General features: G+C 43.0%; 2 protein-coding genes across 4 annotated transcripts; both read left to right on the top strand.

Moving 5' to 3' along the window:
* The first annotated feature begins 52,182 nt into the window (after window positions 1–52,182).
* On the top strand, window positions 52,183–52,997 carry LOC109767202 (pathogenesis-related protein 1). The gene has a single exon (XM_020325965.4). The coding sequence runs from the start codon at window positions 52,285–52,287 to the stop codon at window positions 52,777–52,779; it is 495 nt and encodes a 164-aa protein (XP_020181554.1). The 5' UTR covers window positions 52,183–52,284; the 3' UTR covers window positions 52,780–52,997.
* A 2,175-nt stretch (window positions 52,998–55,172) lies between these two features.
* Window positions 55,173–61,027, top strand: LOC109767200 (E3 ubiquitin-protein ligase At1g63170). Of its 3 annotated transcripts, none has more exons than XM_020325963.4 (5): window positions 55,173–55,448; window positions 56,037–56,848; window positions 58,121–58,255; window positions 58,328–58,625; window positions 60,473–61,027. In XM_020325963.4, exons 2-5 carry the CDS (start codon window positions 56,277–56,279, stop codon window positions 60,707–60,709), a joined length of 1,242 nt encoding a protein of 413 aa, XP_020181552.1. In that variant the 5' UTR covers window positions 55,173–55,448; window positions 56,037–56,276; the 3' UTR covers window positions 60,710–61,027. The 3 variants fall into 3 exon arrangements, with proteins under 3 accessions (XP_020181552.1, XP_020181553.1, XP_073356361.1); XM_020325964.4 differs by having other exon boundaries at window positions 55,202–55,448; window positions 56,042–56,848; XM_073500260.1 differs by lacking the exon at window positions 55,173–55,448 and having other exon boundaries at window positions 56,043–56,535; window positions 56,577–56,848.
* Window positions 61,028–72,089: the final 11,062 nt, after the last annotated feature.

Genomic DNA, 72,089 nt, shown 5'->3' with positions numbered 1-72,089 from the left:
CTACAAGAGCTTTGTGATGAACTATAATATGCAAGGGATGAATAAGACAATTCCCGAGATCTTCGCAATGCTAAAGGCTACGGAGGTAGAAATCAAGAAGGAGCATCAAGTGTTGATGGTCAACAAGACTACCAGTTTCAAAAAGAAGGTAAAGGGAAGAAGGGGAACTTCAAGAAGAACGTCAAGCAAGTTGCTGCTCAAGTGAAGAAGCCCAAGTCTGGACCTAAGCCTGAGACATAGTGCTTCTACTGCAATGGGACTGGTCACTGGAAGCGGAACTACCCCAAGTATTTGGCAGATAAGAAGGATGGCAACATGAACAAAGGTATATGTGATATACATGTTATTGACGTGTACCTTACCAATGCTCGCAGTAGCACCTGGGTATTTGATAGTGGTTCTATTGCTAATATTTGCAACTCGAAAAAGGGACTACGGATTAAGCGAAGATTGGCTAAGGATGAGGTGACGATGCGCGTGGGGAATGGTTCCAAAGTCGATGTGATCGCGGTCAGCACGCTACCTCTACATCCACCTTCGGGATTAGTTTTAGATCTGAATAACTGTTATTTGGTGCTAGCATTGAGCATGAACATTATATCTGGATCTTGTTTGATGCGAGACGGTTATTCATTTAAATCAGAGAATAATGGTTGTTCTATTTATATGAGTAATATCTTTTATGGTCATGCACCTTTGAAGAGTGGTCTATTTTTGTTGAATCCTGATAGTAGTGATACACATATTCATAATATTGAAGCCAAAAGATGCATAGTTGATAATGATAGTGCAACTTATTTGTGGCACTGCCGTTTGGGTCATATTGGTATAAAGCGCATGAAGAAACTCCATTCTGATAGACTTTTGGAATCGCTTGATTATGAATCACTTGGTACTTGCGAACCATGCCTCATGGGCAAGATGACTAAAACACCGTTCTCCAGAACAATGGAGCGAGCAACAGATTTGTTGGAAATCATACATACTGATGTATGTGGTCCGATGAATATTGAGGCTTGCGACAGGTATCGTTATTTTCTCACCTTCATAGATGATTTGAGCATATATGGGTATATCTACTTGATGAAACATAAGTCTGAAACATTTGAAAAGTTCAAAGAATTTCAGAGTGAAGTGGAAAATCATCATAACAAGAAAATAAAGTTTCTGCGATCTGATCATGGAGGAGAATATTTGAGTTATGAGTTTGGTCTTCATTTGAAACAATGCGGAATAGTTTCGCAACTCACGCCACCTGGAACACCACAGCGTAATGGTGTGTTCGAACGTCATAATCGTACTTTACTAGATATGGTGCGATCTATGATGTCTCTTACTGATTTACCACTATCATTTTGGAGTTATGCCTTAGAGACGGCTGCATTCACGTTAAATAGGGCACCATCTAAATCCGTTGAGACGACACCTTATGAACTATGGTTTGGCAAGAAACCAAAGTTGTCGTTTCTTAAAGTTTGGGGCTGCGATGCTTATGTGAAAAAGCTTCAACCTAATAAGCTCGAACTCAAATCGGACAAATGTGTCTTCATAGGATACCCAAAGGAGACTGTTGGGTACACCTTCTATCACAGATCCGAAGGCAAGACAATCGTTGCTAAGAATGGATCCTTTCTAGAGAAGGAGTTTCTCTCGAAAGAAGTGAGTGGGAGGAAAGTAGAACTTGGTGAGGTAATTATACCTGCTCCGTTATTGGAAAGTAGTTCATCACAGAAATCTGTTCCTGTGACTCCTACACCAATTAGTGAGGAAGCTAATGATGATGATCATGTAACTTCAGATCAAGTTACTACTGAACCTCGTAGGTCAATCATAGTAAGATCCGCACCAGAGTGGTACGGTAATCCTGTTCTGGGGGTCATGTTACTTGACCATGATGAACCTATGAACTATGAGGAAGCGATGATGAGCCCAGATTCCGCGAAATGGCTTGAGGCCATGAAATCTGAGATGGGATCCATGTATGAGAACAAAGTGTGGACTTTGGTTGACTTGCCCGATGATCGGCAAGCCATCGAGAATAAATGGATCTTCAAGAAGAAGACTGACACTGACGGTAATGTTACTGTCTACAAAGCTCGACTTGTTGCGAAAGGTTTTCGACAAGTTCAAGGAGTTGACTATGATGAGACCTTCTCACCCGTAGCGATGCTTAAGTCCGTTCGAATCATGTTAGCAATTGTTGCATTTTATGATTATGAAATTTGGCAAATGGATGTAAAGACTGCATTCCTGAATGGATTTCTGGAAGAAGAGTTGTATATGATGCAACATGAAGGTTTTATCGATCCAAAGGATGCTAACAAAGTGTGCAAGCTCCAGCGATCCATTTATGGACTGGTGCAAGCATCTCGGAGTTGGAATAAACGTTTTGATAGTGTGATCAAAGCATATGGTTTTATACAGACTTTTGGAGAAGCCTGTATTTACAAGAAAGTGACTGGGAGCTCTGTAGCATTTCTAATATTATATGTGGATGACATATTGTTGTTTCGAAATGATATAGAATTTCTGGATAGCATAAAAGGATACTTGAACAAGAGTTTTTCAATGAAAGACCTCGGTGAAGCTACTTATATATTAGGCATTGAAAACCCACAAGTATAGGGGATCGCAACAGTTTTCGAGGGTAGAGTATTCAACCCAAATTTATTGATTCGACACAAGGGGAGCCAAAGAATATTCTCAAGTATTAGCAGTTGAGTTGTCAATTCAACCACACCTGGATAACTTAGTATCTGCAGAAAAGTATTTAGTAGCAAAGTAGTATGATAGTAACGGTAACAGTAGCAAAAGTGCCATGATTTTCAGGTCATTCCGAGAACTTCTGTTTCTGCACATAAATAACACCATGGCAATTCTGCTGAAAACAGCGTCAGTCCGGGTTAGTTCCATTCAAATCATGCAAGTTAGAGTCCAAAACAAGGGCAAAAGTGTTTGGAAAAGTAGATACGACGGAGACGTATCAACATCCCAAGCTTAAACCTTTGCTTGTCCTCAAGCAATTCAGTTGATAAACTGAAAGTGATAAAGGAAAACTTTTACAAACTCGGTTTGCTCTTGTTGTTGTAAATATGTAAAGCCAGCATTCAAGTTTTCAGCAAAGATTATGATCTAACCATATTCACATTAACATTTAGGTCTCATGTTTACTCATGTCAATGGCATAATCAACTAGCGAGAAATAATAATAAATCTCGGATGACAACACTTTCTCAAAATAATCATAATATGATATAACAAGATGGTATCTTGCTAGCCCTTTCTGAGACCGCAAAACATAAATGCAGAGCACCTTTAAAGATCAAGGACTGACTAAACATTGTAATTCATGGTAAAAGAGATCCAGTCATAGTCATACCCAATATAAACTAATAGTAATGGATGCAAATGACAGTGGTGGTCTCCAGCTGGTGCTTTTTAATAAGAGGGTGATGACTCAACATAAAAGTAAATAGATAGGCCCTTCGCAGAGGGAAGCAGGGATTTGTAGAGGTGCCAGAGCTCGATTTTAAAGCAGAGATAAATAATATTTTGAGAGGCATACTTTCATTGTCAACATAACAACCGAGAGATGGCGATATCTTCCATGCTACACACATTATAGGCAGTTCCCAAACAGAATGGTGAAGTTTATACACCCCCTCCACCAAACGACGAGTGCCTCCAACTAACAAGAGTCCCGGGGGAGTTTTGTTTGCAATTATTTTGATTTGATTTGCATAAAGCATGGGACTAGGCATCCTGGTGACCAGCCATTTTCTCGTGAGTGAGGAGCGGAGTCCACTCCTCTTGAGAATAACCCGCCTAACATGGAAGATACGGACAGCCCTAGTTGATACATGAGCTATTCGAGCATACAAATTGAAGGTTTAGAGTTTGGCACATACAAATTTACTTGGAACGGCAGGTGGATACCGCATATAGGAAGGTATGGTGGACTCATATGGAATAACTTTGGGGTTTATGGAATTGGATGCACAAGCAGTATTCCCGCTTAGTACAAGTGAAGGCTAGCAAAAGACTGGGAAGCGACCAACTAGAGAGCGACAACAGACATGAACATGCATTAAAATTAATAAACATTGAGTGCAAGCATGAGTAGGATATAATCCACCATGAACATAAATACGTGAAGGCTATGTTGATTTGTTTCAACTACATGCATGAAGATGTGCCAATTCAAGTCACTCGAATCATTCAAAGGAGGATACCACCCTATCATACCACATCACAACCATTTTAATAGCATGTTGGCATGCAAGGTAAACCATTATAAACTCCTAGCTAATTAAGCATGGCATAAGCAACTATAATCTCTAATTGTCATTGCAAACATGTTTATTCATAATAGGCTGAATCAGGAACGATGAACTAATCATATTAACAAAAGCAAGAGAGGTCGAGTTCATACCAGCTTCTCTCATCTCAATCAGTCCATCATATATCGTCATTATTGCCTTTCACTTGCACGACCGAACGATGTGAATAATAATAATAATTGTGCACGTGCATTGGACTAAGCTGGAATCTGCAAGCATTCAATAAACAGGAGAAGACAAGGCAATACGGGCTCTGGGTTAAATCAACAATAATGCATAATAGAGCCACTTCAACAATTTAATCATGGTCTTCTCCTATCGACCCCCAAAGAAAAGAAAAGAAATAAACTATTTACACGGGAAATATTTTTGGGTTTTCTTTTTAATTATTATTACTACAGCAAGAGAAGTAAACTAGCTAAAGGCTACTACTAATTTTTTTTTTCTTAAGGTTTTTCAAACACACAAGAAGAAAGCATAAAAAGAAAATAAACTAGCATGGATATTACAGTGAAAGAGTATGAGCACCGACATCTAGCAATGAGTGTGTGAACATAAATGTAATGTCGGTGAGAAATACGTATTCCCCCAAGCTTAGGCTTTTGGCCTAAGTTGGTCTATTGCCACGGCTGGCCTGGCGGATATCCATAGTTATAATTGGGGTCGTACTGTGAAGAAGCCTCGGATTGGCACTGGTTGGCAATCGCCTCCGGATCGCACTGGTAGTTAGACTGTCGTGGAGGATCAAATTGTGGTTCTGTCTCTGGCTCTGGCTCTGTAGGGTTCCGGTAAGCGTGGATGGCCGTCAGCGGAACGAGATACTGGCCTGCAGATAAATCAAACAAGGAAGGAGCAGGCAAGATAATAGTCTCAGGGTGATTCTTATCAAATAACAGTTTGTATTTAAGCGCCCTTTCCTTATTTTTAACAATAAAATCATGTGCTACCATACTCTTATAATCTAGATAAACAAAAGGCAACAATTTTTATTCTTTCTCATAGTGCCTAATAGGTATGTTATAGTATGCAGCGAGGCGCGAGGCGAAGATGCCTCCCAAGATGGGGCCCTTAGTACGGTTAAGATTTAACCGCTTTGCAACAATAGCGCCCATACTAAATGTGTCATCACGAAATAAGGCATGGCACAAAATAATAATATCAGGGACACTCAGGTTTCCACAGTTTTCGCGACCAATTAAGCACCTACTAGCAAATATAGCAAAGTAACGTAGAACAGGAAAATGTATGCTAGTGATTCGTGCGTTGGAAACCTTCCTCGTTTCCCCTACAGCAATTGTATCAATAAACTCCTCCAGATCGTTACGATGTGGTTCCTCTATGAAACCTGAAAAACGTAACTTCCAAACCTCATAGAATTCACGAAGGGTCATCTCCTTATACTCATCATATAAATAAAAATCCATCGTAGGTGGTGACCTCCTAGAATGGAAATGAAAATTTTGCACAAAGGTATTAGTGAGTAAGAGATACTGTTCGCGTTGGTCGCGGAGGAAATCGGTAAGGCCTGCATTCTCAGCCAATACATAAAAATCACCATAAATCCCGGCTGCTCTCAATAAATCATCACAAGGCCATTCACACAGCCGAACCTCCGCGGTGCGAGGCAAATTATATTTGGGCCTCTCTTCTTCTTCACTTTGCTTATCCTTCGAGCTTCGGCTCGAAGAGCCCCTCAAAAATCTCTTCATCATTTTCTGAATATTTCTGAAATTTTTAGTAACTTCAAATAAAAGTGAACCAAACTCAACATAATTGATAGCAACTACTCCTACAAGTGCCTAGAGACTATATCATGCATTAGAACTACTTGGGACCATATAAATTTGACATGCAAGCTCAAGAACATGGTCACCTAGGCAGCAAAAAATTGCAATGAATAAAGCACTAGAACAAAAACTAATTGGACCAATGGAGGAGTCACATACCAAGGAACAATCCCCCAAAGCAGTTTTGTGAGAGGTGCTTTGAGCAAGGAGATCGAAAATCGCAGCAAAATGAGCTAGAACTCATGCTTGAGCTGGTTGGTGATTTTTTGGGAGGAAGAAGAAGTGTGTGGGTGCAGGAATAAGTGGAGGGGAGCCACCATGGGCCCACGAGGCAGGGGGGCGTGCCCAGGGGGGTGGGCACGCCCTGGACCCTCGTGGCCAGGTGCCAGCTCCCTTTGATGTGTTCTCAGTGCCAAATATTCTCAAATATTCCAAAAAAATCATATTAAATTGGCAGGGCATTTGGAGAACTTTTATTTTCGAGTATTTTTATATTGCATGGACAAATCAGAAAACAGATAGAAAAAATACTATTTTTACTTTATTTCAACTAAATAACAGAAAGTAAAAGGAGGGTACAGAAGGTTGTGCTTTCTAACTTCATCCATATCATGCTCATCAAAAGGAATCCACTAACAAGGTTGATCAAGTCTTGTTAACAAACTCATTCTGAATAACATGGAGCCGGAGAAATTTCGAATAACACTATGTTACCTCAACGAGGATATGCACGTCCCCAATAATAAGAATATCATATTTCTTCTTGACAGTAGGAAGAGGAAATTCAAAACCTCAAAAAATAATCGATGGAATTTTTCCAATAGAATTGATACTGTGGACTTGAGGTTGTTTCCTTGGAAAGTGTACCGTATGCTCATTACCATTAACATGAAAAGTGACATTGCCTTTGTTGCAATCAATAACAGCCCCTGCAGTATTCAAAAAGGGTCTTCCAAGAATAATAGACATACTATCGTCCTCGGGAATATCAAGAATAACAAAGTCTGTTAAAATAGTAACGTTTGCAACCACAACAGGCACATCCTCGCAAATACCGACAGGTATAGCAGTTGATTTATCGGCCATTTGCAAAGATATTTCAGTAGGTGTCAACTTATTCAAATCAAGTCTACGATATAAGGAGAGAGGCATAACACTAACACCGGCTCCAAGATCACATAAAGCAGTTCTAACATAGTTTCTTATAATGGAGCATGGTATAGTTGGTACTCCTGGATCTCCAAGTTTCTTAGGTATTCCACCCTTAAAAGTATAATTAGAAAGGATGGTGGAAATTTCAGCTTCTGGTATCTTTCTTTTATTAGTAACAATTTATTTCATATACTTAGCATAAGGATTCATTTTGAGCATATCAGTCAAACACATGCGTAAAAAGATAGGTCTAATCATTTCAGCAAAGCGCTCAAAATCCTCATCATCCTTTTTCTTGGATGGTTTGGGAGGAAAAGGCATGGGTTTCTGAACCCATGGTTCTCTTTGTTTACCGTGCTTCCTAGCAACAAAGTCTCTCTTATCATAACGTTGATTCTTTGATTGTGGGTTGTCAAGATCAACAGCAGGTTCAATTTCTACATCATTGTTATTTCTAGGTTGAGCATCAACATGAGCATCCTCATTAACTTTATCACTAGGTTCATGTTCATTTCCAGATTGTGTTTCAGCATCAGAAATAGAAATATCATTGGGATTCTCAGGTGTGTCTACAACAGGTTCACTAGAAGCATGCAAAGTCCTATCATTTTTATTTTTCTTCTTTTTAGAAGGACTAGGTGCATCTATATTATTTCTCTGAGAATCTTGCTCAATTCCCTTAGGATGGCCTTCAGGATACAAAGGTTCCTGAGTCATTTTACCAGTTCTAGTAGCCACTCTAACGGCATAGTCATTATTCTTACTATTCAATTCATTGAGCAAATCATTCTGAGCTTTAAGTACTTGTTCTACTTGAGTGGTAACCATAGAAGCATGTTTACTAATGAGTTTAAGTTCACCTTTAACTCTAGACATGTAATCACCCAAGTGTTCAATCATATAAGCATTTTGTTTTAATTGTCTACCAAAATAAGCATTAAAATCTTCTTGCTTAACCATAAAGTTATCAAACTCATCCAAACATTGGCTAGCAAACTTGGTAGGAGGGATTTCAGCTTTATCATATCTATAGAGAGAATTTACTTTTACTACCTGTGTCGGGTTATCAAGACCATGTGTTTCTTCAATAGGTGATGAATTAAGATCATATATTTCTTCAACAGGCGGTAAATTAAGACCATGTATTTCTTTAGGAGGTAATTTCTTAACATCTTCAGCTTTAATACCCTTTTCTTTCATAGATTTCTTTGCCTCTTGCATATCTTTAGGACTGAGAAATAGAACACCCCTCTTCTTCGGAGTTGGCTTAGGAGTTGGTTCGGGAAGTGTCCAATTATTTTCATTTGTCAACATATTATTCAATATAATTTCAGCTTCGTCCGGTGTTCTTTCCCTGAAAACAGAACTAGCATAACTATCCAGGTGGTCTCTGGAAGCATCGGTTAGTCCATTATAAAAGATATCAAGTATTTCATTTTTCTTGAGGGGATGATCAGGCAAAGCATTAAGTAATTGGAGAAGCCTTCCCCCAAGCTTGTGGGAGACTCTCTTCTTCAATTTGCACAAAATTATATATATCCCTTAAAGCAGCTTGTTTCTTATGAGCAGGGAAATATTTAGCAGAGAAGTAATAAATCATATCCTGGGGACTATGCACACAACCAGGATCAAGAGAATTAAACCATATCTTAGCATCACCCTTTAATGAGGATATAATAGTAGAGGGTTTTCTCATCATTAGTGAACAGGGTGGCTATATCATTTAATTTAGTAAGATGTGCCACAACAGTTTCAGATTCATAACCATAGAAAGGATCAGATTCAACCAAAGTAATTATATCAGGATCAATAGAGAATTCATAATCCTTATCAGTAACAAAGATAGGTGTGAAGGAAATATGCCCTAGAGGCAATAATAAAGTATTATTTATTTCCTTATATCATGATAAATGTTTATTATTCATGCTAGAATTGTATTAACCGGAAACATAATACATGTGTGAATACATAGACAAACAGAGTGTCACTAGTATGCCTCTACTTGACTAGCTCGTTAATCAAAGATGGTTATGTTTCCTAGCCATAGACATGAGTTGTCATTTGATTAACGGGATCTCCTCATTAGGAGAATGACGTGATTGACTTGACCCATTCCGTTAGCTTAGCACCCGATCGTTTAGTATGTTGTTATTGCTTTCTTCATGACTTATACATATTCCTATGACTATGAGATTATGCAACTCCCGTTTACCGGAGGAACACTTTGTGTGCTACCAAACGTCACAACGTAAATGGGTGATTATAAAGGTGCTCTACAGGTGTCTCCAAATGTACTTTTTGGGTTGGCGTATTTTGAGATTAGGATTTGTCACTCTGATTGTCGGAGAGGTATCTCTGGGCCCACACAGTAAAGCACATCACTATAAGCCTTGCAAGCATTGTGACTAATGAGTTAGTTGCGGGATGATGTATTACGGAACGAGTAAAGAGACTTGCCGGTAACGACATTGAACTAGGTATCGAGATACCGACGATCGAATCTCGGGCAAGTAACATACCGATGACAAAGGGAACAACGTATGTTGTTATGCGGTCTGACCGATAAAGATCTTCGTAGAATATGTAGGAACCAATATGAGCATCCAGGTTCCGCTATTGGTTATTGACCGGAGAGGTGTCTCGGTCATGTCTACATAGTTCTCGAACCCGTAGGGTCCGCACGCTTAAAGTTACGATGACAGATATATTATGAGTTTATATGTTTTGATGTACCGAAGGTTGTTCGGAGTCCCGGATGTGATCACGGACATGACGAGGAGTCTCGAAATGGTCGAGACATAAAGATTGATATATTGGACGACTATATTCCGACACCGGAAGTGTTCCGGAGAAGTTTCGGATTTAACCGGAGTGCCGGAGGGTTACCGGAACCCCCCGGGAAGTATTGGGCCTTAGTGGGCCTAGAGGGGAGAGAGAGGGCAGCAGCCAGGAGGTGGCGCGCCCCCTCCCAGGAGGAATCCTAGTTGGACTAGGAGAGGGGGGCGCAGCCCCCTTTCCCTCTCCCTCTCCCTCTCTTTCCTTCGCCCCCTCTTTTCCTACTTGGACTAGGAAAGGGGAGTCCTACTCCTACTAGGAGGAGGACTCCCCCCTCTCCTTGGCGCGCCTAGGGCAGCCGGCCTCCCCCTTGCTCCTTTATATACGGGGGCAGGGGGCACCTCCAAACACACTTGATATACGATATTTTAGCCGTGTGCGGTGCCCCCCTCCACGATATTACACCTCGATAATACCGAGCTTAGGCGAAGCCCTACGTCGGTGGAACATCATCATCGTCACCACGCCGTCGTGCTGACGAAACTCTCCCTCAACACTCGGCTGGATCGGAGTTCGAGGGACGTCATCAAGCTGAACGTGTGCTGAACTCAGAGGTGCCGTGCGTTCGGTACTTAATCGGTCGGATCGTGAAGACGTACGACTACATCAACCGCGTTGTGATAACGCTTCCGCTGTCGGTCTACGAGGGTACGTGGACAACACTCTCCCCTCTTGTTGCTATGCATCACCATGATCTTGCGTGTGCGTAGGAATTTTTTTGAAATTACTACTTTCCCCAACAAGGTGAAGTAGCATAAGCAGGATCATATTTCATTCTAGCATTCAGAGTTTTTTGGTTAAGCTTAGCTAATAATTTCTTAAGATCACTTCTATCATTGCAAGCAAGAAAGTCTCTAGTAGTTTCTTCATCCATAACATAGCCCTCAGGCACAACAGGCAATTCATATTTAGGGGGAGAATCTTCATCATCACTTTCATCAATATTATCAGTTTCAATAATTTCATTCTCTATAGCCCTAGCAAGTTGTTCATCAAGAAATTCACCAAGTGGCACAGTAGTATCAAGCATAGAAGTAGTTTCATCATAAGTATCATGCATAGCAGAAGTGGCATCATCAATAACATGCGACATATCAGAATTAATAGCAGAAGCAGGTTTAGGTGTCGCAAGCTTACTCAAAACAGAAGGTGAATCAAGTGCAGAGCTAGATGGCAGTTCCTTACCTCCCCTCGTAGTTGAGGGACAAATTTTTGTTTTCACGTCTTTCAAGTTCTTCATAGTGACCAGCAGATATAAATCCCAAGTGACTCAAAGAATAAAGCTATGCTCCCCGGCAACGGCGCCAGAAAATAGTCTTGATAACCCACAAGTATAGGGGATCGCAACAGTTTTCGAGGGTAGAGTATTCAACCCAAATTCATTTATTCGACACAAGGGGAGCCAAAGAATATTCTCAAGTATTAGCAGTTGAGTTGTCAATTCAACAACACCTGGATAACTTAGTATCTGCAGCAAAGTATTTAGTAGCAAAGTAGTATGATAGTAACGGTAACAGTAGCAAAAGTAATATTTTTGGGTATTGTAGTGTTTGTAACAGTAGCAACGGAAAAGTAAATAAGCGAAGAACAATATGTGAAAAGCTCGTAGGCAATGGATCGGTGATGGAGAATTATCCTGGATGCGGTTCATCATGCAACAGTCATAACATAGGGTGACACAGAACTAGCTCCAATTCATCACTTTAATGTAGGCATGTATTCCGAATATAGTCATACGTGCTTATGGAAAAGAACTTGCATGACATCTTTTGTCCTACCCTCCCGTGGCAGCGGGGTCCTAGTGGAAACTAAGGGATATTAAGGCCTCCTTTTAATAGAGTACCGGACCAAAGCATTAACACATAGTGAATACATGAAATCCTCAAACTACGGTCATCACCGGGAGTGGTGCCGATTATTGTCACTTCGAGGTTGACGGATCATAACACATAGTAGGTGACTATAGACTTGCAAGATAGGATCAGGAACTCACATATATTCATGAAAACATAATAGGTTCAGATTTGAAATCATGGCACTCGGGCCCTAGTGACAAGCATTAAGCATAGCAAAGTCATAGCAACATCAATCTCAAAACATAGTGGACACTAGGGATCAAACCCTAACAAAACTAACTCGATTACATGATAAATCTCATCCAACCCATCACCGTCCAGCAAGCCTACGATGGAATTACTCACGCACGGCGGTGAGCATCATGAAATTGGTGATGGAGGATGGTTGATGATGACGATGGCGACGGATTCCCCTCTCCAAAGCCCCGAACGGACTCCAGATCAGCCCTCCCGAGAGAGTTTAGGGCTTGGTGGCGGCTCCGTATCGTAAAACGTGATGAATCTTTCTCTCTGATTTTTTTTCTCCCCGAACACGAATATATGGAGTTGGAGTTGAGGTCAGTGGAGCTCCAGGGGAGCCACGAGGCAGGGGGCGCGCCCCCACCCTCGTGGAAAGGGTGTGGGCCCCCTGGCCTTGATTCTTTCACCAGTATTTTTTATATTTTCCAAAAATAATCTCCGTGAAATTTCAGGTCATTCCGAGAGCTTTTGTTTCTGCACAAAAATAACACCATGGCAATTCTGCTAAAAACAGCGTCAGTCCAGGTTAGTTCCATTCAAATCATGCAAGTTAGAGTCCAAAACAAGGGCAGAAGTGTTTGGAAAAGTAGATACGACGGAGACGTATCAAAGTCCTGTAGCATGCACGTATGGTAACCGTTGTGTAACAAATTTGAAGCATGAGGTGTTTCTTTGATTGTGATCCTTATGAGTGGCGGTCGGGGACGAGCGATGGTCTTTTCCTACCAATCTATCCTCCTAGGAGCATGCGCATAGTGCTTGGTTTTGATGACTTGTAGATTTTTGCAATAAGTATGCGAGTTCTTTATGACTATTGTTGAGTCCATGGATTATACGCGCTCTCACCCTTCCATCATTGCTAGCCTCTTCGGTACCGTGCATTGCCCTTTCTCACCTCGAGAGTTGGTGCAAACTTCACCGGTGCATCCAAACCCCGTGATATGATACGCTCTATCACACATAAGACTCCTTATATCTTCCTCAAAACAGCCACCATACCTACCTATTATGGCATTTCCATAGCCATTCCGAGATATATTGCCATGCAACTTTCCACCATTCCGTTTATTATGACACGCTTCATCATTGTCATATTGCCTTGCATGATCATGTAGTTGACATCGTATTTGTGGCAAGGCCACCATTCATAATTTTTCATACATGTCACTCTTGTTTCATTGCACATCCCGGTACACCGCCGGAGGCATTCATATAGAGTCATACTTTGTTCTAGTATCGAGTTGTAATCTTTGAGTTGTAAATAAATAGAAGTGTGATGATCATCATTAATAGAGCATTGTCCCGAAAGAAAAAGAAAAAAAAAAGAAAGGCCAAAAAAAGAAAGGCCAAATAAAAAAAGAAAAAAGGGGAAAGGCCAAATAAAAAATATATAAAATAAGAAGGGACAATGCTACTATCCTTTTTCCACACTTGTGCTTCAAAGTAGCCCCATGATCTTCATGATAGAGAGTCTCTTGTTTTGTCACTCTCATATACTAGTGGGAATTTTTCATTATAGAACTTGGCTTGTATATTCCAACAATGGGCTTCCTCAAATGCCCTAGGTCTTCGTGAGCAAGCAAGTTGGATGCACAATGGGCTTCCTCAAATGCCCTAGTGCATCCGTTGCATGGCAATCCCTACTCCTCGCATTGACATCAATTGATGGGCATCTCCATAGCCCGTTGATTAGCCGCGTCAATGTGAGACTTTCTTTTTTTGTCTTCTCCACACAACCTCCATCATTATATTCTATTCCACCCATAGTGCTATGTCCATGGCTCACGCTCATGTATTGTGTGAAAGTTGAAAAAGTTTGAGAATACTTAAGTATGAAACAATTGCTTGGCTTGTCATCAGGGTTGTGCATGATGAGAGCATTTTTGTGTGACGAAAATGAAGCATGGCCAAACTATATGATTTTGTAGGGATGAGCTTACTTTGGCTATGTTATTTTGATAAGACATAATTGCTTGGTTAGTATGCTTGAAGTATTATTATTTTTATGTCAATATTAAACTTTTGTCTTGGATCTTTCAGATCTGAACATTCATGCCACAATAAGGAAAATTACATTGAAAATTATGTTAGGTAGCATTCCACATCAAAAATTCTGTTTTTATCATTTACCTACTCGAGGATGAGCAGGAATTAAGCTTGGGGATGCTTGATACGTCTGCAACGTATCTATAATTTTTGATTGTTCCATGCTATTATATTATCCATCTAGGATGTTTTATATGCATTTATATGCTATTTTATATGATTTTTGGGACTAACCTATTAACCTAGAGCCCAGTGACTGTTTCTATTTTTCCTTGTTTTTGAGTATCGCAGAAAAGGAAAACCAAACGGAGTCCAATGGACCTGAAATTTCACGGAGATTATTTTTGGACCAGAAGAAGCCCACGGAGCATCGGAGATAGGCCAGAAGAGTCCCGAGGCACCCACGAGGGTGGGGGCGCGCCCCCTACCTCGTGGCCGCCTCCGAGACCCCCCCTGACTTGTTCCCGACGCCAACACCTCTTATATATACCCAAACTTCCAGAACATAACCTAGATCGGGAGTTCCGCTGCCGCAAGCCTCTGTAACCACCAAAAACCAATCGGGACCCTATTCCGGCACCCTGCCGGAGGGGGGATCCCCCACCGGTGGCCATCTTCATCATCCTGGCGCTCTCCATGACGAGGAGGGGGTAGTTCACCCTCGGGGCTGAGGGTATGTACCAGTAGCTATGTTTTGATCTCTCTCTCTCTCGTGTTCTTGATTTGGCACGATCTTGATGTATCGCGAGCTTTGCTATTATAGTTGGATCTTATGATGTTTCTCCCCCTCTACTCTCTTGTAATGGATTGAGTTTTCCCTTTGAAGTTATCTTATCGGATTGAGTCTTTAAGGATTTGAGAACACTTGATATATGTCTTGCATGTGCTTATCTGTGGTGACAATGGGATATTCACGTGATCCACTTGATGTATGTTTTGGTGATCAACTTGCGGGTTCTATGACCTTGTGAACTTATGCATAGGGGTTGGCACACGTTTTCGTCTTGACTCTCCAGTAGAAACTTTGGGGCACTCTTTGAAGTTCTTTGTGTTGGTTTGAATGGATGAATCTGATATTGTGTGATGCATATCATATAATCATACCCACGGATACTTGAGGTGACATTGGAGTATCTGGGTGACATTAGGGTTTTGGTTGATTTGTGTCTTAAGGTGTTATTCTAGTATGAACTCTAGGATAGATTGAACGAAAAGAATAGCTTCGTGTTATTTTACTACGGACTCTTGAATAGATCGATCAGAAAGAATAGCTTCGTGTTATTTTACTACGGACTCTTGAATAGATCGATCAGAAAGAATAACTTTGAGGTGGTTTCGTACTGTACCATAATCTCTTTGTTTGTTCTCCGCTATTAGTGACTTTGGAGTGACTCTTTGTTGCATGTTGAGGGATAGTTATATGATCCAATTATGTTATTATTGTTGAGAGAACTTGCACTAGTGAAAGTATGAACCCTAGGCCTTGTTTCAACGCATTGCAATACCGTTTGTGCTCACCTTTATCATTAGTTACCTTGCTGTTTTTATATTTTCAGATTACAAAAACCTATATCTACTATCCATATTGCACTTGTATCACCATCTCTTCGCCGTACTAGTGCACCTATACAATTTACCATTGTATTGGGTGTGTTGGGGACACAAGAGACTCTTTGTTATTTGGTTGCAGGGTTGTTTGTGAGAGACCATCTTCATCCTATGCCTCCCACGGATTGATAAACCTTAGGTCATCCACTTGAGGGAAATTTGGTACTGTCCTACAAACCTTTACACTTGGAGGCTGTAGGATAGGAAGTATGTCTAGAGGGGGGTGATTAGACTACTGGACAAAATAAAAATCTAGCCTTGTCCCAATTTTAGTTCTTGGCAGATTTTAGCAACTTAGCACAAGTCAAGCAATCAACCTACACATGCAATTCTAAGAGTATAGCAGCGGAATGTAAAACAATTGCATATGAAGGTAAAGGGATGAGTTTGAAGGAGCAAACGCAATGTTGACACGGAGATTTTTTATCCGTGGTTCCGACAGGTGGTGCTATCGTACATCCATGTTGATGGAGACTTCAAACCTACGAAGGGTAACGGTTGCGCGAGTCCACGGAGGGCTCCACCCATGAAGGGTCCACAAAGAAGCAATCTTGTCTATCCCACCATGGCCGTCGCCCACGAAGGACTTGCCTCACTCGGGTAGATCTTCACGAAGTAGGCGATCTCCTTGCCCTTACAAACTCCTTGGTTCAACTCCACAATCTCCACGGTGGCTCCCAAGTGACACCTAGCCAATCTAGGAGACACCACTCTCCAAGAAGTAACAAATGGTGTGTTGATGATGAACTCCTTGCTCTTGTGCTTCAAATGATAGTCTCCCCAACACTCAACTCTCTCTCATAGGATTGGATTTGGTAGAAAGAAGATTTGAGTGGAAAGCAACTTGGGGAAGGCTAGAGATCAAGATTTATGTGGTTGGAATGGAATATCTTGACCTCAACACAAGTGTAGGTGGTTCTCTCTCAGAAAATATGTATGGAAGTGTAGGCATGTTCTGATGGCTCTCTCCACGACTGAAGAGTGGGTGGAGGGGTATATATAGCCTCCACACAAAATCTAACCGTTAAACACAAATCACCAAACTCGGTGGGACCGAAGCATGAAACTCGGTCGGACCGATTTAGTTCAAAATGTGAACGTTAGGATTCTCGGTGGGACCGACTAGATCAACTCGGTGGGACCGATGGCATTAGGGTTAGGGCATAACGTAATCTCGGTGAGACCGATTACACAAACTCGGTGAGACCGATTTTGGTAATAGTCAAACAGAGAGTTGGTCAGGCAAACTCGGTGGGACTGATTCGCTCATCTCGGTTGGACCGAAACGTTACGAAAGGGAAACAGAGAGTTTGCATTGCAATCTCGGTGGGACCGATCACTCATCTCGGTTTGACCGAAACGTTACGAAAAGGAAACGGAGAGATTACAACCCCATCTCGGTAGGACCGAGATCCCTATCGGTGAGACCGAATTGATTAGGGTTTCTGGCAGTGGCTATGACAACTGAACTCGGTGGCTCCGGATATGAAATTTCGGTGGGGCCGAGTGGACTTTTTGGTTTAGGACATATGTGGATATGAGAAAGTAGTGGAGGGTTTTGGAGCATATCACTAAGCATTTTGAGCAAGATCCTCATTAAGCAACACCTCATCCCTTCTTAATAGTATTGGCTTTTCCTATAGACTCAATGTGATCTTGGATCACTAAAATAGAAAATGTAGAGTCTTGTGCTTTGAGCTTGAGCCAATCCTTTGTCCTTAGCATTTTGAAGGGTCCACTTTCTAATCCATGCCAAGCCAATCATTGAGCTTTCCTGAAATGTTTATCTTGGAATAGCATTAGCTCAATGAGCTATATGTTGTTAGTAATTACCAAAACCACCCAGGGATAGTTGCACTTTCAATCTCCCCCTTTTTGGTAATTGATGACAACATATAGATCAAAGCTTCGACAAATGATAATAAGATTAAAAAAACATTGTCACTTTGAGAAGTATGTGATAAGCAAGAGCTCCCCCTAAATTTGTGCATTATTTAAGATTTGCTTTTGAATGCAAATGCACAATTGATTAGGATCATGGGTTACTCTTCCATGTCACATACATCTTGGTGGAGCGCTCAAAATGATAGAAATTAAAAACATGCACTCATCAGCAAAACAAGTGAATGATCATAATAGGATATAAGAGATAATATCATCCAACTAAGCATTAAGGGTAGCATATGATCAAACACATGATCAAATAAGTATCTCACAAGTAGCTCACACAAGCACGCAATAAAGTTTCAAACCAAACCAAATAAGTGCAAAGAGAGATAAAAACAAACACTCTCTCTCTCTCGAAGCCTATGATCTATACATTTTTCTCCCCCTTTGGCAACAAGTTACCAAAAAGTTTGTAAATGCATAGTGCTAAACGACTCTCAGGCTTGATCTTCGGGAGGTGGTGTTGAGAGAACTCCAAGGACGAAGGCTTCTGATGAAGTAGCTAGAGCTGGTGGAGTAGCTGCTGGAGTTGGAACTGGAGTTGGAGCTGCTGGTGCTGATGTTGTAGCTCTGGTGTCAGTCACTGGCACTGCAGCAGACCTCTGTCCTCTAGGCACTCTAGCAAATGCATCTGTGGTAGACTTGCCCTTCTTCTCCTCTGCTTCCTCCTGAAGTTGCTCAACTGCAGTTTGGATTTCAGTTACCTTGACATCAAGGTCATAGAATTTTGTCTCAATAATCCTTTCCAAGCTCTCCTGGTTCTTGGTCAGGGTGGCCAAGCCCTGCTCAATCCTCAGAGTGGATTGGATCAGATATCCAAGCTGGTCTTTCTTACTCTTCAAGAATACTTGAGATGCCTCTTCCACAGTTGGCATCTTTGCAGCCTTCTCAGCTTTAGCCTTCTCTCTCTTTTCTTGTGCTTGCACAGATGATGGTTCATTCTCAGTCATGAAAACAGTGTTATCTTCAAATTCAGGATAGATGGGTAGGTGCTCCTTATCCAAAATGTACTTGCCTTTGCCCATTTTTGAGTTGATGAGCTCCTGGATGTGTGGGGCATATCCACAACTTCTCTTCTGATTAGCTGCAGTCATCTTGATTGTTTCCACAATCAGGCTCATAACCTTGAACTTCTATGGGACATCAAATATGTGCAGCAAGTTGATAGCATGTCCTCTGATCATCTTGTGATCACCTGACTTGGGTAGCAGTGTGTGCCTTAAGATCCAGTTGATAGTTGGCAGACCAGACAACAAATAGTGTACAGATCCAAACTTATGTGTATCCAAAGCAGCATCTGGGATCTCCTTGTACATGTTGGCCATAGAGTTGTGGTCTTTCTTCTTCTTTGCATAGATATCCAAGTCATCCTCATGTTCTTCAGGAGCATTGATTAATTGAGCCCATTCTTCAACTGTAGACTGGTACCTAGTACCCTCAGACATCCATACTATCCTTCCATCTGGATAGAAGTGTGCAGTGGAGAAGAATTGCATAATGAGCTCATCATTCCACTTGGTGAACTTCTGAGCCACAAACTTATCAACTCCACATGCCTTGAAGCTATCATATACACTAGGGAAGTGATCCTCATTCTCCTTGATGAATTCCCAGTCAACCCATCTCATGTCACACACTATGGGCTTCTTGTCAAGCAGAATTGTCTCATAGAAGTCCTGCTGTTCCTTAGTGTGAAATCTGTAGTCCATAGCAGTCCTTCTCCTGGTAGCATATGGATCAGACTCTCTCCATAGTCTCAATCCTGAATCCTTCCTGATTTTCATGTTCTCTGCAACTGGGTGTGCATCATTGTGATCAGGGATCTTGGGCTTCAGCTTTCTCAAAACAACAGAATCATTCTTCTTCTTCTTCTTCAGCAGCTTGAGGCACTGGGGCCTTGTTTTTCTCCTCGGCAGGGATGTTCCTAGTGCTGCTCTTGGGTTTTGGCTTTGGAGCTGGAGCAGCAGCCTTGGGAGCAGCTTTGGGCTTAGATGGATCAGCCCCTGATCTGATTGCATCTCCCATGAGCTTTTGAGCTTTGGGTGCTGGTGCAGCATCCTCTTCCTCTTCCTCTTCTGAATCTTTCCTCATTGAGGGCTTGCCAAGAACTCTGGCAGTGCTGGTTTTGGCCCTCTTCTTCTTTTTATCCTCACTAGCTGCTTCTTCTTCAGACTCAATGGTGAATTTCATAGTTTCACCTGTGGCAACTTTTCTTGGCTTAGACATGGGTTGTCTTCTTGCTGGCATCTTTGTTTTCAGTCCAGGCTTTGTTGCAGCAGCTGTGCCATATTCTTTCTTCAGCACTTTTTTCTTTAAAGTGGCTTCATCTTCAACAGCCACATAGTCTTCATCCTCTGAATCAGAAGTTCTCTTCTTCCTTGTCCTGGCAGCTGCCTTTGGCAAGTTGCTTGGTGTGCTCCTGCTGCCATCATCATAGCTGCTAGAGGGACTAGTGCCCTCACTCAACTGAACCTGTTCCTCTGACTTGTTCTGGCTGTCACTTTGGTCAGACATCTTGCAGGCAAACTGTCAGCAGACCCTGTGAATAGGTTATAGATGAGGTAGAGTAGATGAGCATCACAAAGTATAGGAGTTTTTGCAAAACTGATGACTTAAAAACTTAGTTTTAGTTCTTCACATAAAGCATTTCGGATCTACCGATTTGTAAACTCGGTGGTACCGAAGCAGCTTTTGTGTCACATCCTGATTTCCATGCCACAACACTTAAGCTAATAAATCATTCTAAAATGTGGTTTGACAAAAACTTTTGAGTGTTTTGTCTTTGCTTTGATTGAATGTTTGACTGTTGTTTGCAAGTGCTCTAAAAATCAAATAAATCCTACAACTCCTATACTTCATCTCCTTGCTCCAAACTCTTGAACCAATGATCATGCCATGTGTATAGGACATAAAAATAATTTCTTACAAAAATGATTTGGCCAAATAGTATTTTCAAAAATTAGTTTTCCAAAAACCCCTGAATTGAGATTTGTACTGCAAGTACTTAATTAAGGGCAGTAAAAATATTTCCAAAAATATATTTGACTCATATTAGATATAGGACACCCAGAAACCACAAAAATATAATTTCAAAAGTTATTTTCCTATTTTATTTAAAGGCTTTTTCTTAAGACCAGAAATGGTCTTTAATAGGTTAAAATTATTTTAAAGCTTCAAAAATATTTGGGAAAAACCTAGGGAAACTCAGTGGACATATATTGTCCATATATAAGAGTTTCAACACATGGTCATGTTCAAAATATTGGTCAAATCCCTCAAAAACCCTTTCTGGATATTTCAAGCTTTTGAAATATTTACAAAGGAAATATTCCCCAAAAATTCCAAGAAAATTCTAGCATGTCACATATGACATGTTTGATGATCTTGCCAAGTCTCATGTCATGGAGATTAGTATAACCCCATGAAATTCCATCAAAACCATTTCTGTCCATTTTGAAGTTTGAGCAACTTTACATTGCCAAACATGTCCAAATGTTCTAGAACTTGGTGCACATGCTCAAATGGTCTAATTATTCATCTATACCAAATGGCACAAGTTGGAGAGAATGTTATCTTGATCAAAGTGCCCCAAAACCCTCTCTGCCCAGAACCAAATTTGAACAACTTTACATTGGCAACCTTCTCCTTTTGATCTCAACTTTTGTGGACATGTTCAGAACCTCAAATGATGACACTACACTAAGTGGTGCATCAAGGAGAATAGCTTTGCATGACTAAATCTTGAAAAGTCCATTTCCGTTGATTTCTAGGGTTTACAAAAGTTGCATTGGCAACTTTGCCCAAATGAACTCAACCTTGGTGGTACAAAAATGAGTAATAAACCCCAGTATAGACTGGTACGATTCAATTCAATATTTTGTTCATTCGGGTTTGATTGTGTCATAGTTCTATAGTTGGAATTTGTTTTATCGTTGGATGAACTGCATTGCTGATATTGATCCCAAGAAAAAAACAGTAGGTACAGCTAGTCCGTGAATAGCTTATTTTCTCATGCCATTTGACCCTGTCAAGCCTCATGACAAGGGAAGTCCATTTGCTTGCCCAAACCTACATCAAACACCTTCTGGCAGAAATTTAAAATGCATGTTTTGTCCATTTCCACTAATCTCCTTGAGTCCAAATTTGTACCACAGCCTCATGTGATACTCCTCTAACCCCCTGCATCTTTCCCTGCCCAAGGAGCCATGATTAAGGGGGGTAGAACCCCATTTTTCTTCTCTGGGCAGCAGCATTCTCCCTCTCTCTCAGCCTCTCTCTCCCTCCTTGACATTCCAGAGCATCCAAGGCTCTCCTCAGCTTTTGCCCATACCCCCTGCAGCTGCCAGACACAAGTGGACGCGCGAGTGCGCGCGGAAAAGCCGCGGATGCCGGCCACTTGCGCGCACTGGAGCGCCTGGCAGAGCACCCGACCGTTGACGCTCCCCCACCACCTCGGGCCGCCCCATCGCACCAGTCGAGGCCCTCGACGTCCGCACCACGGCAGCCCTGCTGGTCCCCTCCTCTCTCCCTCTCTATCACCTCCAGCAGCGCGTGCCCAGAGCCGCCCGACTTGGCCTATGCGTGCGCGAGTTCGTGGCTCCACCCGGAGCTCTCCCCGCTCCTTCTCTCCCTTCCCCTGGCCGTAGACCATCTCTACAAACGCCACAGACACGCACACGCGAGCCCCTATGACCCCTAGCAACGGCAACGACCTCGCCGGCACACCCGTCCACGGTGCACCTCACCCCCTTCTATTTAAGGCCACCCCCGAGCCCCCTCTCTACTCCTTTGGCTCTCTCTCCCTCCCGTGCACCCCCTGGACCGACCCACTTCCCTCCTCGCGCCCTCCATATCCCCCCATGGACGGAGAACCACCGCCGGCCCCGTGCTAAATTCGGGCTATTCCGAGCCTCTCTTCTCTCCCTAGCCACTACAGAGCCCCTCACCACCACCGCCGACTCGCCCCACACTCCATTTCCTCCACCCCGTGCCTGCCTCGCTGTGCCAAACCTCGCCGACAGCCTCCTCCGCGGCCATCTAGGCCATCGCCGCTACAGCCCTCCCCGGCATGCGTGAAGCACATGGATGGGTGCGGCGTGGACTCCTGAGCACCCTGGTCGGCGGAGCGCCGGAGATGCTCTGTAGCCACGACAATCGCCGGCGGGAGCCGATCCTCCCCGCGGCCGGAGCACGCGCGGGAGGTTGAAGACAGCCTGCTGCTGGGCCCCGCGCGTTAGTGACCCAGCGGGCGGGCCCGACCGTTTAAGTGGAAACGGCTTCGGCCGGATCCGCCTCCCCTCCACGGAGGCGCACCCCCCGCGAAGCCGCCTTCGACATCACCACCTCTACCCGCGCAGCCGAGCCACTGGGCCGGCCCACGGTCGATCTGTTGCCCCGTGCGCAGGATAAGGTTAAAGCCTTATTTCCTTTTTCTTTTTCCAGTCAACTTCAAAAATCCATAAATAATTCAACAGCGCTCCAAATTTGATGATTCAAATTTCTAGTAGTTTCTAAATTCATGTCCTATCTCATGGTGCTATTTGCACATTTATACAGAAATATTTCTTTCACAAATAATTATCAAATACCATTTTTCCATTTTTGTCATAACTTTAGAAAATCACAGAGAGCTCAAAATTGATCCAAATGCCATGATTCAAATTCCTGGATGCTTCTAAGTTCATAACTTAGTTTATGAACATTTTTCTTAATACTTTCTGTACCACACAATATAATGAGCCATTTCTTCATATTTTTCAACTTTGCAAATTCATAGGAAATTCACTTGAACTCCAAATCCAGTGAAACCAACTCCTAGATGCTTCTAAAATCATGATTTGTTAAATGGGTGCCTTTGCTCATTTTTCAAAAATATATTTATGTACACTTCTTGCAAATCCATAAATCAATTGATTCAATCATATTGAAATACTCAAAAATATCCACTGATCCAGTCCCAATGAAACCACTATGATTATTTTCTATATAACCAGAGATGTCCTAGAAAAGTCAAATTAATATTTTTAGAGCACTTTTATTTCCTGCCTTGTTGTGTTGCTTCTTAAGGTTGCTTTCAACGATAGTTGACGAAGTAGACGAAATGCTTGGAGTTGGACCAGAGATATCTGAAGACCTCGAAGACTTTGTTAAAGCAGGCAAGCAGCCCTTTGACCATGTCTATGAAACCCTTTTTATGCATGACATATAGCACCATATTATTGTTGCAACGGAATCATGATGAGGTGGAACCACTTTAACGGTTTGCCTCCGTTACTTCCTCATTGATACTTGCATTGTGCATGACCCTACCTCCTTATGAGGGTTATGCCGGTGGGAGTAGATAGGATGCTAAAGCAGTTGCTACGCAAAAAGGGACGGGGATAGCATGGTGATGGAGACAAAGTATTTCCAAAAGACTTTTTCGAAAACCCCATCGGGTGCCACTTATGCCCGAGGGAGATGATGAGTTGGGTAGCCACTTGATGACGAAGTGGTGTACCGAGGCAAGTGTGTGTGTTGTTTTCCAAAACGGATTGGTTTAAGTTGTGACCGTTATTCCAACCTTACATGCGCAACCACTCTACCCTTATATGGGAAAGTGCATTATTGATTACCTAGGCCGATACTAGCTTGGAGCCCGCATTACTAGTGACGGGAGCGTCGTTGTTGCGCTCTCTCGGGACGGGGTCGTGCCAGGTAGGGCGGCCATGACTGTTTTCACAGGGCACCGGACACACCGTTGGTACCCCGTGCTTGTGGGATGTGATGAATATGGGAGTGAGGCTCCACAATTTTAAGATGTGAAATGTTGGGCACGGGGGTTACTACCAATCGAGTGGACTCTATGTTAGTGTCGTCTAGGGAAAGACAGTGATCGGGTGCTTACCCCGGGTACTTGAGGTACCACGGGTCGTGGATGACACGGAAGTTCCCCGGTTCTTGTGGGTAAAGTGTGCAGCCTCTGCAGAGTGTAAAACTATTCGAATAGCCGTGTCCACGGTCAAGGACAGTTGGGTAACCGCTCTTGGGCTACGTCCACATGTTTACAAACCAGTGTATGTGTTTGGATAAGTGGGAAGAACTACTTGGGTCAAGTCAAAGGACTTGACATGATTGAGTTGGGTTGATGCTCACTCTATTTATGTTGATATATGTAACCTGTCCTCATGGTTACTTGAATTCTCCTGATGCATGTCTTACAAGTTGTTGAACATGTCATTGCACTCAAAACTAGCTTTCTGCAAAAATTTACCTATATCAAGCATTGTTGTATCTTGAACCAAAACATGGGCTGCTTGCGAGTACATTCAAAGTACTCATTGGCTTGCCACTGGTTATTTTATTGGCCAGGCATGAAAGAACAGGATATGATGAAGAATACTTCAGTGACGAACATGCGAGCTAGGACGCTTCCCAGTCAGAATGCATGTAGGGTTAAGGCAGATGGCATGGGTCCAAGTTATCGATGAAGATTTTTGCTGCGAAGTTATACTCAAGACTTGACCATAATGGTCATAATTTATGTTAGACGGTATGTATGGATGTAAGACTCTTGTTATATAGCTTCTGTGTGTTCAGTGAGCATTGATCTCTGGGATCACTGTACACGTGCATTCGGTGATCACGACTTATGAGTCGGGGTCCCCACAGAGCTGGTATTAGAGCCATCCTGACTGTAGGAAGCCTTAGTTAGCATGGTCGTTAGTTAGGGTTAAAACTATTTTCAAAACTATTACTAATGTTCAAAACTATCTATACTTCTCTTCCCCTTCTCAGTTTTTTTTGAAAGCTAAGGTATACTTTCCTTATTGATCTCTTCCCCCTTCAAAACTTTTGGTCGCTAGAACCCTCAAGCCCCTAACCACGGGATTCCTTGTAATCCTCGAAGGAGTACACCTTGCCAAACACTCACCCACCTCTTCTGAACACAAGATTGGCGACACCACAACAAGATGATACCAACAGAAGATACATCCTCAAGGAATGAGGACATGAATACCCAGAAGATGGTGACACCCTTGACACTGCCCCAAGATGATGCGACCTTAGCCTGCAATGATCAAGGCATAGGATATGCAAGATCATGATATACATCGCTAATAGAGCAACCCTGTCCTTATCGTTGTTGCATCAGCAACCACCGGTGGATGAGAACCTAGCCATTTGGTCCGCCTCACTATAGTGAGCAGGAAAATGGTTCTCTTCATCCCCCGCTCTTGGTGACGATATTGTCAACAATGTGTCCGGCAGATTGGACCTCTATTATGCCTTGTTAATGTCATTACATAAAGGATTGCCACCTGGAACCGCCGACAGCTTAAAAAGGCAAAAGTGATCGTCATGATTAAGAAGACAAGAGAAGACCAAGTCAATGCCAGCCACGAGGAGCCACCTTCACCCCATCACCCCATCAGGCGAGAAGTTGTTGAAGATTCTTCAGGCTCAACCCAGATTGTTTCATCAAACAAGAGATGTAACAACACCTGAGGAAAACTCAGGAGACTGCACGAGGCACAAGGCACGACTACTGAGTCCGAGAACCCCTAGGGTAGGATGAGTCGTGTACCCCGTATGCGCAGTCGAGTCCGTATGATGGTTCAAATAGAACCATGATTGTGTGTTGCTTGTTTTTATTTGTTTGTGTTTTGATATCAGTTGCCCTTTTTGCCCTAGGCAACAAGTACGTGACTATATCACCTTCCTTGTCTTAATGCTTGTGTTTGGCCCTTTCGGCACTTGTTGTTTGCACTTGCACTATAGAAGCCCCTTTAGGCATCCCACCTACTCTATGCTATTTTTCCTCTCATCTCTCTCCTCAATTGAAGACCAGTAAGACAAGATACACCAAGGATTCTACCTCGGCGACCAACAAGCACTGAAGGATTTTTCTACAGCCTCCTCGACCAAGTGGAACCCCGTAGAACTATGTTTACACCTCATGACTAGAAACCCATCCCCAGACCCTTCGAGACTTCACGAGATACTCCAGCACGAACCCTTAATCAGGTGCCTAACCCCCAGAATTGTGAGAGAACCAGTTAAGCCTCCGCAACCTTGCACAACACTGGGTTCATTATGGGACTAGTGGACATAGTGAACGAGCACATTATCATGTTAAGATAGCACCAAACTGACGATGCCATAGGAGGAACCAAATTGAGGATATATGAATAGAGGACAGATGACTTGATGAGTTTATATTAAAGACCTTGAGGAATTATCTGAGACTCTTCGGTGGATCATAAGGCTTTCATGTTGGTAGATGAACTTGGTGGGATCAGTTAATAGAGTAGCATGACTCTCATTGCCCCTGAGTAAATTGGACAATTATGATTGTAAGCTAAAATTCTTGAAGGTATAGGGATTTGTCTTAACCAGGGGATATTGAAAGGAGATAGTTGACATTACAATTATGACTTGGGGTAAACATGTAGGAATTCTCGTTGGACATGAGATTTGGATTTAAGTAGGTGATTCTAGTTGAGTATTGATGCTGAGTATATCTACATGGTTCGGAGTAAATTGGATTTAGACTGATGATCTCGATCATGATACCATGTTTCTCGGTGGACAATAAACTAGGAGAGTGGATTAATTGTCGAAGTTGATCTAGGATTCTATATAAGCTTGACCTTGGAGTTTATCAAATCACAATAACGGGAATTGGTGGACTGACTATAGTAGAGATAGCCTTTTCAAGTATTTGGGGATTATAGGACATTAGAAGATCATGTGGAACACCATAGACATTGGATTTGTAGAATTAATGAATTATGTAGTTAATGGTATTTTGGAGTCGATTCATAGGAAAGGAAGCTAGATCTTGGAATGGCATACGACGTGTTTCCTTAGGATAAAGATGCACTACCTTGGACCCTGGAAGAATAGGATGAGCACTTGGATTGTCATGTTTTATTCCAGCTTGGAAGCTTGTATGCTCTACCCATGGATTGTTAGGGGTAGCCATACATATGAGTTTGGGGATCATAGACATATATGATTTTGCTAGACCTCCTCTCAGGAGACATGATGATATGAATAGCATGAGTGATGATTGGAGTTGACCTATAGGAGATGATGCTATCGGTGATATGGTGTGATTCGTTTAAAGGACTAGATAGAACAATTGGCATCTCAGAAACTGTGCTCAAGGATAAGATGATAAACGATCACTCGCACCCTAGAATCCTTAAAACCCTTAAGCCCTACAAAGCCACAACATGGTCAGATCATGACCACATGCTTTGGCTCTAGGTCAAAAAGACCATGGCCAATACACAACCATGACCACCACCTGTACCCTAACCCACTTTATGTACCTCGTGAACAAGTCATCACGGAGTACTTGGACAATTTGGGTGTCTTCATTATATGATGACATACTTTTCTACCCAAAGACAGAAGAAGAGCCATTCAGTTGGTTAAGGAACATCTGAAGACCGCCATGTCGAGGAGGAAGAACTAAACCAACCGCCATCGTGAAGAAGTAAACTCTTGCGTCGAAGACCATGTGTACCACCGGGTCACTCCTCTCAGAAGAACCAAGCATTTCCATGTCAAGCAGAAGCTCACTCCAAGATTTAACAACCCCCTCTGAGATTGCTACGAGACGAAGAGAAGACAGTTACCAGCTGGAGTTACCACCTGAGTTATCCACTGTGCACAGCATTTTTCCATGCGACACACCCCAGAAGTGTTTCCAACTTCCTAACTAGCCCGATTCCTACGAGGGCATCGACCACCGAGCCATCGACCCCTAGCCCAATCTGACCTACCGCGAGCTACCCATTAGCAACCTGGATAAAGCAGAACGTCAAACACGAAGCCACATCATCAAGTACTTCAAGGGTTAATGGAGCAGCACTCGGAAGCAGAAGTAGTATGAGGACGTGAAGTCTACCCCGGATCCAAGTTTCCGTATTCCTCTCCACGCCTAGTTTGGGAATCTTGGGGACGATATTCTTGTAAGGGGGTTAGGTCTGTCACATCCTGATTTCCATGCCACAACACTTAAGCTAATAAATCATTCTAAAATGTGGTTTGACAAAAACTTTTGAGTGTTTTGTCTTTGCTTTGATTCAATGTTTGACTGTTGTTTGCAAGTGCTCTTAAAATCAAATAAATCCACCAACTCCTATACTTCATCTCCTTGCTCCAAACTCTTGAACCAATGATCATGCCATGTGTATAGGACATAAAAATAATTTCTTATAAAAATGATTTGGCCAAATAGTATTTTCAAAAATTAGTTTTCCAAAAACCCCTGAATTGAGATTTGCACTTCAAGTACTTAATTAAGGGCAGTAAAAATATTTCCAAAAATATATTTGACTCATATTAGATATAGGACACCCAGAAACCACAAAAATATAATTTTAGAAGTTATTTTCCTATTTTATTTAAAGGCTTTTTCTTAAGGCCAGAAATGGTCTTTAATAGGTTAAAATTATTTTAAAGCTTCAAAAATATTTGGGAAAAACCTAGGGAAACTCAGTGGACATACATTGTCCATATATAAGAGTTTCAACACATGGTCATGTTCAAAATATTGGTCAAATCCCTCAAAAACCCTTTCTGGATATTTCAAGCTTTTGAAACATTTACAAAGGAAATATTCCCCAAAAATTCCAAGAAAATTCTAGCATGTCACATATGACATGTTTGATGATCTTGCCAAGTCTCATGTCATGGAGATTAGTATAACCCCATGAAATTCCATCAAAACCATTTATGTCCATTTTGGAGTTTGAGCAACTTTACATTGCCAAACATGTCCAAATGTTCTAGAACTTGGTGCACATGCTCAAATGGTCTAATTATTCATCTATACCAAATGGCACAAGTTGGAGAGAATGTTATCTTGATCAAAGTGCCCCAAAACCCTCTCTGCCCAGAACCAAATTTGAACAACTTTACATTGGCAACCTTCTCCTTTTGATCTCAACTTTTGTGGACATGTTCAGAACCTCAAATGATGACACTACACTAAGTGGTGCATCAAGGAGAATATCTTTGCATGACTAAATCTTGAAAAGTCCATTTCTGTTGATTTCTAGGGTTTACAAAAGTTGCATTGGCAACTTTGCCCAAATGAACTCAACCTTGGTGGAACCTCTAATTTCTCATTCCATTTGACCCTGTCAAGCCTCATGACAAGGGAAGTCCATTTGCTTGCCCAAACCTACATCAAACACCTTCTGGCAGAAATTTAAAATGCATGTTTTGTCCATTTCCACTAATCTCCTTGAGTCCAAATTTGTACCACAGCCTCATGTGATACTCCTCTAACCCCCTGCATCTTTCCCTGCCCGAGGAGCCATGATTAATGGGGGGTAGAGCCCCATTTTTCTTCTCTGGGCAGCAGCATTCTCCCTCTCTCTCTCTCTCAGCCTCTCTCTCCCTCCTTGACATTCCAGAGCATCCAAGGCTCTCCTCAGCTTTTGCCCATACCCCCTGCAGCTGCCAGACACAAGTGGACGCGCGAGTGCGCGCGGAAAAGCCGCGGATGCCGGCCACTTGCGCGCTCTGGAGCGCCTGGCAGAGCACCCGACCGTTGACGCCGCGCTCCCCCACCACCTCGGGCCGCCCCAGCGCGCCAGTCAAGGCCCTCGACGTCCGCACCACGACAGCCCTGCTGGCCCCCTCCTCTCTCCCTCTCTATCACTTCCAGCAGCGCGTGCCCAGAGGCGCCCGGCTCGGCCTATGCGTGCGCGAGTTCATGGCTCCACCCGGAGGTCTCCCCGCTCCTTCTCTCCCTTCCCCTGGCCATACACCATCTCTACAAACGCCCCGAACACGCACACGCGAGCCCCTGTGACCCCTAGCAACGGCAACGACCTCACCGGCGCACCCGTCCATGGTGCACCTCACCCCCTTCTATTTAAGGCCACCCCGAGCCCCCTCTCTACTCCTTTGGCTCTCTCTCCCTCCCGTGCACCCCTTGGACCGACCCACTTCCCTCCTCGCACCCTCCATATCCCCCCAGGGACGGAGAACCAGCACCGGCCCCGTGCTAAATTCGGGCTATCCCGAGCCTCTCTTCTCTCCCTAGCCACTCCAGAGCCCCTCACCACCACCGCCGACTCGCCCCACACTCCATTTCCTCCTCCCCGTGCCTGCCTCGCTGTGCCAAACCTCGCCGATAGCCTCCTCCGCGGCCATCCAGGCCATCGCTGCTACAGCCCTCCCCGGCATGCGTGAAGCACATGGATGGGTGCGGCGTGGACTCCTGAGCACGCCGGTGGGCGGAGCGTCGCCGAAGATGCTCTGTAGCCCCGGCAATCGCCGGCGGGAGCCAGTCCTCCCCGCGGCCGGAGCGCGCGCGGGAGGTTGAAGACGGCCTGCTGCTGGGCCCCGCACGTTAGTGACCCAGCGGGAGGGCCCGACCGTTTAAGTGGAAACGGCTTCGGCCGGATCCGCCTCCCCTGCGCGGAGGCGCACCCCCGCGAAGCCGCCTTCGACATCACCACCTCTGTCCGCGCAGCCAAGCCACTGGGCCGGCCCACGGTCTATCTGTCGCCCCGTGCGCAGGATAAGGTTAAAGCCTTATTTCCTTTTTCTTTTTCCAGTCAACTTCAAAAATCCATAAATAATTCAACAGAGCTCCAAATTTGATGATTCAAATTTCTAGTAGTTTCTAAATTCATGTCCTATCTCATGGTGCTATTTGCTCATTTTTACAGAAATATTTCTTTCACAAATAATTATCAAATACCATTTTTCCATTTTTTTCATAAACTTTAGAAAATCACAGAGAGCTCAAAATTGATCCAAATGCCATGATTCAAATTCCTGGATGCTTCTAAGTTCATAACTTAGTTTATGAACATTTTTCTTAATACTTTCTGTACCACACAATATAATGAGCCATTTCTTCATATTTGTCAACTTTGAAAATTCATAGGAAATTCATTTGAACTCCAAATCCAGTGAAACCAACTCCTAGATGCTTCTAAAATCATGATTTGTTAATTGGGCGCATTTGCTCATTTTTCAAAAATATATTTATGTACACTTCTTGCAAATCCATAAATCAATTGATTCTATCATATTGAAATACTCAAAAATATCGACTGGTCCAGTCCCAATGAAACCACTCTGATTATTTTCTATATAACCAGAGATGTCCTAGAAAAGTCAAATTAATATTTTTAGAGCACTTTTATTTCCTGCCTTGTTGTGTTGCTTCTTAAGGTTGCTTTCAACGATAGTTGACGAAGTAGACGAAATGCTTGGAGTTGGACCAGAGATATTTGAAGACCTCGAAGACTTTGTTAAAGCAGGCAAGAAGCCCTTTGACTATGTCTATGAAACCCTTTTTATGCATGACATATAGCACCATATTGTTGTTGCAACGGAATCATGATGATGTGGAACCACTTTGATGGTTTGCCTCCATTACTTCCTCCTTGATACTTGCATTGTGCATGACCCTACCTCCTTATGAGGGTTATGCCGGTGGGAGTAGATAGGATGCTAAAGCAGTTGCTACGCAAAAAGGGACGGGAATATGCATGGTGATGGAGACAAAGTATTTCCAAAAGACTTTTTCGAAAACCCCATCGGGTGCCACTTATGCCCGAGGGAGATGATGAGTTGGGTAGCCACTTGATGACGAAGTGGTGTACCGAGGCAAGTGTGTGTGTTGTTTTCCAAAACGGATTGGTTTAAGTTGCGACCGTTATTCCAACCTTACATGCGCAACCACTCTACCCTTATATGGGAAAAGGGCATTATTGATTACCTAGGCCGATACTAGCTTGGAGCCCGCATTACTAGTGATGGGAGAGTCATTGTTGCGCTCTCTCAGGACGGGGTCGTGCCAGGTAGGGCGGCCATGACTGTTTTCACAGGGCACCGGACACACCGTTGGTACCCCGTGCTTGTGGTATGTGATGAATATGGGAGTGAGGCTCCACAATTTTAAGATGTGAAATGTTGGGCACGGGGGTTACTACCAATCGAGTGGACTCTATGTTAGTGTCGTCTAGGGAAAGACAGTGATGGGGTGCTTACCCCGGGTACTTGAGGTACCGCGGGTCGTGGATGACACGGAAGTTCCCCGGATCTTGTGGGTAAAGTGTGCAACCTCTGCAGAGTGTAAAACTATTCGAATAGCCGTGTCCATGGTCAAGGACAGTTGGGTAACCGCTCTTGGGCTATGTCCACATGTTTACAAACCAGTGTATGTGTTTGGATAAGTGGGAAAAACTACTTGGGTCAAGTCAAAGGACTTGACATGATTGAGTTGGGTTGATCCCAATCTATTTATGTTGATATTTGTAACCTGTCCTCATGGTTACTTGAATTCTCCTGATGCACGTCTTACAAGTTGTTGAACATGTCATTGCACTCAAAACTAGCTTTCTGCAAAAATTTACCTATATCATGCATTGTTGTATCTTGAACCAAAACATGGGTTGCTTGGGAGTACATTCAAAGTACTCATTGGCTTGCCACTGGTTATTTTATTGGCCAGGCATGAATGAACAGGATATGATGAAGAATACTTCGGTGACGAACATGTGAGCTAGGACGCTTCCCTGTCAGAATGCCTGTAGGGTTAAGGCAGATGGCATGGGTCCAAGTTATCGATGAAGATTTCCGTTGTGAAGTTATACTCAAGACTTGACCATAATGGTCATAATTTATGTTAGACGGTATGTATGGATGTAAGACTCTTGTTATACAGCTTCTGTGTGTTCAGTGAGCATTGATCTCTGGGATCACTGTACACGTGCATTCGGTGATCACGACTTATGAGTCGGGGTCCCCACATTTTGGAACCTGAACTAGTGAACTCGGTCAGACCGAGTCACAGTTCGGTGGTACCGAGACTGCTAGGGTTTCACAGAGAATCGAACTCGGTCACACCGATTTGCAATTTTTGGTCAGACCGAAAACGCATGTGCTCTGGCCTAAGCCAAAATCGGTGAGACCGATTTCTACAACTCGGTCGGTCCGAGATGAGTTCGGCGGAGACCTAACCCTAAATTTTTAAATCAAAACTAATCTACGAGATGATTTCGCAGGACAGGATGATTTCAATCATGGCAAGAATCATGGCAAAGCAATGTGCTAAGAATCGGAGTTAGGGATTAGCACAATGATCAAGTTCGTACCCTAGTTCGGCGACGAACTTGCTACAGCGGCAACGGCGGTGAAGATTTCCATTGACGGCGGTGGAGACCAGCGGCGGGAGGTCGCTGGCGATGAGAGGACGATCCGGAGACCAGAGGAGGCAGAGTAGGTTACGCGCGGGCGAAGGGGTTCGGAGAAATTTCCAAAATTTGACCCGGTGGTATATATAACCTGACCCTGTCGGTGTGACCGAGTGGAATGACTCGGTGGCACCGAGATGCAAAACTGCAAGCAGTTACTGCAACTCGGTGTGACCGAAAAGTTCCAATCGGTTGCACCGAGATTGAAAACCCTAGATCAACTTGGTGACTCGGTAGGACCGAAAAGGATGAATCGGTCAGACCGAGATGCACAAAGAGGTTTTGGAGGTTTAAGTCTATGACGAATCGGGATCTCCGAGTGCTCCTCACACAGAGTGGTTCAAATCTGACTTGATCAAACTTTGTGATGTAGCATGAATAGAGTTTGAGACGAGAAAAGCATAGATAGCTAGAGGGTGTTCTTAGGCATTCTTGTCCATCCATTTGGCAAAAAGAGAAAAAGGCAAACAATCAAAGCAACAAATGGATGTCCTCGAATGAGTAAAATATGCAACCAACATGCTCACACAACAAAATGTCAAATGAAATATGTGACAAAGCATGCACAAACATTCTAGCATCCATCAAGCAATTGGCGATGACTAGGTCATCTATATATGAGTATATTGACTTAGGAGTCAAGTGAGAACACTTGATCATAGGTCATACTCATCGTTTAAGCACAAGCGGGGTTACCACTTTTACATAAAGCATTGTTGTGATCACACCATTAGAGTTGCTTTAACTCATTGATTTGAGTAAAGCTCCCCCTAGATGTGATATCCCCCCTAAAAGGGATGAACTAACCTTGGGTTTTGTCGATGATGACTTCATGTAGGTGTTGAAGATGTAGATGCTCAATGTTGATGTAGATCGTTCGGAGCAATCCTTTGGAGTGAGTTGCACTTTCAATACCTACACGGGTTAGTCCCACAAGGAACAAACAAGGATATCCATAGACATAGAGTGATGCACACACAAGATGATGTCCATGAAAGCATTAGGTTACCTTGTCCCTTGTCTTACCAACAAGAGGGTTTGTGACTCCTTGAACTAGTGCAAGATATGGAAGTTGTTTGCACTTGTCCTCACCAAAATGATAAGAGTGAAGTATGTTGGCGGAGTCACCCTCAAGAACTCTCTAGTTCTTCTTCTTGGGATCCACATCATCTTGATGGGAATCCTTGGAATCGTAGTTGTGCTTGATGAAGTAGAACTTGATGTAGTCTTGGGAACCCACTTGACCAAGGCCTTAGGTGCTTCTTCAAATGCATCAATTTCCTCTTGAAGCTTGTCCTTGCCTTTTTGCTTGTGGTCTTGTGGTGGAAGATCATCTTGAGCTTGTGTTCCTTTGAAAGAAGTAGGATCATACTTCTCTTGTTGAGGAACAAACTTCGTCTTGGGGTATTGATCTTCTTCCCACTCAACTCCATTGGCATTGAACTTTCGTTCAAAAGCAACACCTTGATTCTTCCGGTGTCTTCCTTTCTTGCGCACAATTTCCTCAAATTGCTTACTTCCGGCAAGACTTTTGTAAACACCTTTCTCTATGATTCCCTTCAATAAGCTATTTTCTTGCTCAAGTGTAACTTGGCTAAGAGAATCATTAGTGGAATCAAGAGAACTACTAGAAGCATCAACATTGGATTTAGCATGATTGTTATTACTACTAGATGAACGATCTTTCTTGTTCTTGTTGCTAGATTTAACTTGTGGCATGTAAGTAGACAAGAGTAAATGCTTGGAAATGTAAGAAGAACTTTTCTTGCAAAGATCATCATTGATTGCCTTTAAAAACTCATGCTCTTGCTCAAGGTTGAGCTTTTCAAAGCGTAGCTTATCATGAGTCTTTAAACGTTCTCGATGATTTTCCAAGGTAGTTTCATGAGCTAACTTAAGAGTGTTTAGTTCTTGAGTTAGACGCTCAATCTCCTTCTTATCATCATCATTCCTTTTATCTTTATTAGCATTATTAATTGACGTTTCATCATAGTTTTCATCACTAGAGTTGTCAACAAGTAAATCATCATCACCTAGCAAATCATCTTCATCACTATTGAAATCAACATACTCGGGATGTGTTACCTTTGGACCTTTGGCCATGAAGCATCTTCCAATTCCTTCATTTGGTGAGTCAAATATGTCGTAGGAGTTGGTTGACACAAGTGCTAGACCGGCAACACCTTCATCTTGAGTATATTCGGAGTCGGAGTGATAACTTCTTTCGGAGTGATTGTCAGAGTCGGAGCCGGATACCCATTCACCAACATGAGCTTGATGTCTTCTTTTTGTGTAGCTCCTTGATGATTTTTCCTTCCTTTCCGAATCCTTGCTTCTCCGAGAGGGTCTTCGTTCATAACGATCATCTCTACTCCTCCTTTCTCTTGGTGGTGATTCTTCTCTTCTACTTCTTATTTTGGGAGAATCTTCTCTTCTTTTATAGGGGGCCATACACTCATTGGAGTAGTGTCCGGGTCTTCCACAATTGTAACAATTTCGCTCACGACTAGAAGATCTTTTGTCATTGTAGGACCTTGACTTGGAGCTTATTTCTTTGCTTCTACTCTTGTAGAACTTGTTGAAGGTCTTCACCATTAAGCTCAATTCTTCATTGAAGGTTTGCTTCTCACTTGATGATGTGGGAGCATCACACGAGGCCTTGTAAGCACCACTTGACTTATTGTGAAGCTCTTCCTTATCCTTGAGTGACATCTCATGAGCAACAATTCTTCCAATGACTTCCGTTGGCTTGAGATCTTTGTAATTGGGCATCATTTGGATCAATGTGCACACGGTGTCATATTTTCCATCCAAGGCTCTTAGGATCTTCTTGATGATGAATTTGTCGGTCATCTCTTTGATAACCCACAAGTATAGGGGATCGCAACAGTTTTCGAGGGTAGAGTATTCAACCCAAATTTATTGATTCGACACAAGGGGAGCCAAAGAATATTCTCAAGTATTAGCAGTTGAGTTGTCAATTCAACCACACCTGGATAACTTAATATCTGCAGCAAAGTGTTTAGTAGCAAAGTAATATGATAATAGTGGTAACGGTAACAAAAGTAACGGTAGCAAAAGTAATATTTTTGGTGTTTTGTAGTGATTGTAACAGTAGCAATGGAAAAGTAAATAAGCGAAGAACAATATGTGAAAAGCTCGTAGGCATTGGATCGGTGATGGATAATTATGTCGGATGCGGTTCATCATGTAACAATCATAACATAGGGTGACATAGAACTAGCTCCAATTCATCAATGTAATGTAGGCATGTATTCCGAATATAGTCATACGTGCTTATGGAAAAGAACTTGCATGACATCTTTTGTCCTACCCTCCCGTGGCAGCGGGGTCCTAGCGGAAACTAAGGGATATTAAGGCCTCCTTTTAATAGAGAACCAGAACAAAGCATTAGCACATAGTGAATACATGAACTCCTCAAACTATGGTCATCACCGGGAGTGGTCCCGATTATTCTCACTTCGGGGTTGCCGGATCATAACACATAGTAGGTGACTATAGACTTGCAAGATAGGATCAAGAACACACATATATTCATGAAAACATAATAGGTTCAGATCTGAAATCATGGCACTCGGGCCCTAGTGACAAGCATTAAGCATAGCAAAGTCATAGCAACATCAATCTCAGAACATAGTGGATACCAGGGATCAAACCCTAACAAAACTAACTCGATTACATGATAGATCTCATCCAACCCATCACCGTCCAGCAAGCCTACGATGGAATTACTCACGCACGGCGGTGAGCATCATAAAATTGGTGATGGAGGATGGTTGATGATGACGATGGCGACAAATCCCCCTCTCCGGAGCCCCGAACGGACTCCAGATCAGCCCTCCCGAGAGGTTTTAGGGCTTGGCCGCGGCTCCGTATCGTAAAACGCGATGAATCCATCTCTGTGATTTTTTTCTCCTCGAAAGCAAATATATAGAGTTGGAGTTGAGGTCGGAGGAGCTCTAGGGGGCCCACGAGGTAGGGGGCGCGCCCTAGGGGGGCGCCCCCACCCTCGTGGCCATGGTGTGGGCCCCCTGATCTTCATCTTTTGCAAGGATTTTTTATTATTTCCAAATAGACGTTCCGTGAAGTTTCAGGTCATTCCGAGAACTTTTGTTTCTGCACATAAATAACACCATGGAAAGTCTGCTGAAAACAGCGTCAGTCCGGGTTAGTTCCATTCAAATCATGCAAGTTAGAGTCCAAAACAAGGGCAAAAGTGTTTGGAAAAGTAGATACGACGGAGACGTATCAACTCCCCCAAGCTTAAACCTTTGCTTGTCCTCAAGCAATTCAGTTGACAAACTGAAAGTGATAAAGAAAAACTTTTACAAACTCTGTTTGCTCTTGTTGTTGTAAATATGTAAAGCTAGCATTCAAGTTTTCAGCAAAGATTATGACTAACCACATTTGCAATAACTCTTAGGTCTCATGTTTACTCATATCAATAGCATAATCAACTAGCGAGCCATAATAATAAATCTCGGATGACAACACTTTCTCAAAACAATCATAATATGATATAATAAGATGGTATCTCGCTAGCCCTTTATGAGACCACAAAACATAAATGCAGAGCACCTTTAAAGATCAAGGACTGACTAGACATTGTAATTCATGGTAAAAGAGATCTAGTCATAGTCATACCCAATATAAATTAATAGTAATGAATGCAAATGACAGCAGCGCTCTCCAGCTAGTGCTTTTTAATAAGAGGGTGATGACTCAACATAAAAGTAAATAGATAGGCCCTTCGCAGAGGGGAGCAGGGATTTGTAGAGGTGCCAGAGCTCGGTTTTGAAATAGAGATAAATAATATTTTGAGCGGCATACTTTCATTGTCAACATAACAACCAAGAGATGGCGATATCTTCCATGCTACACACATTATAGGCGGTTCCCAAACAGAATAGTAAAGTTTATACTCCCCCTCCACCAACAAGCATCAATCCATGGCTTGCTCGAAACAACGAGTGCCTCCAACAAGCAACAGTCCCAGGGGGAGTTTTGTTTGCAATTATTTTGATTTAGTTTGCATAAAGCATGGGACTGGGCATCCCGGTGACCAGCCATTTTCTCGTCAGTGAGGAGCGGAGTCCACTCCTCTTGAGAATAACCCGCCTAACATGGAAGATAAGGGCTGCCCTAGTTGATACATGAGCTATTCAAGCATACAAAACAGAATGTTTATTTGAAGGTTTAGAGTTTGGCACATACAAATTTACTTGGAACGGCAGGTAAATACCGCATATAGGAAGGTATAGTGGACTCATATGGAATAACTTTGGGGTTTAAGGGATTGGATGCACAAGTAGTATTCCCGCTTAGTACAAGTGAAGGCTAGCAAAAGACTGGGAAGCGACCAACTAGAGAGCGACAACAGTCATGAACATGCATTAAAATTAATAAACATTGAGTACAAGCATGAGTAGGATATAATCCACCATGAACATAAATATCATGAAGGCTATGTTGATCTGTTTCAACTACATGTGTGAACATCTGCCAAGTCAAGTCACTTAAATCATTCAAAGGAGGATACCACCCCATCATACCACATCACAACCATTTTAATAGCATGTTGGCACGCAAGGTAAACCATTATAACTCATAGCTAATCAAGCATGGCATAAGCAACTATGATCTCTAATTGTCATTGCAAACATGTTTATTCATAATAGGCTGAATCAGGAACGATGAACTAATCATATTTACAAAAATGAGAGAGGTCGAGTTCATACCAGCTTTTCTCATCTCAGTCAGTCCATCATATATCGTCATAATTGCCCTTCGTTTGCACGACCAAACGAAGTGAATAATAATAAGAGTGCACGTGCATTGGACTAAGCTGGAATCTGCGAGCATTCAATAAACGGGAGAAGACAAGGCAATATGGGCTCTTGGTTAAATCAACAATAATGCATATAAGAGCCACTTCAACAATTTAATCATGGTCTTCTCCTATCGACCCCCAAAGAAAAGAAAAGAAATAAAACTATTTACACGGGAAAGCTCCCAACAAGCAAAAAGAAGAACAGGAAATCTTTTTGGGTTTTTTCTTTTTAATTATTACTACTAGAGCAAGAAAAGTAAACTAGATAAAAGCTACACTCATTTTTTTGGTTTTTCTTAAGGTTTAACAAACACACAAGAAGAAAGCAAGAAAAAGAAAATAAACTAGCATGGATATTACAGTGAAAGAGTATGAGCACCGACATCTAACCATGAGTGTGTGTAAACATAAATGTAATGTCGGTGGGAAATACGTACTCCCCAAGCTTAGGCTTTTGGCCTAAGTTGGTTCATTGCCAAGGATGGCCTGGCGGATACCCGTAGGTGTAGCTGGGGTCGTACTGAGATGCAGCGGTTATCGCCTCCTGAGCTGCAGCGTGGCGTCGAGCTGCCTCCGCCCTCCTCTCGTACTCATCTGCCTCCTCTCTGGTAATAAAATGGCTTCCTTTTGCCTGATAATCAAAGAAGGCAGGAGCAGGGAGAGTAATACGGACAACATGACGTCTGTCAAAGATTAAGCGATATCGGAGAGGTGATTCATTCCTCTCGACAAACTGGTGGTAGACCATAGAATTATAGTCTAAATAAGTAGGAGGCAACTCAATATCATCCTCACGAACGTCCACACCAAGAAAATCAGCTAAGCGGGTTGCATAAATTCCTCCAAAGAAATTTCCATTAAATCTATTATGAGGCAACCTACGTGCAACAATGGCTCCCAAATTATAAGATTTGTCTCCTAACACAGCACTCCTAAGAATACTAAGGTCAGGAACACACATATGACATGCTTCATCTTTACCATTTATGCACCTACCTATGAAGAGAGCAAAATAATGTATAGCAGGAAAGTGAATGCTCCCTATGGTAGCTTGTGTTATATCTCTAGATTCCCCCACGGTTATACTAGCAAGAAAGTTTCTAAATTCAGATTTACGGGGTTCACTAACACTACCCCATTGTGGAAATTTGCAAGCAGAAGTAAAATCCTCTAAGTCCATGGTATAAGATTTTTCATAAAGATCAAACAGGACAGTTGGAGAATTACGTGAAGATGAAAATTCAAACCTCCTCACAAATGTACTAGTGAGATAGTGGTACTGGCAGCATTTGTCTGCCTCGAAGCTCACAAGATCAGCGTTATGCAAATATGCGTTAAATTCTTCCTTGATTCCCGCTCGACCCATAAAATTTTCTGAAGGCCATTCACAGGGCCGCACAGGAGCGTCCCTTGGTGGCTCCTCGTCAGCATCACGCATTGCAAGTCTGGGTCCTTGCTTCCTTGAAGAACCACCTTGGAATATTTTCCTAAGCATATTTCTTCCTCTGAAAAATTTCTGAAATTTTTAGTAACTTCAAACAAAAGTGAACCAAGCTCAATAAAATTGATAGCAACTAATCCTACAAGTGCCTAGAGCCTATATCATGCATTAGAACTACTTGAAACCATATAAATTTGACATGCAAGCTCAAGAACATGGTCACCTAAGCAGCACAAATTTGCAATGAATAAAACACTAGAACAAAAACTAATTGGACCAATGGAGGAGTCACATACCAAGGAACAATCTCCCCAAGCAGTTTTGTGCGAGGTGCTTTGAGCAAGGAGATCAAAAATCGTAGCAAAATGAGCTAGAACTCGTGCTTGAGCTGGATATTGGTGTTTGTGGGAGGAAGAAGGAGTGTGTGGGCGCAGGAATAAGTGGAGGAGGGCCACCGTGGGCCCACGAGGCAGGGGGGCGCGCCCAGGGGGTAGGGCGCGCCCTCCACCCTCGTGGCCAGGTGCTTGCCCTTCCTGCTGTGTTCTCAGGGCCAGATATTCTCAAATATTCCAGAAAAAATCATATTCCATTTTCAGGGCATTTGGAGAACTTCCATTTTCGGGGTATTTTTATATTGCACAGATAAATCAGAAAACAGACAGAAAAATACTATTTTTACTTTATTTCAACTAAATAACAGAAAGTAGAAAGAGGGTACAGAAGGTTGTGCCTTCTAGTTTCATCCATCTCATGCTCATCAAAAGGAATCCACTAACAAGGCTGATCAAGTCTTGTTAACAAACTCATTCCGAATTGCATGAAACCGGAGAAATTCTGATCAAGGTTACCTCAACGGGGATATGCACATCCCCAATAATAAGAATATCATATTTCTTCTTGACAATAGGAAGAGGAAATTCAAAACCTCCAAATATAATCGATGGAATTTTTCCAATAGAGTTGATACTATGAACTTGAGGTTGTTTCCTCGGAAAGTGTACCATATGCTCATTACCATTAACATGAAAAGTGACATTGCCTTTGTTGCAATCAATAACAGCCCCTGCAGTATTCAAAAAAGGTCTTCCAAGAATAAGAGACATACTATCGTCCTCGGGAATATCAAGAATAACAAAGTCCGTTAAAATAGTAACATTTGCAACCACAACAGGCACGCCCTCACAAATACCGACAGGTATAGCAGTTGATTTATCATCCATTTGCAAAGATATTTCAGTAGGTGTCAAGTTATTCAAATCAAGTCTACGATATAAAGAGAGAGGCATAACACTAACACCGGCTCCAAGATCACATAAAGCAGTTTTAACATAGTTTCTTTTAATGGAGCATGGTATAGTAGGTACTCCTGGATCTCCAAGTTTCTTTGGTATTCCACCCTTAAAAGTATAATTAGCAAGCATGGTGGAAATTTTAGCTTCCGGTATCTTTCTTTTATTTAAAACAATATCTTTCATATACTTAGCATAAGGATTCATTTTGAACATATCAGTTAATCGCATACGCAAAAAGATAGGTCTAATCATTTCAGCAAAGCGCTCAAAATCCTCATCATCTTTTTTTCTTGGATGGTTTGGGAGGGAAAGGCATGGGTTTCTGAACCCAAGGTTCCCTTTCTTTACCATGTTTCCTAGCAACAAAGTCTCTCTTATCATAACGTTGATTCTTTGATTGTGGGTTATCAAGATCAACAGCAGGTTCAATTTCTATATCATTATCATTACTAGGTTGAGCATCATCATGAACAACATCATTGGCATTTTCACTATGTTCATGTTCATTACCAGATTGTGTTTCAGAATCAGAAATAGAGATATCATTTGGATTCTCACGTGGTTCAGCAATAGGTTCACTAGAAGCATGCAAAGTCCTATCATTTTTCTTTGTCTTCTTTTTAGAAGGACTAGGTGCATCAATATTATTTCTCTGAGAATCTTGCTCAATTCTCTTAGGGTGGCCTTCAGGATACAAAGGTTCCCGAGTCATTCTACCAGTTCTAGTAGCCACTCTAACAGCATAATCATTTTTCTTACTATTCATTTCATTGAGCAAATCATTTTGAGCTTTAAGTACTTGTTCTACTTGAGTGGTAACCATAGAAGAGTGTTTAGTAATGAGTTTAAGTTCACCTCTAACATTAGCCATATAATCACCCAAGTGTTCAATCATATAAGCATTTTGTTTTAATTTCCTACCAAAATAAGCATTGAAATCTTCTTGCTTAGCTATAAAGTTATCAAACTCATCCAAGCATTGGCTAGCAATTTTAGTAGGAGGGATTTCAGCTTTATCATATCTATAGAGAGAATTTACCTTTACTACCTGTGTCGGGTTAACAAGACCATGAGTTTCTTCAATAGGTAATGGATTAAGATCATAAGTTTCTTCAACAGGCGGTAGATTAAGACCATGTATTTCTTCAATAGGAGGTAAATTCTTAACATCTTCAGCTTTTATACCTTTTTCTTTCATAGATTTCTTTGCCTCTTGCATATCTCCAGGACTGAGAAATAGAACACCTCTCTTCTTCGGAGTTGGTTTAGGAATTGGCTCAGGAGCTGGCTCAGGAAGTGTCAAATTATTTTCATTTTTCAACATATTATTCAATAGAATTTCAGCTTCATCCGGTGTTCTTTCCCTGAAAACAGAACCAGCACAACTATCCAGGTAATCTCTGGAAGCATCGGTTAGTCCATTATAAAAGATATCAAGTATTTCATTTTTCTTAAGAGGATGATCAGGCAAAGCATTAAGTAACTTGAGAAGCCTCCCCCAAGCTTGTGGGAGACTCTCTTCTTCAATTTGCACAAAGTTGTATATATCCCTTAAAGTAGCTTGTTTCTTATGAGCAGGGAAATATTTAGCAGAGAAGTAATAAATCATATCTTGGGGACTACGCACACAACCAGGATCAAGAGAATTAAACCATATCTTAGCATCACCCTTTAATGAGAACGAAAATATTTTAAGGATATAAAAGTAGCGAGATCTCTCATCATTAGTGAACAGGGTGGCTATATCATTTAATTTAGTAAGATGTGCCACAACAGTTTCAGATTCATAGCCATGAAAAGGATCAGATTCAACCAAAGTAATTACATCAGGATCAACAGAGAATTCATAATCCTTATCGGTAACACAGATAGGTGAAGTAGCAAAAGCAGGGTCAGGTTTCATTCTATCATTAAGAGATTGCTGCTTCCATTTAGCTAATAACCACTTGAGTTCATATCTATCTTTGCAAGCTAAAATAGCTAAAGAAGCTTCTTTATCAAAAACATAACCCTCAGGAAAAACAGGCAAGTCTTCATCATCACTTTCATCAATATAATCAGTTTCAATAATTTCTTTCTCTCTAACCCTAGCAATTTGTTCATCAAGAAATTCACTAAGTGGCACAGTAGTATCAAGCATAGAAGTAGTTTCATCATAAGTATCATGCATAGCAGAAGTGGCATCATCAATAACATGCGACATATAAGAACGAATAGCAAAAGCAGGTTTAGGTGTCGCAAGCTTACTCAAAACAGAAGGTGAATCAAGTGCAGAGCTAGATGGCAGTTCCTTACCTCCCCTCTTAGTTGAGGGATAAATTGTTGTCTTAGCGTCTTTCAAGTTCTTCATAGTGACCAGCAGATATAAATCCCAAGTGACTCAAAGAATAGAGCTATGCTCCCCGGCAACAGCGCCAGAAAATAGTCTTGATAACCCACAAGTATAGGGGATCGCAACAGTTTTCAAGGGTAGAATATTCAACCCAAATTTATTGATTCGACACAAGGGGAGCCAAAGAATATTCTCAAGTATTAGCAGTTGAGTTGTCAATTCAACCACACCTGGATAACTTAATATCTGCAGCAAAGTGTTTAGTAGCAAAGTAATATGATAATAGTGGTAACGGTAACAAAAGTAACGGTAGCAAAAGTAATATTTTTGGTGTTTTGTAGTGATTGTAACAGTAGCAACGGAAAAGTAAATAAGCGAAGAACAATATGTGAAAAGCTCGTAGGCATTTGATCGGTGATGGAGAATTATGCCGGATGCGGTTCATCATGTAACAATCATAACATAGGGTGACATAGAACTAGCTCCATTTCATCAATGTAATGTAGGCATGTATTCCGAATATAGTCATACGTGCTTATGGAAAAGAACTTGCATGACATCTTTTGTCCTACCCTCCCGTGGCAGCGGGGTCCTAGCGGAAACTAAGGGATATTAAGGCCTCCTTTTAATAGAGAACCAGAACAAAGCATTAGCACATAGTGAATACATGAACTCCTCAAACTATGGTCATCACCGGGAGTGGTCCCGATTATTCTCACTTCGGGGTTGCCGGATCATAACACATAGTAGGTGACTATAGACTTGCAAGATAGGATCAAGAACACACATATATTCATGAAAACATAATAGGTTCAGATCTGAAATCATGGCACTCGGGCCCTAGTGACAAGCATTAAGCATAGCAAAGTCATAGCAACATCAATCTCATAACATAGTGGATACCAGGGATCAAACCCTAACAAAACTAACTCGATTACATGATAGATCTCATCCAACCCATCACCGTCCAGCAAGCCTACGATGGAATTACTCACGCACGGCGGTGAGCATCATGAAATTGGTGATGGAGGATGGTTGATGATGACGATGGCGACGAATCCCCCTCTCCGGAGCCCCGAACGGACTCCAGATCAGCCCTCCCGAGAGGTTTTAGGGCTTGGCGGCGGCTCCGTATCGTAAAATGCGATGAATCCTTCTCTCTGATTTTTTTCTCCCGAAAGCAAATATATAGAGTTGGAGTTGAGGTCGGAGGAGCTCCAGGGGGCCCACGAGGTAGGGGGCGCGCCGCCCACCCTCGTGGCCACGGTGTGGGCCCCCTGATCTTCATCTTTTGCAAGGATTTTTTATTATTTCCAAATAGACGTTCCGTGAAGTTTCAGGTCATTCCAAGAACTTTTGTTTCTGCACATAAATAACACCATGGAAAGTCTGCTGAAAACAGCGTCAGTCCGGGTTAGTTCCATTCAAATCATGCAAGTTAGAGTCCAAAACAAGGGCAAAAGTGTTTAGAAAAGTAGATACGACGGAGACGTATCACTCTTCACTTCCTAAGCCGGCAATTTCATTTGTGATGAGAGCAAGCCTAGAGTACATTTCAGCGACACCTTCACCATCCTTCATTTTGAACTTTTCAAGTTGACTTTGAAGCACATCCATTTTGGATTCCTTGACGGAGTCGGTACCTTCGTGCATATCAATCAAAGTATCCCAAATTTCCTTTGCATTCTCAAGACGGCTGATTTTGTTGAATTCTTCGGGGCACAATCCATTGAAGAGAATATCACAAGCTTGTGCATTGTATTGTAGCATCTTCAACTCTTCCGCGGTAGCTTCACGGTTCGGTTCTCTCCCATCAAAGAATTCACCTTGCAAGCCAATACACACAATAGCCCAAACGGCGGGGTTATGTCCAAGAATATGCATTTTCATCTTATGCTTCCAACTAGCAAAATTAGTACCATCAAAATAAGGACCTCTACGGTGGTAATTTCCCTCGCTAGACGCCATACTCTCCTAGGTTGTGAAACCAAGGCTATGACCACCAAAAGCTATGGAAATCAAAGCAAATGGAGACCAGAGCTCTGATACCACTTGTAGGATCGGAAGTATGTCTAGAGGGGGGTGATTAGACTACTTGACCAAATAAAAATCTAGCCTTTTCCCAATTTTAGTTCTTGGCAGATTTTAGCAACTTAGCACAAGTCAAGCAATCAACCTACACATGCAATTCTAAGAGTATAGCAGCGGAATGTAAAACAATTGCATATGAAGGTAAAGGGATGAGTTTGAAGGAGCAAACGCAATGTTGACACGGAGATTTTTTATCCGTGGTTCCGATAGGTGGTGCTATCGTACATCCACGTTGATGGAGACTTCAACCCACGAAGGGTAACGGTTGCACGAGTCCACGGAGGGCTCCACCCACGAAGGGTCCACGAAGAAGCAACCTTGTCTATCCCACCATGGCCGTCGCCCACGAAGGACTTGCCTCACTCGGGTAGATCTTCACGAAGCAGGCGATCTCCTTGCCCTTACAAACTCCTTGGTTCAACTCCACAATCTCGACGGAGGCTCCCAAGTGACACCTCCTTGCTCTTGTGCTTAAAATGATAGTCTCCCCAACACTCAACTCTCTCTCATAGGATTGGATTTGGTAGAAAGAATATTTGAGTGGAAAGCAACTTGGGGAAGGCTAGAGATCAAGATTTATGTGGTTGGAATGGAATATCTTGACCTCAACACAAGTGTAGGTGGTTCTCTCTCAGAAAATATGTATTGGAAGTGTAGGCATGTTCTGATGGCTCTCTCCATGAATGAATAGTGGGTGGAGGGGTATATATAGCCTCCACACAAAATCTAACCGTTACACACAAATCACCAAACTTGGTGGGACCGAATCATGAAACTCGGTCGGACCGATTTAGTTCAAAATGTGAACGTTAGGATTCTCGGTGGGACCGACTGGATCAACTCGGTGGGACCGATGTCATTAGGGTTAGGGCATAACGTAATCTCGGTGAGACCGATTACACAAACTCGGTGAGACCGATTTTGGTAATAGTCAAACAGAGAGTTTGTTAGGCAAACTCGGTGGGACCGATTCGCTCATCTCGGTTGGACCGAAATGTTACGAAAGGGAAACAGAGAGTTTGCATTGCAATCTCGGTGGGACCGATCACTCATCTCGGTTTGACCGAAATGTTACGAAAAGGAAACAGAGAGATTACAACCCCATCTCGGTAGGACTGAGATCCCTATCGGTGAGACCGAATTGATTAGGGTTTCTGGCAGTGGCTATGACAACTGAACTCGGTGGCTCCGGATATGAAATTTCGGTGGGGCCGAGTGGACTTTTTGGTTTAGGACATATGTGGATATGAGAAAGTAGTGGAGGGTTTTGGAGCATATCACTAAGCATTTTGAGCAAGATCCTCATTAAGCAACACCTCATCCCTTCTTAATAGTATTGGCTTTTCCTATAGACTCAATGTGATCTTGGATCACTAAGATAGAAAATGTAGAGTCTTGTGCTTTGAGCTTGTGCCAATCCTTTGTCCTTAGCATTTTGAAGGGTCCACTTTCTAATCCATGCCATGCCAATCATTGAGCTTTCCTGAAATGTTTATCTTGGAATAGCATTAGCTCAATGAGCTATATGTTGTTAGGAATTACCAAAACCACCCAGGGATAGTTGCACTTTCAGAGGCCCAACAACGTCTACAAGAAGAAGGTTGTGTAGTAGACATCAAATATGTGCGAGCCAATATTAACATCCAGGTTCCGCTATTGGTTATTGACCGGAAACGTGTCTCGGTCATGTCTACATAGTTCTCGAACCCGTAGGGTCCGCACGCTTAAAGTTCGGTGATGATCGGTATTATGAGTTTATGTGTTTTCATGTACCGAAGGTAGTTCAGAGTCCCAGATGTGATCATGGACATGACGAGGAGTCTCGAAATGGTCGAGACATAAAGATTGATATATTGGACGGCTATATTCGGACACCGGAAGTGTTCCAAGTGATTTCAGAGAAAACCGGAGTGCCGGAGGGTTACCGAAACCCCCCGGGGAACTAATGGGCCACATGGGCCTTAGTGGAGAGAGAGAGGGCCGGCCAGGGCAGGCCGCGTGCCCCCTCCCCCTCTGGTCCGAATTAGACTAGGGATGGGGGGGCGGCGCCCCCCTTTCCTTCTCCCTCTCCTCCTTCCTTTCCCCCTCCTAGTAGGACTAGGAAAGGGGAGTCCTACTCCTACTAGGAGGAAGACTCCTCCTCTCCTGGCGCGCCCCAAGGGCCGGCCGGCCTCCCCCCTTGCTCCTTTATATACGGGGCAGGGGGGCACCCTAGAACACACAAGTTGATCATTGATCTCTTAGCCGTGTGCGGTGCCCCCCTCCACCATAATCCACCTCGGTCATATCGTCGCGAAGCCCTGCGCCGGTAGCTTCATCATCACCGTCATCACGCCGTCGTGCTGACGAAGCTCTCCCTCGACACTCTGCTGGATTGTGAGTTCGTGGGACGTCACCGAGCTGAATGTGTGCAGATCGCGGAGGTGCCGTACGTTCGGTACTAGGATCGGTCGATCGTGAAGACGTACGACTACATCAACCGCGTTGTCATAACGCTTCCGCTTTCGGTCATGAGGGTACGTGGATAACACTCTCCCCTCTCGTTGCTATGCATCACCATGATCTTGCGTGCGCGTAGGAAAATTTTGAAATTACTACGTTCCCCAACAATGGACTACAAAAAAGTGATTCTCAAGCTGGTCCATAGAAATCAATATGGTTTCCTTAATAACATATGCATTCAAGATTGTTTGGCATGGTCTTATGAGTACAGCCACCAATGTAAGAAATCTAAGAACAAAATTATTTTACTCAAGCTTGATTTTGAAAAGGCATTTGATATGTTAAATCACAATACCTTGATTGAGATTTCCAAGCTAGAGGATTTGGAGACAAATGGCTCTATTGGATCAGAATGATTTGCAACACTGGCTTTTCTTTAGTTCTACTCAACAATGTGCCAGGGATATAATTCTTATGCAAGAAAGGAGTGATACAAGGTGATCCACTCTCTCCATTAATATTTTTACTTGCCGCTGAGTTGCCCCAGTCCATCCTTAATGAGGCCATGAGGAACTCCCTTGTCACTTCCCCTTTGACACATCACTCCTGCCTAGATTTCCCTATCATACAATATGCTGATGACACTATTCTGGTGATCCCTGCTGATGTTTGTCAACTTAACCATATCAATAATCTCCTTCTACACTTTGCAGCCTACACTAGTTTGGAAGTGAATTATGCTAAATCCATCATGATCTCCATCAACACTCCAGATAATAAATTGTAGGAACTCTCCACTCTCTTTGGGTGCAAGATTGGTTCCTTCCCTCATACCTACCTTGGGCTCCCTCTCAGCCTCAGCAAACCAAAGTTAGAGGATTTTGTTCCAATGCTCAAAAGGATTGAAAATAGATTCTTGGGTTGTTCCACCTTGCTATCTACAGGAGATAAACTGACACTTATTAAGTATGTGTTCTCAAGCATGCCCATTTTCTTCATGAGAGCTCTTACCCTTCCAGTCTTAGTGGTCAATCAGATCAACTCTATCTTAAAAAGTGCTTTTGGAGAAAATTTGGCACATAGGACAGAGGGACTGCACTCAATGCATGGGATAAAATTTGTAGACCCAATGCTTAAGATGGATTAGGAGTGCTAGATATCACTACTCATAACAAGGCTTTGCTCATGAAGTTCATGCACAAGTTTCTCAACAAGTATGATTCTCCCTGGGTCAACGCCATCTGGGAAACCCACTATTCACACTCTCTTTCTAGCGATAGGATGGTTGGATCCTTCTGGTGGAAAGCTATTCTGAGACTTCTACCCATCTTCAAACAATTTGCGGTCTGTAAACCTGGTGCTGACAACACCATTTTATTTTTGGACTGATGGTTGGTGGAATCAAACTCTAGGATCTAGGTTCCCTGAGCTATACTCATTTTCCATTGACATGGACATATCCTTGCAATAGGCCCTGAACACTCTCGAAACTAAAGACTTTCCATAGACCACTCTCTCCGCAAGCATTCCAACAGTTTCAGACTTTGCAAGAACACCTACACCAAAGACCTATATCTATGGGCAGGACTACTGGTCTTTACCAGGAAAGGCTCAATCTTACTCTTCTATGAGAATGTACAAGCACATTATGGGAGATAACACTGCTCACAACATCACTAAGGACATTTGGGCCACATCATGTAGACTCAGACACAAAATCTTCTTTTGGCTCTTGTTGCATGATAAGAATAATACCAGGAACATGCTCCAGCGTAGGACTTTGCACCTTGACAGTTATAATTGTGTTCTTTGCTCTAATAAAACTGTCTATTCATCTCTTCTGGAACAGTCCATTTGCCCTCTGTTGCTGGGATCAGATCATTCCAAACAGAAAGAGGGGTACATCTGCTTTTGATGAAATTCAACTTGCCACCTCACTTCTACCTAACGACTTCGCTCTAGATATTATGCTTATGGGATGCTGGGGTATTTGGTGTGTCAGAAATGCTAAGATCTTTAAAGCTTCTGCAGTACAAATTGAGGGTTGGAAGTATTACCTCAAAGAAGGACTTTGGGCCTGTCAGATCAGAGCTAAAACAGAAGAATGCAGAGCAGACCGGTCTTTGGATAGAACAGAACTTGTAATTTTATTTTGATGATGTTTCCTAGAGCTGGTATTGGTTCATTTGTTTCCTTTGCCCTTGTATTTGTAAATATTTATTTTAGTAAAAATTTACCATAGTAAGGTTGAGAGAGAGGGGAGAGGGGCGCTGTCACATTTTCCTACAGAAAGTGACGTCCACATAGAAGAATCCAGTAATGCGTACGTTCTTGCAGTTGCGGCAGTACACGATCTCTGCGTTCATGGTCTATCAACTTTGAGGGCAAACAATGGAATAGTCCAAGTATGCATGCTCCTCCTGGAACCATGCGGATGTTACATACGTGAGCCACTCACGGCCTCAGCGCTTCTCCTTGTGGATAGGAGCGTAGATTAACCATGAGTTGGATGGGCTGGCTATCACCGTTCGTAACAAGATACAAATGGCTGACTCGACCGAGTTGCCTCATGCATGTCTTGTTCGTGGAATTCTTTGCCACTGTCAGAAAATTCCTCCCCACGGTGGTAGACTTTTCACGCAAACTGTAGAAATTTCTCGTACAAATCCACTATAAAAACCCCTCTATACCCAAGCTATACGTACACCAGCAAGGCAAAGCTAGCTAGCTACAGCCTACACATACGCAGCTAGCTATAGTGCAGGCACATAGTAGAAACCATCTAGACACCGAACCAGGGAGTAATGGAGACGCCCAAGCTGGCCATTCTGCTCGCCCTAGCCATGGCGGCTGCCATGGTTAACCTTTCCCAAGCCCAGAACTCGCCTCAGGACTACCTCTCACCTCACAACGCCGCCCGCGCCGCCGTCGGTGTGGGCGCGGTGAGCTGGAGCACGAAGCTGCAGGGGTTCGCCCAGAGCTACGCCAACCAGAGGATCAACGACTGCAAGCTCCAGCACTCCGGCGGGCCCTACGGGGAGAACATCTTCTGGGGGTCGGCCGGCGCGGACTGGAAGGCGGCGGACGCGGTGAAGCTGTGGGTGGACGAGAAGAAGGACTACGACTACGGGTCCAACACCTGCGCGGGCGGGAAGGTGTGCGGGCACTACACGCAGGTGGTGTGGCGCGCCTCGACCAGCATCGGCTGCGCTCGCGTCGTCTGCAACAACAACCGCGGCGTCTTCATCACCTGCAACTACGAGCCCGCCGGGAATGTCGTTGGACAGAAACCATACTAACTGTGATCGCTTCGCAGTACATACATAGTCCAATAGTCCCTCGTTCCTTGCATGGCAGCACCCATGCAAGGATTCATGCACGTTCCTATGATCCTATCTACTGTATAACTAGCTAGAGGGGCTGGGCGAGTAGATAAAAGGAATGCCGTAACAAGCTATGTATGTATTCTCCGTCATGGACTACAATAAATAATGAGCCTTTTTACGGTACCTTGAAACATATATGAACCTTTCATTACAGTTAGTTTAATCTCTAGCTGATATTGAGTTATTGACTGGTACTCTACAAGACTACAACACAAGTAAATAGGAGTATATACCACCTGAAAAATCCAAGCAGAGTACCATGTGTTTAGGGGTAAATAAAAAGGTTGTATACCTTCATATATTGAAAATGAAATATTAAAAATAATTTATAATGTGCTTTGGTAAAAATATATTTATTTTCATTTAAGTCTAGTGATCAAAAGAATGTTTTAATTCTCTACCCCCAACAAGGAAAATCTAATCTCATGTTTTATAAAAATCTTGAAAACCTTATCTCTAGTCGAGCGGGGATTCTCCTTCGAACTCGATCGATCATGAACTTGTCGTTTGGTGAATGGCTACTGATTAGGGTTAAGGCAAAGATACCGCAATACAAATATAGAAGGACTAAATTTTGCCCTCCTAGATGAATTGTTAGATTTCATTGGTAATTTTGCCCATCTTTGAGGATTACCAAGTACCGTAAAATTGTTCGTAATAAAATCTTGAAGCTCACCATGCGCCTATCAATGCAAGACGCATAAAGAACCACATCCACCAGCTCAAAGAGAAACAACGGGTTGGATTAAATATCATAAGATAAATGAGGAAATCATTCACGATCACTTTGAGAGTGCCTTGGGACGGGTCCACCTAGGCGAAGGGACATTAACCGGGAGAATCTTAATTTCAAAGTGGTTGCCTTCAATGGCATTGATGACAACATCACCAAGGAGGAGGTCAAGGCCACCATGGACGGCAATGTCTGGGATAAGGCGCGGGGATCGGACGGCTTCACCGGGAGCTTCTAAGAAATGTTGGCACATAATTAGTGACGATGATATGAGAGTGATCCACTAGTTCAGTAGCCTCCAAACATCAAGCTTCCATTGGCTTAACTCGGCAAATATCATTCTGCTTCCAAAGAAGGAGGGGCGAAGGAGGTCGGAGACTATGCCAATTTATCCTCATTTATGTTATCTCATAACTAGACTTAGTTTTCCTGTAAGAAGAGGAGAGAAGTGATAGAGGAAGCCGTCGGTATCGTTGATGAGAAGGTGTGGGATCGCGGCAAAGCAGAGGAGGCTGCATAGGAGGATTCCACCCTCCTCAATGAGTGACATGATTCTTATGCCAAAACACATCCCGTTGTCTAGGATTGGGATGCTTAGCATGGTTACAAGCATATCCCATATGGACAGGAGAGCCTCGCCCACTCAGCTCATGTTGGCCATCACTTGCTCCATATGTCGTCTCATTGTTAAGGAGACATGAGATGAGCGCTATGCTGCTTACGCGTCAACCATCTGCCCCGATGAATTATTTAAGTAGGTCACCGCTAGAAAGAGGTTGGTGCTCTAGAGGAATGGTGTCATTTGGCTCCGCTACAAGGAGGCATAAGCGGATATCACAACGGACCGGGAGCACATGAGATGACGCCGGTTCAATGTTAATACAATTCAATTTAAGTAGACGAATCGCGTAATATCGGGGTTTGCTCACCTTAAAAAGCCGTCTCACGGACATTGACAGAAATGAGACAAAAGATGAGATCGTTGTAGTCTTTCAAACTGATGGTGCAATTATTGAGTTGATGCACTCAATAAAAAAGAAAAAATATATATAAAAAATTGTATTATGGTTACTTTGTATCTGCTTGCAGCTATTCGTAGCCTTATACTTCATATTCTATAGGTCGACCGCATACATGCGAACCATCATGCGGTTGATGGTTAGATGGACAATGGTATCCCCAGCTTATGGTGACTGGCTCAGTATCTTGAAAGTGCTCATAGAGATAGAGTGTGCATGTATACGTTCATTAGGGTGAATGTATACGTCTATATATAAGCGCCTGTGTACTGATTAAAAAAAAAGTTGACCGCATACATGACGATTGTGCTTGTGCTAGACTGCTCTTACTTTTGGCTGCAAATTGAAGTAAAACAAAAGCAGAGGTCGGACCGACACGTTCTTGGCACGCGAAGACGAGCGCCGAACCATTTTCCACCTGCACAAACTAGCCCCATAGACCAGCACGTCCCTAGCCAATTATTGCGGGCGGACAACACCCTCCACCTTTCTCCGGATCACTGGACCAGGAGCACGGAAGAGCGCACAGGACATCCACCATTCACCGAGGATGAGGGGAGGAAATGGGTTGAGTCGCTCTCGCGAAAGGGACCCCCGCTCTGCCCCCTCTTTCCGCGTGGCGAAATTCTCTCCTATAGTCGACGACCGTGCGCTGCAGCTGCCGCCGTGCCGTGCCGTACCTCAGCGTCGCCGCCGACGCCTCAATCCCGCCCCCCGCCCCCACCCCCGCCTCTCGCGCGCGCCGCCGCCATCGCCGTCCCCGTCCTCCCTCGCCGGGACGTCGCGTTCCCGCTGCCTCCACCCCGTCCCAGAGGCGATTGGGTTTTGAGGTATGGCGTTGTTTCGCCTAGCAATTTGTTAAATCGCACCGAGCTTCACAATTTTTGGATGTGCCGGTGCGCCCACACGGCACGCCATCTTGATCCGCCCCCGTTGTAGAGGAGTGATATTGAGCAGAATTGTAGATATTCTGTGATAGGATTATATCAGTCTCGGAATAAAGAGCGAGGCCCTTATTAATTGTTCAGAAAATAAATATTGCTCAATACTTTCGTACTATCCTATTCAACAAGCTGTACAAAAAATGGCTGGGGGAAACAAAATTCGACTTGTGATGCAGATTGAAATCCATCAAGCTCTTTGACTTTTAGGGAACGTTCATGTGTTGCACTGATGCCCATGGTTTGTTAAAACATCATGATATTCCTGTCTAATGGAATAAACAGGATAGTATTCTTGAACAAATGCTATATGCGGACTCGTTGTATACCTCATATGCTTCGCTTTACTGCTTCATAGTTCTCACAAGTGGCCTCCACTGCTCATACTTTTGCCTACTTAATGCACTTATAAGTCTACAATTCTTTGTGTATGTATTGAAATAGGTTTATGACAGGTTCTTTGTTTTCATTTTGTAGCCTAGGCACTGGGATCTTCTTTGAAGTAATTGAAGCTATCCTAATTGACAAACTAAATTCAGTGGATTATACTGAGAATCAATATTCTGCTCAGCTGTATTTTCACCAAAACACGGCCATTTTGTAGCCCCTAGTCAAAAAATATGGGGAATGAGATATGGTTACCCATGATGACTATGCGCTTGCTCTTGTGTGATTAGAGCTAATCCGGAAATCTGTAAATTCAAATTCAAGTTATTGATGGAGCATGCTAACTGCGATGCACACGAGCATGTTATAAATGTAGCACATGGGGAAACCGCATCAACATCAACCAGTCATCAAGATCTGCACAGTGATACGGATGAACCACATCAGGAAGATCGGCCTTCAACAAGCACACGAACGCCATCGCCAGTGTCTTCAGCATCAACATCACCAACTGCTTACAGCTCCAGAAATTTATCATTTCCTAGAAGAGATAGTTTCTATGGTCGTGGAACAAGTCTTTGGAATTCTGGTTTATGGATCTCGTTTGAATTTGTCATGTATGTAGCACAGATTACAGCTGCTATTGTCATCCTCATCTTGTCAAGACATGAACTTCCTCATGCCCCTTTAGTTGCATGGATAATTGGTTATACAGTTGGCTGCACTGCAAGTCTTCCTCTTGTATATTGGCGCTATGTCCATCGAAACAGACCTTCGGAGGAAGAACCTGAACAGCCACCTACAACTTATCCTACTTTGACTTCATCTTCATCAGAAGGACGCAATCAGCGTACCGGTGGTACTGTCTTGCATCTTGGGTGTATCACAATTGCTTGTCCAAGGTGATATTTAACTCCGTGTTAATTTTGATTTTGAGTTCCCTAAGCTTCTACATCTTGAGGAATCCTTCTATGCAGTCACACTCCTTATGGTTTTATATGTGTTTTCCAGAAATCTGAAATGGTGAAAGGAAGAAGTTAATGGTTAAGTTGAATGAAATTGCAACCTTTAGAGCATCACACAATTAGTTTAGTTTTGTATGGTCTTACACTTGTTTATTAAAATTATGTAGTAGGTATATAAAAATGTACAGTGTGAAAACAAACCTGAGATAAGAGTTAAATAAAAATTATAAAAGCTTAAGCAAAACCTTTAAAATAAGCAAATGCAATTATCAGTTTTTGTAGAGATAAGATAATATATGTGCAGTTTTATTCTACAGTATCATTGTATAAAGCTACCACAGCAATTAATCAGGACATGAGTGTTTTATGAAAAGATTTCAACGTCTTCTTTTCAGAACTTCTCCCTTTCTATGCTTATCTCTCAAAGATATGTTCTTTTTTCGGTTTGCCAGTAAGCCTGTCAGCCCTAAGAACTCAGCAAAAGAAACACCTTTTGATGGCTTTCCACGATTTGTGAATTTGGAAAGGAGAACTTCATAGGTTTTTTATTCCACATGGCAAATAGTTGTAGAACTGTTCACTTTTTTGAGCAAAATCTTGCTGATATCTTTACTTGATATGGACCAATGTAATTACTAGTGTATGCCACTCGAACGACAAGTCCAGTGTCAATCTTAGTGTGCCACATCACCTCAAAGTTAAAGAATATAGTGGCACAGCAGATTATTATGCGTTCATATCTTTTAGCATATAACTACCACATAAAGCCTCACCAAAAAAGAACTAGAAATATAGCTATAACAGGAAATATTCTACAAATTAGTTATCATATATCCTCATTTTCTTTTTCATTTGCTTATTTCTTATGGAAGTATAGGAAGACATAGTAGAAATTTGCTCTACGGACTAGGGCAATTCCCTATGCCATAGCATAATATTACCATGCCTGCTTCACTTGTCTGACTAGACTGGTTTGATGATGGTCCCTTCTGTGTTGTGCTTTACAGAAGTATGCAGCTATGTGGATCATAAGTTCATAACATATCCTCTTTAACTAGAGTTAAACTGGTGCTACTTTACTCTTGTCTAAAGTATTCTTATTTGGTTAGTAACTTGTAGAACCTGGTGATGTGGGGTCTTATAGTACTTGGTTGTATGTTAAATTTGAAGTGAATGAATGCTGTTATTTGATGTGATTATGTTTTATAGGCCTAGCATATTGGCTTATCATTCCAAGACAGCTGTAGACTGTTTCTTTGCTATATGGTTTGTTGTTGGCAATGTGTGGCTTTTTGGTGGGCGTGGCACTTCATCAGATGCTCAGGACGCTCCAAATATGTATAGGTAATTGCACTGCTCTGTGTTTATTCCATTATTTTTGTTGAACTCTCAACTGATTTTGCTGCCCCTTTATAGGCTATGTTTAGCGTTCCTTGCACTTAGTTGTGTTGGGTATGCCATTCCGTTCATCATGTGTGCAGCGATATGCTGCTGCTTTCCATGCTTAATTTCCGTTTTGCGCCTCCAAGAGGATTTGGGTCAAAGTAGAGGAGCTACTCAAGAGCTAATCGATGCATTGCCAACCTACAAATTTAAACCAAAACGAAGCAAAAACTGGGTGCTTGATCATGCTTCGAGCTCCGAGAATCTTAGCGAGGGTGGCATCCTGGGCCCAGGAACTAAGAAGGAAAGGGTTGTTTCTGCTGAAGATGCTGTGAGTATTCTGCATCCTTTTCCTGTGTTATGATATTCAACAAATACTTGAAGGATTTGCTATTGAGCTTCATATGCTCCATGATTTAGGAACGATAGCTTCATTCAACACAAGTGTTATGCTGCAACATTTATTATGTGTACCTTACTTTAGAATATTTATCAACAGATGGTATTGTTTTTCGTGATATTTGTGAACTACTTCACCAAACAATTCAGTGTTATGCTGCAACATTTATTGTGTGTACCTTACTTTAGAATATTTATCAATAGATGGTATTGTTTTTAATGATATTTGTGCACTACTTCACCAGACAATTCATCAAAATATAATTTTTATTGTCAATGTGTAGCACAGATTGATCTCAAGTGCTTTTGACAGATATTCTTGGTTTCAAGGAACACTTTTCTCTGTATTACTATATCCACATATTCTTCTCATGAACCTTCAAATCATTCTAGTTTTCTTGCTAGCATGTGAACTCCTCTTCCATGCATTGATATCTCCTTATTCAATATGTACTCCACGTGGCTAGATTACTACCCCCTCCGTCCCAAAATAAGTGTCGCTGATTCTAAATCAGTGACGCTTATTTTGGGACGGAGGGAGTATCTGTTAGTGTGTCCACTCTTTGCAATCTGGCCAATACTAAATCATGGCCTAGCTCTCCATATACTCTACCATATCGATTTCCAATGTTCACCATCTGGGGCAGTGGCGGACCCAGGAAAAAAATGAAGGGTGTGCACACTTTAAAAAAATCTGCCTAATCTAAGTGTCATATCATATATGGCAAAAGAATAACACAAATAGCTCAATCAATTAAAAAAAGCTCAATCAAGTTTCGCAATATTATGTTTCAGAAAAATAATTTCAAATTTGCGAAATTACAATACAAATAGTCGTACATGAAAGATACACAAGAATAACTTCGGTTTGCCCTTCAGCTGCAGCCTTCTTTATTTTGACCTCATGTTCTCAACAAAATGGACATAATATTACTAATCCTCTTTGTCTGTGAACGGATGCAGGAGAAAATTTGTGGGTCAGCGTTGAGAATATGACGTGGTAGATCGAAGTTGTCTCAAAAAATAACGTGGTAGATAGAAGAGTTCTTTTTTCTTTTTCTGTTTGCAATCTACGCGAGTTGCCGCTAGAGTTTCCGTCGAGTTGATCGATGGAATTGGTCTAGCTAGCTTCTACCGGGCTCATGTATATACTGGAGTCTTGGCTGGACACACACGTAGTGCTGCTAGTAGAAAATTCAGTCAAGCTACTTCTATGGTTTGCTAGGTTTAAATGCACGTGTACAGCTTCAGGTGACTGAGTTCTAGTACTGTAAAACCAACAAAATCAGAAGAAGATGACATGTAGTGAAAGAAATCTGCAAAATGCTGGGTGTGCCACGGCACACCCGGCACACCCTCTAGGTCCGCCAATGATCTGGGGTACATTTGCTCTCTTTCTCAGCATGACTCACAAGTTGTCTCCTTATTCAACAGCATGTCCCCTCTTAGAGCATCAGCAAGGAACATCCTGCATGTAGTAAGCTGGGGCCCACCACTCTGTCTGATTTCGCGCAGAGCTCTACACATATTATTTGTTCATGATAATGTGCATGTGGTTCAAACACACATGCTCGTTGTAAAAAAAAATCATAATTTTTTGAAGTGCTTTGCTATTTTTTTTCAAAAGAAATTCTAGCTAGGTGTAGGCCAAATTGCTATCCCCCAAGTTCTCCAAATACCTTACCATATCAGTTTCTAATACACTCATATGGGACACATTTGCTCTTTCTCAGCATGATTTACAAGTTATAACTGTCAAAGTTTCTAATATTGGTGCAGGTTTGCTGCATCTGCCTTACTAAGTACGGAGATGACGATGAGCTCCGTGAGCTTCCTTGCAACCATTTGTTTCATGTGCAATGTGTCGATAAATGGCTCAAGATAAATGCAGTATGCCCACTCTGCAAGACAGAGATTGGAGGCGTGGTTCGATCATTCTTTGGATTGCCCTTTGGCCGCCGCCGTGTTGATAGGATGGCAGGAAGAGGTGTAGCTAGCTCAAGATTTAGTGTATAGAACACGTCCCTTTGCTCCAATATATGCTTGCTTTGTTGTTTGTTGTATGCCTAGTGTTGCTCATGGGATTCAGTGTGCTGATTCTCAAGGAAAGCAGTAAACTGCTTTCTGTCGGACTGTTAGGCTTGGTTCACCAAACGGATGACAGCAAGTGGAGACCTGATGCTTGTAATGGCATGTTTGTGGTATAGTGGAGGTGATGTTATATTCCGATTTATCATTTGACGTCGAGCTTGTAAATAAAGAGACGAAGTTCACTTCTGAGCGCAGGGAAGGATGATATATTTCGTCGAAGGAAGAATGATAACTTTGAGGGCATTCTGTTGTGTGCTATCATTGTGCTTGGTATTTGTTTAATAATGAAGGGAAAAAAATTGTGAGGGCTTGAATGAAAACTTTTTTAGCTTTTGGCCCCCCAAACACTCATATTTTACAGTAGATTCTGGCTAGCTCCGCCACTGGTTGGCACCATGCATCAAATAGGCAGCACCAGTCTTAACTTTTTTGTTGCTTTGGAGATGCTATATTTGCTACTCCCTCCGATCTAAGATGAACTAAAACCATGACACTTTTTTTGGATAGGAGGGTGTACAATGTTTTCTTTCCTACAAACCTATTGTGGCCGATACATTTGAGAAATTGATGGAGACAAGTTTCCATGAACATATACGTTTGCTTCAGGCAAAATGATGTTTTTGTCATGTATGAGAAGAAGTTGAATAACCGAAAACCTGTGTAAAAGCAGCGGTGAAAAAGATGCTGAGGCCTGGAGGGAGAGGTATGGAATCAGCATGCCCTTTGGTGCAAAGAATTTTTTGTAGGATTCCGATCCACTCGGAATTTTTGAATCCATTTATTTCAAAGGAAAATAATTCTCCAAAAGTTGTGTGGATTGTTTTCCTACACTATGGCTTCTTTGGTTCAAACGAATTTTAAATCAATTTTGTAGGATTCCAACCCACAGGAGGTTTTTCTAGAGTCCATTTGATTCAAAGGAGTAACCCCTCCAAAATTCCTCTTAACTGTTCTCCAACACCACGATTCCATAGAATTTTCTAGCAAGTTTAGGTGTCATATCTCAATAGAAAGTTCAGGTGTTTTTCCTGGTTCATGTACAATTCCAAATGTCAGGATGTCTATTCCTACATTTTTCATGTTCCCATGTTCTTCAGATCCTGCGAAGCAAAGAAGGTTCTACAATTCCATTAGATTGATTGGAAAATTCCCTTTTATCTTGACAAGCATGACATGCGCTCAATATCTATAAAAAGTTCTTATGGTTTTCCCGTGATGCAACCAAACAACTTCCGCTACTGCATCTAGTGTTTTCAGTCTCACAATTCCAAATGTCATGATACCATATTCCCATGTTTTTCATATTACGGTGTTTTTATAACCCTAGTGGCCCTCAGTTTCTGGTACCATCCTCACATTATTTTATCAGCCTGTTTTTCTTTTCTTTGAAACTCTAGATGATGTAAGGTAAGCATGTTCTGGAGGCAGATGCCAACATTTTAGATAGTCAAAGCCATCGTTCAGCAAGCACAAAAAGCAGGTGGCGACTTACAGCTGCCCCTCCCATGCATGTGTACATGTACTGGGTGGCATGTTGCATATAGCCGGCAGCTGCACATATGCTCACAATAATTCAAGGCCGGAATGTCTGCAGTCCAAGCCAGAGAACAACCCTCCTATTCCAGCTGTTGTCATTGCGGTTAGCTCGTTTTTCCTGATGACTGATTAGTTTAAGAAACACGAGAGATGTTTATGCAGGGAAACTTTTTGTCTGATGCGAAGACGTCGATGTCATGGAGAAGTTTCATGGAATGTTGGCATCCTCCTGCTGGCCTAGCTTTGGAAATCCCTCGTGCAGGGTGGGTGGCAGCTCGCCAGGCCAGGACCGAATATTTCCCTCTCGTGATCTCGTCTATTTCCAAAGATACCAGGGGCTGTGTGCTCTGGGAGACTGGTGGCCACAATGTGGATTGCGACACCAGCGGCGTTTTCCTGATGACTGGTTACTTCATTTAATTATTATTACGTTGTATGGTCTATTTTGGGTGTTTGAGATTTTATTATTTTTTGAAAGACAAAAAATATACTTCCTCTGTAAAAAAATATATGAGCATTTAGATCACTAAAGTAATGATCTAAACGCTCTTATACTCTAGAGGGAGTATATATTAAGTAGCACAAATCCGTACATAGAAACTCTTAATTGAAATTGAAAGATACACCAAGTCCTTGGGTGTCAAAGTCTTCTTCGGCCTCGTGATGTATCGTGAACAAAGCTCTTAGCCGCCTTTAGATGCGACTATATGAGGTATATATGAGAGGCAATACATAGAAGTTCTTGGAGGACAAGTAAACGAGTTGTACTTGTATGCGTCGACGTCAACGCAGCGCCCGACACCGTTTGTACTACGGCTAGTCCAACACGGTACTAGAATTTAGAAGTGTTGAACTTCACCCTCTTATACTTGCAAAAAAACAATGCTCACAAAATTTCAAATTTCCAGTTCCATATCCATCAAGAAGACCTCTCTTAGTTAACTCTGCCAAACCAAGTTCACTCATATGTCCAAGGCGCATATGCCCAAGGTTAGCAACATAACAATCAGAATTCTTTGAAATCCCTGTAGCCGTTCTTACTTTTTGCCTTTGTTTTCATTATGCGAGTTCTTCTATTTGGTCCTGCCACGAACATGTAATCCCCCAGCTTGGGATAAACTTGAACCATCATGAGGCACCACTAGTTTCATCTTCTCCTTAGAGTTCAAAGCTTCATAAACTTCATTAAGCATGAGAGTATCACGACTGTATAATATGGTGTCCCTAAAATTGGTATAAGAACTTGACAGTGAACATAGTAACATTAAAGGCGTATCTTCCTCGTCATACTTAACATCCATTGCAGCTAGATCGGATATAATCTCTTTAAATTCTAAAATATGATTCAAAACATTACCTCCCTCGAGTAACATGTGCAGGAATAATTTTTTGCTTCAGATGCATCTTGCTAGTGAAATATTTTGTCATGCCAATCCCTTCCAGCTTTACCATAGAGCGGCGGCTGTTTTCTCGCTCAAAACTTCTTGCAAAATATTATTATGCAAATGGAGTTGAATTTGTGACAAAGCCTTACGGTCCTTTCTTTTCTCCCCATTGGTCCAATCTTGAATTCTATTTTTCCGCTACCGTACTAAACCTTCATGTAATTGGTGTTCATAATAGCGTTTCCTATCCTCCCTACTCCTAACCACCTCATTGATCGAACTCCAAGATCCTAGGTACCTGCAGGGTCGAAGAACAAGGAAGAGACAAGAGATAACTCCACCAATCGGAGACATACATGACGTTCATTATTCAAAGTCATTACACCGACCCCTCATACAAATACATAGGGTTGCAAGGCTATGACTCAACCCATTGCCTTACCGAATTACTCACACATGACGATCGGATCGCTAGAAGAAATCACCGGAGAAGACATAAAGATGAATACTTTATTGATAATATGTCTTACAATGGTTGCCGGATGTGATACACGATTAGAAGTATGACTGACTTGGAAGGGAGGTGTTGTGGTGATTGTGATGGCGGTGGCTATGGTGATGAGATGTGAAATGGCGGTGGCTAGGGTTGGAAGATGGCTTGTGTGGTGTTCTGGACGCTCTCCTCGATATTTTGTGCTCTTCCTTTGTGATTCTGGTATGGGGCCCTTTATAAATGTTCTTTGGGTGGACCTGTCGGAGCAGTAGCTGATACGAGCGCATGCGCTCGTACCACATGTCGTCTTGTGCTCTTGTAGCCTTGCTGCACCTCCAATTTCCTTCCTCCCATTTCCCTTTTCCTTGTTCTTTGAAATGAAGATGTATCTTTCTGTTTGGCTTCTTTTCCTATGGAAACAAATTAGACAAAGGATTTCATGATCTCTCACGTTCAGTAGTCATTAGTAACAATATCAGAGTGTTTTCTCAGGATTTCCAAGATTACCTGGATTAACAACGTTGTGATGAGCGTAAAAATATCACTCATCAACCACGTCTTTAGAATCTGCATACCTGTAAGCCCGACGTCCTTGAGCTGGAAAACCTCCACCAACTTCGCGTTCTCCATTGAGAGTTTGGTCACCGAGCTCCAAGGTTGTAGTTCCTGTGGTGGTTCATTGGTAAAGGTAGGCAAGCCCGTCTCCTTGTAGGGCTTTGGAAGATCCGGGGCGTAAAACTAGTCTCACTACCACGACTCCGTCATCCATGACATCGGAAGCTCAAAGTACCATGAGCTCGGGTGAGGTTGAGTAACTACTCTGTCACAATCCGATAACTTGTCATTCTCCTTATGCGGTATTACTTAGAAGAAATAACGCACGAGGCCAAAATGCTGGGTTGTTCCAAGAAAGCACTCGCATAGAGTGATGAAGCAGGCAAGATGTAGATGCCCATTCGGTGTGACATGGTGGAGGTGGAAGCCATAGCAGGTAAGGATCACCCGAACGAAGCGATGTAGCGGGAGAGACATGCCGCTACAGATGATGGATGTATGGACGACCAGGTTCCAGTTCAAAGGCCTCAGAAACTTGTCCGATGATTGCACGGCGAGCCATGAGAGATCGTGCCGCTCAGGAAGAAATCCCTGGGTAACTAAAACCTTGCAAATGATTGAAGGTGGTCGTGGAAGGCCAGCTCCCCGGTCCCCTGGATAGAACAAACATCTCGTTTGGAAGAGGCTGGAGACTTGCAGATTCATCCACCGAGGCATTCCCACGACTGACTGCCGCACCACTTCCACTCCTCATGGCCGCTCCGGATATGTTCTCTTCCACTGATGGTGATAGATCATAAGATGGAGATGCTCTATTTGTGCTTACCTCCCTCGGTTCATAAAGGCGTGGGTGTGAAGCGAAGTGGCGGCACGACTCCTGAAGACTACACCGAACGAGGAGCAACACGTGGAGTGTTGGCTTACGGGAAAGGTGCAAACCTATCACTATCACGCAGTTTGGACCTGGGCCCTAAGCAAAGAGTCTTTTCAACAACCCATGGCAAAGCATAGCCTCACCCAACTATAGGGCTCCAGCCTCGTCCTTTATCTGTCCCAGGGATGTTTCCGGAAGGCACGGGAACAAGGGTCCCGCGACCTCAAGCCCGGACACGACAAGAGCTGTAGACCCCTGGCTATAAGCACACGAGCTCGCCGGGCACCACACGAGGCATGAAGATTCCAAGGATCAGATCAGGAAGTCACACACCTGTCAAAGCCCTGGGTATGCTTGAAGCCGAGCACACATGGATTTTTAAGAGGTCAAGGGGAGCCTAAAGGAAATATGCCCTAGAGGCAATAATAAAGTTGTTATTCTATATTATATTTCCTTATTCATGATAAAGGTTTATTATTCATGCTAGAATTGTATTGATCGAAAACTTAAATACATGTGTGAATACATAAACAAATACTGTATCCCTAGTAAGCCTCTACTAGACTAGCTCGTTGATCAAAGATGGTTAAGGTTTCCTAACCATAAACATGTGTTTTCATTTGATAACGGGATCACATCATTAGGAGAATGATGTGATGGACAATACCCATCCGTTAGCTTAGCATAATGATCGTTCAGTTTATTGCTATTGCTTTCTTCATGTCAAATACATATTCCTTCGACTATGAGATTATGCAATTCCCGGATATCGGAGGAATACCTTGTGTGCTATTAAACGTCACAACGTAACTAGGTGATCATAAAGATGCTCTACAGGTATCTTCGAAGGTGTTTGTTGAGTTGTCATAGTTCAAGATTAGGATTTGTCACTCCGAGTATCAGAGAGGTATCTCTGGGCCCTCTCGGTAATACACATCATAAGCTTGCGAGCAAATGACTAAGGAGTTAGTCACGAGGTGATGTATTAGAACGAGTAAAGAGACTTGCCGGTAACGAGATTGAACTAGGTATAGAGATACCGATGATCGAATCTCAGGCAAGTAACATACCGATGGACAAAGGGAATTACGTATGCTGTCATAACGGTTCGACAGATAAAGATCTTTGTAGAATATGTAGGAGCCAATATGGGCATCCAGGTTCCGCTATTGGTTATTGACCAGAGAGGTGTTGGGAAACATAGCATGCAATTTCAAAAACATTCCTACGCTCACGCAAGATCTATCTAGGAGATGCATAGCAACGAGAGGGGAAGAGTGTGTCCACGTACCCTCGTAGACCGAAAGCGGAAGCGTTTGAAAACACGGTTGATGTAGTCGAACTTCTCCTCGTTCTGATCGATCAAGCACCGAACGTACGTCACCTCCGAGTTCTGCACACGTTCAGCTCGATGACGTCCCTCGAACTCTTGATCCAGCAAAGTGTCGAGGAAGAGTTCCGTCAGCACGACAACGTGGTGACGGTGATGGTGAAGTGATCCGCCCAGGGCTTCGCCTAAGCACTACAAAGATATGACCGGAGGTGTAAACTGTGGAGGGGGTGCCGCACACGGCTAACAATTGTTGGTGTGTTTTCTAGGCGCCCCCTCCCCACGTATATATAGGTGGGAGGGGGAGGGGACAACCATGGGGCACCCCAAGTAGGAGAATCCTACTTGGGGGCCTTGTCCAATTCGCCCCCTCCCTTCCATATTCACCGGAGGGGGAAGGAAAGAGGAGGGAGGAGGGAAGGAAGGGGGAGGCTGAATCCCTCCCCTTCCTTCTCTCTTCCCCTCTTTCCCTTTCCCTCTGGTGTGGCCCATATGGGGGGCGTAGCAGCCCCTGCTGGCTGCTGAGTTTCCCCTCTTGGCCCATTAGGCCCATATAGTTTGCCGGGGGGGGGGGGGGGGGTGCCCGGAACCCCTTCCGTGACCCGATATGTACCCGGTACCCCCGGAAAACTTCCGATGTCCGAATACTATCGTCCTATATATCAATCTTTACCTCTCGGCCATTTCGAGACTCCTCGTCATGTCCGTGATCTCATCCGGGACTCCAAACAATATTCGGTCACCAAATCACATAACTCATATAATATAAAATCGTCATCAAACATTAAGCATGCGGACCCTACGGGTTCGAGAACTATGTAGACATGACCGAGACACCTCTCCGGTCAATAACCAATAGCGGAACCTGGATGCTCATATTGGCTCCTACATATTCTACGAAGATCTTTATCGGTCGAATCCTAATGATAACATACGTTATTCCCTTTGTCATCGGTATGTTACTTGCCTGAGATTCGATCGTCGGTATCTTCATACCTAGTTCAATCTCGTTACCAGCAAGAGTCTTTACTCGTTCCGTAATACATCATCCCGCAACTAACTCATTAGTCACTTTGCTTGCAAGGCTTCTTATGATGGGTATTACCGAGAGGGCCCAGAGATACCTCTCCGATACTCGGAGTGACAAATCCTAATCTCGATCTATGCCAACCCAACAAACACCTTCGGATATACCTGTAGAGCATCTTTATAATCAACCAGTTACATTGTGATGTTTGATAGCACACAAGGTATTCCTCCGGTATCCGGGAGTTGCATAATCTCATAGTCAAAGGAATATGTATATGACATGAAGAAAGCTATGGCAATAAAACTGAACGATCAATATGCTAAGCTAACGGATGGGTCTTTTCCATCACATCATTCTCCTAATGATGTGATCCCGTTCATCAAATTATAACACATGTCAATGGTTAGGAAACTTAACCATCTTTGATTAACGAGCTAGTCTAGTAGAGGCTTACTCGGGACACGGTGTTTTGTCTATGTATCCACACATGTATCAAGTTTCCGGTTAATACAATTATAGCATGAATAATAAACATTTAGCAATGAATAAGGAAATATAAAATAACAACTTTATTATTGCCTATGGGGCATATTTCCTTCAGTCTCCCACTTGCACTAGAGTCAATAATCTAGATTACATTGTAATGATTCTAACACCTGAAAGTGCGTTGTATCGACTAGAGGGGGGTAAATAGGCGATTTTTACAAATTCGTCACTAAGGAAATTCAAGGTGAGGAATTTCGTAAGTCACGAACAACTAGCAGAAGAATAAGTACTCAGATGCCACTGGTGCGTGTCGGTTCTAAACAAACGGTTTAAAACCCCTTTCTGCGACGACATTTGGAACAGTCGCCAAGTGAGTGTGGGCGATAAGGGGGGTCCTTCCCACACGACCCAGAAACCGTCAGGGATAGGGCCCCTACAGTACTCCTACTCATTTCTGCTCGCATTGCCATCACAGTCGGTATTCTGTGGTGCTACGTTTATGATGCGCGGCCCTGTTGGAGATCGTTGCAAAAATTAAAAAAATTCTATGCATCACCAAGAACAATCTATGGAGTCTTCTAGCAACGAGAGGGAAAAGAGTGCATCTACATACCATTGTAGATCGCGAGCGGAAGCGTTCAAGTGAACGGGGTTGATGGAGTCGTACTCGTCGTGATCCAAATCACCGATGACCGAGCGCCGAACGGACGGTACCTCCGCGTTCAACACACGTACGGTTGGGGAAGACGTCTCCTCCTTCTTGATACAGCAAGGGGAGGGAGAGGTTGATGGAGATCCAGCAGCACGACGGCGTGGTGGTGGAAGCAGCGGGGATCTCGGCAGGGCTTCGCCAAGCTCAGCGAGAGGGAGAGGTGTCACGGGAGGGAGAGGGAGGCGCCAGGGGCTTGGGGTGCTGCTCCCATGCGCCTCCCCACTATATATAGGGGTGGAGGGGGCTGGTTTCTTGCCCTCCAAGTCCATTGGGGCGTTGGCAAAGGTGGGGGAAAGAAATCCCATCATTTCCCTTCCCCACCGATTGTTATCCCCCTTTTTTAGGGATCTTGATCTTATCCCTTCGGGATATGATCTTATTCCTTCTAAGGTGGGATCTTGGTGCGTCTTGACCAGTGGTGTGGGGCCTTGCCCCCACTACCCACGTTCATGTGGGTCCCCCCATGCAGGTGGGCCCCACTTCGGAACCTTCTAGAACCTTCCCGGTACAATACCGAAAAATCCCGAACATTTTCCGGTGGCCAAAATAGGACTTCCCATATATAAATCTTTACCTCCGGACCATTCCGGAACTCCTCGTGATGTCCGGGATCTCATCCGGGACTCTGAACATCTTTCGGTTAACTGCATACTAGTATCTCTACAACCCTAGCGTCACCGAACCTTAAGTGTGTAGACCCTACCGGTTCGGGAGACATGCAGACATGACCGAGACGACTCTCCGGTCAATAACCAACAGCGGGATCCGGATACCCATGTTGGCTCCCACATGTTCCACGATGATCTCATCGGATGAACCACGATGTCGAGGATTCAATCAATCCCGTATACAATTCCCTTTGTCAATCCGTACGTTACTTGCCCGAGATTTGATCGTCGGTATCCCAATACCTTGTTCAATCTCGTTACCGGCAAGTCACTTTACTCGTACCGTAATGCATGATCCCGTGACCAAACACTTGGTCACATTGAGCTCATTATGATGATGCATTACCGAGTGGGCCCAGAGATACCTCTCCGTCATACGGAGTGACAAATCCCAGTCTCGATCCGTGCCAACCCAACAGACACTTTCGGAGATACCCGTAGTGCACCTTTATAGTCACCCAGTTACGTTGTGACGTTTGGTACACCCAAAGCACTCCTACGGCATCCGGGAGTTACACGATCTCATGGACTAAGGAGATGATACTTGACATTGGAAAAGCTCTAGCAAACGAACTACACGATCTTTGTGCTATGCTTAGGATTGGGTCTTGTCCATCACATCATTCTCCTAATGATGTGATCCCGTTATCAATGACATCCAATGTCCATAGTCAGGAAACCATGACTATCTGTTGATCAACGAGCTAGTCAACTAGAGGCTCACTAGGGACATGTTGTGGTCTATGTATTCACACATGTATTACGATTTCCGGATAACACAATTATAGCATGAACAATAGACAATTATCATGAACAAGGAAATATAATAATAACCATTTTATTATTGCCTCTAGGGCATATTTCCAACAGTCTCCCACTTGCACTAGAGTCAATAATCTAGTTACATTGTGATGAATCGAACACCCATAGAGTTCTGGTGTTGGTCATGTTTTGCTCTAGGGAGAGGTTTAGTCAACGGATCTGCTACATTCAGGTCCGTATGTACTTTACAAATATCTATGTCTCCATTTTGAACACTTCCACGAATGGAGTTGAAGCGACGCTTGATATGCCTGGTCTTCCTATGAAACCTGGGCTCCTTGGCAAGGGCAATAGCTCCAGTGTTGTCATAGAAGAGAGTCATCGGGCCCGACGCATTGGGAATAACTCCTAGGTCGGTAATGAACTCCTTCACCCAGATTGCTTCTTGTGCTGCCTCTGAGGCCGCCATGTATTCCGCTTCACATGTAGATCCCGCCACAACGCTCTGCTTGCAACTGCACCAGCTTACTGCCCCACCATTCAAAATATACACGTATCCGGTTTGTGACTTAGAGTCATCCAGATCTGTGTCGAAGCTAGCATCGACGTAACCCTTTACGACGAGCTCTTCGTCACCTCCATAAACGAGAAACATATCCTTAGTCCTCTTCAGGTACTTCAGGATATTCTTGACCGCTGTCCAGTGTTCCATGCCGGGATTACTTTGGTACCTTCCTACCAAACTTACGGCAAGGTTTACATCAGGTCTGGTACACAGCATGGCATACATAATAGACCCTATGGCCGAGGCATAGGGGATGACACTCATCTTTTCTCTATCTTCTGCCGTGGTCGGGCATTGAGCCGTGCTCAATTGCACACCTTGCAATACAGGCAAGAACCCCTTCTTGGACTGATCCATATTGAACTTCTTCAATATCTTGTCAAGGTACGTACTTTGTGAAAGACCAATGAGGTGTCTTGATCTATCTCTATAGATCTTGATGCCTAATATATAAGCAGCTTCTCCAAGGTCCTTCATTGAAAAACACTTATTCAAGTAGGCCTTTATACTTTCCAAGAATTCTATATCATTTCCCATCAATAGTATGTCATCCACATATAATATGAGAAATGCTACAGAGCTCCCACTCACTTTCTTGTAAACACAGGCTTCTCCATAAGTCTGTGTAAACCCAAACGCTTTGATCATCTCATCAAATCGAATGTTCCAACTCCGAGATGCTTGCACCAGCCCATAGATGGAGCACTGGAGCTTGCATACCTTGTTAGCATTCTTAGGATCGACAAAACCTTCCGCCTGCATCATATACAATTCTTCCTTAAGAAAGCCGTTAAGGAATGCCGTTTTGACGTCCATTTGCCATATCTCATAATCATAGAATGCGGCAATTGCTAACATGATTCGGACGGACTTCAGCTTCGCTACGGGTGAGAAAGTCTCATCGTAGTC

This window comes from Aegilops tauschii, chromosome 5 (genome assembly GCF_002575655.3).
Source record: "Aegilops tauschii subsp. strangulata cultivar AL8/78 chromosome 5, Aet v6.0, whole genome shotgun sequence".
Lineage (NCBI taxonomy): Eukaryota > Viridiplantae > Streptophyta > Magnoliopsida > Poales > Poaceae > Aegilops > Aegilops tauschii.
This window is presented reverse-complemented; position numbering and strand designations above follow the sequence as displayed.

Coding starts and splice junctions, on each gene's coding strand:
- LOC109767202 (XM_020325965.4), top strand. CDS start 52,285: ATGGAGACGCCCAAGCTGGCCATTCTGCTCGCCCTAGCCATGGCGGCT.
- LOC109767200 (XM_020325963.4), top strand. CDS start 56,277: ATGGAGCATGCTAACTGCGATGCACACGAGCATGTTATAAATGTAGCA. Junction 56,849..58,120: donor ATCACAATTGCTTGTCCAAG/GTGATATTTAAC, acceptor TATGTTTTATAG/GCCTAGCATATTGGCTTATC. Junction 58,256..58,327: donor GACGCTCCAAATATGTATAG/GTAATTGCACTG, acceptor GCCCCTTTATAG/GCTATGTTTAGCGTTCCTTG.